The sequence below is a fragment of the Diadema antillarum genome, unplaced genomic scaffold (assembly GCF_040938485.1).
Source record: "Diadema antillarum isolate AM-2024a unplaced genomic scaffold, OU_Dant_1.0 scf00000223, whole genome shotgun sequence".
Lineage (NCBI taxonomy): Eukaryota > Metazoa > Echinodermata > Echinoidea > Diadematoida > Diadematidae > Diadema > Diadema antillarum.
This window is the reverse complement of record NW_027271112.1, coordinates 27,151-99,239: the sequence shown is the minus strand read 5'-3', so window position 1 is coordinate 99,239 and position 72,089 is coordinate 27,151. Positions and strand designations below refer to the sequence as shown.

Below are 72,089 nucleotides of genomic sequence, written 5' to 3'. Positions count from 1 at the left end.
AGACAAACTTTCGCAGGCAGAATTGGGCGACATCGCCAAGGGAGTGAAAAGCAGGCCCATTCTCCTTTCTGATCCCGGAATGAAACTTCTAGATTCAACACATGCTGTCATCAATTTAGGTCAGTTTTTCAAGAAACTGATCATGAGAGAGATCGCAGGTGTGCAGGTGTGGGAGGCAACACATGACGTAAAGGAACTCCTGGACGATGCCGAGAAGCGGTTGAATGACCATGTTCGTGAAATGATTGGGTTGGCGCCAAACCTAATGATACCTGGCAATCATGCCAGGGAGCTCTTCAATCCTCAAAACGAATCATGTTTCTTGGAGCTCATTGTAAATGAAGAAGGAAAGGAACGCCTGAAATCCTTTCTGAGTAAGTTTCGATGTCTAAGGAAGGTCTACAGGGTAAGAAACCTGGAGGAAGAAGAGGTATAGAACTATAAGTCAACGGCCGTCGACATGGGCAGATGAGCAAAATGTTAAAATCTTAATCTTAATCTCAACCAAAGGCTTGTAATAGCCCCATGGAGCTCATTGCAAATGCAGAAGGAAAGGAACACCTGATATCAGTTCTGAGTAAGTTTCAATGCCTAAGGAAGGTCTACACAGCAAGAAACCCGAGGAAGAAGTATCAAACTATAAGTCAACGGCCATCGACATGGGCAGATGGGCAAAAACTTAAAATCTTAATATTTATCTCAACCAAAGGGCTCGTAATAGCCCCATGGTCACATTCACATAGAGCTGTTGTGACTCAAGAGATGAGACAATAGACACTCATGAGGTTGCCGGTTCAAGTTTGCTGGCAGCAGCAGCACTCTCAATGCCTCCTTCTTTGAAGGCTGCCCATGGAGAAATCTGTCCTGGGGTAACTTGCTTATAAGTATTTGACTACAACTGTACTTCTGTAGTGGTCATGTAAATTAAATCTGAGCTCAAATCATCTCTGTACAAAGCACACATAAGCACATGCATTAATCATAATAAAAGGAAACATAAATCATATTCACAGAGTCCAAAGGAACAATAAAGTGCATCCTTTAAGAAGTGCTCCCAACACTCCATATGTAAGATAAGCTTGAAAACTGATGTGGTGTCCCAAAAAGAGAGATGGCATAAAAGTTTGTCACTGTCATTTCAGCTGAAATTGAAGACAACAAGTGAAATTTCCACTGCACATTGCTTTCAGGTAATCCTTGTCTGTCTATGTTCTGTCCACATGTTTATGTAGGAGCGGGTCCAATACATGTTTGCACACATCCATATCAAGGTTCTCCACTGGAACTGGGCGAGATGCTACGCCATGAAGTCCAGGGGGGTGTACACATTTTCCGCCACATACAAACTTGTCTCCTCATTTCCTGTAATGGCAAAATAAAAAAAAAATAAATGAATAAATGAAAGACCAGTAAATAAACAACATCAAATAGAGAAGAGGGAATTTTAGAAATTCAACTTCAAGTGTCAAAAGACACATAGAGCATCACATTCTTACACTATATCTTTACAAAGACCAAATAAATTAAGCCTGAAACTCAAGGAGCACTTCACAGTGTATCAAAGTACTGGTGTTGACTGTTGACAGTACAATGTACAGTCATATAAAATATGACTCCATGTTAGATACACGGATACCAAATTTACTGGCAAAGGCAGGTTGGTTGCAGGGTTCAAGACCATTTCAAACACATGATACTGTGCCATGCGTGTTATTGAAACATGTAGGGAATTGAATCACAAAATCAACTTAATGGTGTGAATTGCCATTCCTAGTCAGAGAGAAATCTCGACGGCTAAACTGAAGGAGGAAATGGTATTTATATGAACATGTATTTGGATGCAAAAATAGATTATTTCTTTGAAGTGCAATAATTTTAAAGGTTGGTTTGCATGTAAGCATTCTACTCTAAAGATAACCACTGTTTTCCAGAGCTTGCAAAATAGGAGAGCTATTGAAATAAATATACTATTCAAAGACATTTTATATCACTCTTTCAAAGCCATAGTTAAAAATATGATGCTGTACCCATTCACCATAAATCTGTTATTCTTTCTTTTGTTAGTTTGTTTGCTTTTTACTATGAGGGAGAGGTGGATGGGGTGGGAAGAATTCCTGTTCTCTGTTCATATGTACGTGCCAGGTCTTTTTCTTCTGCACCTAAAGAGCTGCCACTACCAAACTACAGTCAACCTTGCTAAGTTGACCTCATGTAAGTTTAATAATCGCCTATGAAAGTCAAAGGTCTTTTCAAGTCCTCTTCTCTTCATGTTCTATTGATTTTAATCCCTCATAAGTCTAGTTTTCTCTAAGTCAAAGCTATTTCTTCCGTCCAAATGGATTTGACTTACATGTACACAAAGTTGACTGTACAAATTGTAGTGGTGTAGCCCTTTATATGGAAACCAAGGTATGAGGTCTAGATTGAGCTGTCACTTAAATCAAAAGGGACTGCAACTACAGTAGAAGAGCAACTCACTTAATTTCAATTTCAACATCCTTTCCCTCTTTAGCTCTGTCTTCTCCTCGTCAGAAAGATTTGGCGCTTCCGTTGAGACTGCTGCGTTCAGGTCCAGGCCTTCCTGTCTCCACTTGATGAAGAAAACGCCGAGTAGCGTCCAAGTTCCAAATGCATAGAACAGCGACACTCTCCTGCCCCACACAGAATTCTTACTCCTGTCCAGCCTCCGGTTCAGAAATCGAAGATACTTCCACATGGTGCACCCAAACCTTCAGTCCAGCAATCCAATGTGTGCTAAAACATCACAAGGGATAATGTGAGGGTGGCAGACTCTATAAAGTGGCAAAGAGGAATTTTCTCATCGATTTTTCCAACTGTCACCCAGTAATGTAGATACCTGAGAAACAATCAAGAAAAACAGAAAAAGAAGAAGAAGAAAAAACAAACAAACAAAACCTCAAGATTCTATCACAGTTACAATGTAGAAAATAAGAATGATCGATCCTCAGTGTGGCTGGAAGATACAAGAGCTACCTAGGACGAGAATAAAGACAGAGGTGGCAAGTTTTTCTCCTCTATCTTGTCCTTTCTGTCAACAAACAAAATATGTTAATAACTATTTAACACAGTACAAGTAGGATATCAAAATCTTAAAAATTATTTACTTTATAGTACAGTATACTCTCATTGTCCTTGCACAGCTGGAATTATGAGTTTTGTGTGACAGTATTAGCATAGCGTACAACCAAGGAGGTTCAAGAGATGGAGTCACAACAGTCATAATCCATACCTTTGATCCCATGTTTGATGCCGCCACTAAAAAACATTTACAAAAGTATGTGCCAAACTGGAACTGTCACACAGATAGAAGAACAATTGATTCATGTGTCATTGGTTGCATTAAATGACCACTATTGACCAGCCTCTCTCTTCAAGGATCAAGACAAGTCTGTACTGTATGTCCTTATGATGGTAATTACATGTACTTATGAGCGATACATGTGGTAGAAACATGGGGATGTGCAAATAAAAATTGTGCCAAGATTGATGAAATAAGAATAAAGATTACCAACACTTGAGTTTACATGACTTTATACATCACTTGCCTTGAAGAATGAGGAATATATACCATATTTATTTCATTTGTAGAAAGTGATCGGAAAAACAATAAATCGTCTTTCCAGTGAGGGTAGAGTTTCAAATACCATACTTTCATATTAAACTATACACAGCCCTGTCGCTGTACACAAGTTCGCACGCCGTCTGGTCGGGCTATTACTTTCACAACATAAAAATTACAGCTTAGAGTGACTCATAGTCAGAGTTACACTTTTGCACATATTTCTGGATGGGATTTAAACTTTACTTTTGTGTCATATAACGACATCAGGTGAAATTTCATTTAAGTTTAATAATAAATGAATACCGGTAAGAAAAATCACTGAAATAAAGCCAACATTTTGTTAGCGTTTCAAAATGAATCTTGGATCTTGGAATAGAAGTTGGATGAGTATAAAGAAACTAATTTACAGTAGGCTAACTGTTAGACCTCCCATTCCCAATTTATACCCAAACATCTCCTGTGGAATTTTAATCTTCAGATGTCGATCAGATTGCTCAGAAAGATGACACGGCACTGACCCAGACCTCGATCATCAAACAACAATTGCACCTTTAAAATTACCTGTGGAAAAGTTTCTTTTCTGACAGCTATGTGAAATATTATCATTAACGTTTAATACAGCCAGTTGGAGTTGGACCTCCAACAAACCGCACTGGTGAGTGCATAGTGATACTTAGACAGAAAGATCCGTCTGTCCGGAGGACTCTTTAATATTTTGCCATTAACGCTGTCCTCAAGCACTGTCAAGGGGATCCGTGAAGCCAGACGCAGTCTCCGCGGAACATTCCCCGACGGACAGATACAGACCGATCTTTCGGTCAAAGTGATACTAGCGTGGCATTAGGTAGTGATAGTGTATTAATTAATGCACTATTCCACTAAAGCGGCATAGGCTAGCAGCTCCCCAGGGTTGAATAGATCTGAACACGCAGCACGTCCGGTTTTCCTTGGCCTTGTGTGGTTTAACAGTTCATTGTTGTGTGTTGTAGTGTTCGTCAGTAACTAGAGTCTAGGGTCTAAACTATGTTTTACATAACTTATAAACCTATGTGTATGTTAGTGCGAATGGGGCTGCCGGTCGCAGTTAATGTGTATGATGTCCGATGACTCTAAGCAACAGCGACGTGATTAAAGCCTAGACTCTACTGAGAGTCCTAGACACCCCTCTAGTCTCTACTTCAAATTACGTTACATGGCATGGGGAATGATACGATTCCAGCAATACTCACTTGAGTTGAGGTGAATAATGTTGAGATATACTTTCAAAGGTAGTGTGTTGTGTACACGACTGCCCACGTCCTTTGACACCGGCCGGCGAGCTAGCTGAGGGTAGAGATGTTCCCTTTAATTTTCTTTAGCTTTGTGTCACGTGTGACTGGTTAAAATTCATGGTACATTGTACGTACAATGTATATGTACGCTGTACGCGTGTCCGCTGAGAACGTTTGCGATTGTGCTGTGCGTGCGTTCCATAGAGATATATACTAAGCTCTATGGTGCGTTCACACATCCGCGCGCGCAAATTATGCCGCTCGCCCTCGATCGAACTAGTACGTGATTGATTGACCGGAAACACCGCAGCTTTTACGCCAATAATCCCATGACTTCGTGTTCTTTGGGCACCCACTTGCACAAGCCTCTCCGTCCGGCGGTGCGGCGGCTATGACAGCTGGTATGATGGTGGTACGTGCCCAATGCCTTATGCATGCATGGTATGGACTGACTGATCGCTCGACTTGAGTAGCTTCAATAGGGCAGTTGAGTTGTATCGGCATTACCAGACGCTTGAGTAATTCAGGTACTCAGTAAGTTACAACACTGGGACTGAGTGAATGGAAGGGAGGTGACCGGTGACAGACCCTGACTGCTGAAGTGAAAGCTTGACCAGAAAACGGCCTCCCCTAGCCAGCGCCAGCTAACTCAAGTGAATTGCACAGACACAGTCAGAGTCAAACTCAACAAACATGGACAGTGATATACCATTTCGCTTCGGGGAACCTTGCAGAGAATCCTCCAGGACTTCAAATGATTACGGGGAAGACGACGACGGGAGGTAGGATTATTAGGAGAACTAGCCTTTCTTCATCAGCATGATCAGCTCATGCCTCAGTTCATGAGTTGTGCGACTGCGAGTATGATTAAATTTTGATAAATTTTAAACATGAATTTTCAAGAGCCTTTTCTTTCACTAGTGTCTAGAAGTAGAATATATGAGATAAACTTATCCGTCTATAAATTAGCTTGGTGTATTAAAATAGTTAATACCATGACGGAAGAAATTAAGATTCTTTGATGTTGATAATGTCACACTGTCACAGACAATTACGCACAATTACTAATAGAAAATAGATGCTTCCATGACATTTGCTTCTGTGACATTTGCTTTCATTAAATATCAGTAAATTTACATGTACGCTAAAAGCCAAACATAACCCCTACCCACTCAAAGTATCTGCACCAGCGCCAGCGACCCTGCTGTTATGTTACTGGTTACAACGGCCCCGGGCTTACCCGCAATCCCACAAACACAGGGGTGAATCCAGGAATTCCGTCTGTTTTAACAAAAAATAAGGGGGGGGGGGGCGCGTGCACCCGGCGCGGTGCGATCCCCTGTGGATCCACCACTGAAACACAACCCTAAACTTAATCCTAATCTGTGCATCAAACTAGAATCTAGGTCTTAACTTAAAAATTTTTAATTTATCACAACCCAAACTCTGTTCCTTTTAATAGTCCTTGGAGAAAAAGACCGATGCAATTGTTGTATGAGCAAAATGTTATGTCACCAGAATAGGTGTGCATTGGCATTTCTAACTCTATCATTTGGTTGTTGTTGGTGAGTTTGTTAGTTTGTATGTTTGTTTGTTTGTTTTTATCGTAAAAAGACTTCTGGTTTGGAACCACAGCACACTACCTTTCATAATGATGGATAGTGACAATGTTGATGAATGTGGATGAGATGAATTTTATTCTCTTGGACTCACTGTATTTGCCCTTGGTTGTGACACACTTTACTTAGTGTGGTCCAGTTGGCAAAGTGAGGTTTTTCAGCACTAATCTCAATGAGGACCTCTTAGTCTATAGAGGTACAATCTGTTTTTGTTTTTGTACAAGGTACATCTAGGGGATCACCTCAATATATATTTTAATTTTCCACATCATCTTCTTCCTTTTCTCATTTTTCTTTAACAGTATTGTCAAATTTCTGTCCACATACAAGTATACAGCTGTATAATCAAAATTTTAAGCATATTCCAGAGTTATGAATGTTTTGTTTTGAAATGTGACTTTTGTTTTGTTTTCAGCTCAGAGGATGAACTGGACATAATCCTCCATGGAACTCCCGAGCAGAAGCGTCGTTTGACTCGCAGTCTGAGTCATGGAAGCCTGCAGATGTCGTCCAGTGAAGATGAATTTGAGAAAGAGATGGAGCTTGAACTGGATAGGACGATGAGAGATCACGAGAAGCAGTTTGTGGCAAATGGTAAATCACCTTGATTTGAACAAGGCTTGAAAAAAATTCTAGGAAGAGATGGAATGGTCAAAATGAGAACATAGCTATCTCCAATTCATGAATTGCACTACCACATTTCACACAATAGTATATCTATGAACCTTTTTGTTACAGTAGTATCTCTTATGTTTTCTCCTAGGAGGGTGAATGAACAAACAGTCGACCTACAAGTCTACTCAGTTGTGATTGAGTCAATGACCCAAACTTACATCCAAACGTTTCAAACTATCATTTAGGTATTTAATGTAATCTTCAACATCATGAAATTTACTCATCCTGTTTTGCAGCTTTTGGTGGTCCCACTAAAAGGTGATATCTTTTGATGTGATTGTGCTAAAATATTAATTGTAATGATATGGCAAAGCCTGTGGCAGCCTCCAGAAACTCAAAAACTGCTGACCATTTTGCAAGAGCACTGTCTCAGTCATATGATTATTTCTTTTTTGCTTCCTTTCAGTTGAGAGAAGGCTGACATCTGCAGGAGGGGCTGGTACATCCCAGAGAGAACCATCTTCCACACAAGGTGCTCCAGGTGAAGCACCCCCTCCCTCCTCCTCCGCTTCCTCATCCCAACCAGCTGCACAGCAGTTCTACGACGACATCTACTTCGATTCCGACGAGGAAGAAAAGGGAGACAAGCCGTCTGCCAGTGGAGCTGGAGCGAGTGGGAGCAGCGAGGGGCGCAAGAGCAAGAAGAGTATGTATTAATGTCAGTCTTTTATTTTAAGGGCTTAAACCTTAGTCATATAAGGCATTGATTTGATTTCTTTGAGGACACTGTTGTTGTTGGTTTTTTTTTTGTCTTATATGATTCTTTATTAACTTCCATTCAAATAATACTGGCGACAGCAATAATTTTGGTACAGTGGAAACTCGATATAACGAGATGGTCGGGACCGAGTCGTTTTCCTCGTTATAGCCGATATCTCGTTATATCAGTAGGCATAACAGAAAGCATAACATAAAGACATTAATTTGCACATGTGGGACTACCCATCATCTTTCAATCAATACTGATAACTTGGTAATGTGTGTGAGGTAATTACTCACCTTTATGGGTAAGAATGTTTTTTCGCCAATGAAATCCGATATCAAGAATGTTTTTCTTATCAATTGTAGATGTTTGAATTTGTAAATCTATATAGCTTGCGATTATGTGAAGATCGTCTGTGGATTGGTGTGTGGTTACGGTATGGGTGTGTGTTGTGTGTTGAAAGCTTGAATGTGGTCTGCACAATGATGTGTGTGTGTGACACATTCATTCTGTATGTACATTATGACTGCGTGTGTGTGAAGATGGGGAATTCCCTACGTAGAAAGCCAATCACAGCATCAGATTGCCTCACACTTGCTAAACGTCATGATGATGTCATGTATACGGCCGTCCCACCACATTTTCTGCATGTATCAGTGCGCTCAGACACACACATACACGTACAACATGCGGTGCTAGCTGTAGAGTGAACTGAAGAAAATATGTGTGTGCAAGACAGTTTTTGGCGCATCGAGCTTTACAATCTCGGAACATGATAGCACAGGCGAAGTAAAGCTTTACCCGCAGACATTTTGCTTTACCTCGCTATATCAGGTTTGATTTGCTATGTTTTTCTTTGTTTGGAAATCACAAAATTTATCTCGTTATAGCAGTTATTTCGTTATAGCCGATCTCGCTATAAGAGTAGCATTTTACATAGACTTGTGTGGAAGGAAATTTGGGACCGGGAAAATTTCCTCGTAATAACCGATATCTCGTTATAGCAGTGTTCGTTATACCGAGTTTCCCCTGTATTACTGGACAAGGTAACAAAGAAATCATGATTGGTCACAGTAAACAGAAATAGATCCTTTAATGTGTTATACTTTTGCACTTTGGAAGTAGAACTTGACAAAGGTAACGATTGAAACTCACATTTCATTTTTGTGCTGTAACAAATGGAATGAAAATAGTGCAGGAAAATTTAAAAAAAAAAAAAGGGGGAAGTGTGTTATCTAAAAGTTACTGTTGTTATTTCAGAAGCTTGTTTGTCATACATAGAGTTTCCCATGAAATAATAATTTTATTCTCAGCATCGTGCATGCTTAATATGTATATATGTCATTATGTTTGGTTATCTTATTAAAATATTTTATTGTTGTAATCGATTTCGGCCATTTCTTCATGTTGGAAAGGAAATTTTCCCTTGTGAATGCCTGGCTCTAGTTAGAGAGGGATCTTGGAGTGCTTTTTGGTTTGGGCTTTTAGGAGATCAATAAGGGCAGAGAGAATATCATACAGAGGTGGCATTGTACATCTCAAATATTTCTTATTCTGATTTTGCTTTGCAGGTAACAAGCAACCGAAGCAGCGGCCCATTCCAAGCAATGATGAACTGTTGTATGACCCGAATATTGACACTGAAAACCAAAACTGGATTGACAAGCAGAGAGCGTACTACTATCCCCGGAAAGGGGCGGGACAGTCGGAGAGTGGGAGGTCAGGTGCTAGCGGGACTGACCAAGCCGCCGGGCAGTCGTCGGATGGTGGAGATGGAGGGGCAGGTGTCCACAAGACTGACGCCATTTTGAACTGTCCGGCTTGCATGACTACACTGTGCATTGACTGCCAGAGACACGAAGTGTACTCGAACCAGTATCGTGCTATGTTTGTCATGAACTGCTGCATTGTTCGGAGCGAGCAGCTGCGATATCCCGCTTCCAAGAGGAAGCGCTGGAGGAAGAAGAGAAAGCACGATGAGGGAGAGGACGCAGGAGGAGATGGTGGGGGCAGCTCGGCCTCGGACGAGCTCTACCACCCTGTGAAGTGCTCAATATGCAACACAGAAGTCGCAGTGCTGGACAAGAGCGACGTTTTCCACTTTTTCAATGTGTTGTCGAGTGCAGCTTAGAAAGACCTCTTCTTTTTTTATCTTTTGAACAGTGTAAATAAAACATTTCACAATATTGGAACACTTGGTTGATGTTGACGTAGTGTGAGGGGCTCTTGAGCAAAAGACCTAGAGCATGAACTTTTCTGATCATGGAATTGGCTGGATGCTTACCGTATTTTTGTCTTATTGAGTGTCAAGATACTCGTAATATGTTAGATCTCATTGCTTCTGTTTCCAAGAATGTCAGGATTTGTGCTGTATATTTCAGATGGATTTATCATCTATCAGATGCCAACATATTTTATATAGACATTTATTAGCTATCTTTTTCATGCTTGTCACAAACCAATATTCAAGTAATAGTACCATTTGAAAAAACAACAACAATATAAATGAATTTGGTTTGATTGCCCTATAGCCTTCATTTTACTTACATTGTATGACTGTGAATTCTTAGGCACTGGATGATAAATGGTAATCTGATCCATTTGTGGCTTCAGCAGTTTGCAAAATGATCAGTTGGGTGAATATTTTCCCCATTTCATTTTATGTCAGATTGCAATGAAGTGAACAAATGACCATAGCATTTGTGTCCTTTGACAGCAACTTGTGCATATTGATAGAGAGGAAAATTACAGAATTTGGCCGACCAGGAGCATGAATGGATGCTCAACCCAATGACATGCACAATGCTCCATCTCTAGTTCTGGGTTTAAATTGATGTGATGTTTAGTCAGGAAATATGAGTGTCATGGAACTGTCTCAAGGGCTTCTCTGGTGTGTTTAGGGCATTTTTCATAATTTTTGTCATGGCCAGCCTAAACTTCCCTGCAGTAATAATGCTTAAATACATTGGCATTCACGACATGACAAGGGATCATTTATTTTGGGTAAAGTACAATATGTTTGTCATTTTTGTCAGAATTCCCTCACTACTGTACTATTTAAGTGCTTCTCCTCTTCACAATATTGGACTGTCAATATTGCCTAAGTTGAATCTACAGTGTATTTGGACTGAAGAAATAGCTTCAACTTTTTAAGGAAAATACATTGTATTACTTATGAGGGATTAAAATCAATAGAATATAAAGAGAAGAAGACTTTAAAAGACCTTCGATTTAGGCCATTAATCAACTTTTCCAAGGTCGACTTAAGCAAGGTTGACTGTATATACATATGATGTATTAATCTTCAAATGACCATTGTCAAAAGTTCTGTTCAAACTGCATGGTGATTCTGCTCCTTTTGTTGTTGTTGTTTTTTTTTTGGGGGGGGGGGTGGGATGAGTGCTGCATATTTCCAATATTCAGGCCATCATTCAGTTTCCATTTCATCAAAATGTTTCCCTGTTTATGAAAGTCATTGAAAGTAAAAATAAACATCGCCTGTAACTCCAATGCGAGTATTCAGTGAAAATCATTATGAAAGGGTGGTTGGAGCAGCGCAACAAATTGCAGCAGCTCAGTGAAGGTACACTGTACCCGCAAATTCAAACTTACTGACAGGAGTATGTTTTGTCAGCTTGTCAAGTACATGTAAGAAGGCATCCTATTGCCTTCTAAGACCGTCAGCCTTGTTCATTTACTGCAGCAGCACTTACAAGGAATTGATTTCTGTTTCAGAGTATTCTCTACCTTGTTATTCTCATGGATCAATTTCTCTCTGACTCCACAGAAACTTATCAAGGATTTCTTTCTTTGTCTGTCTTCCAATCTTCCAAAAGATAAAAGATGTTGCTTTGTAACTGTTTTTCCTTGTGCTTAACTCATGAGAATGCTATTTTATATTATATTTTTGGCAGGGTGGGGGAGGGGAGTAATTTCGAAAGGCCTATCAAAACAATGATAGAAAATACTTGTAGCATACATATTAATTCTGTTCTTTCTCATCAGTTGCAAACTAATTACATGTCTCGAGTACAGTGAGGTACCCTAGCTGTCATGAAGGTAGAAATTGTGCGCAAGGTTCATGAAAACAATAAAAAGATGTACCAACAACAGTTATTACATCAAGTATAGCTTCAATTATTTATTTTTTCATTTGATAAGTCACACATAGCTCACAATCAACTTTGTTGAGATAAATGTACAAACAAAACAGGTGCATTCAGTAAATGGAAAGCTGGAACCCACAGAGATCAACAGCAAGGAGCTATGTCATCCTGTGCACACTGACACAACATTGGGGTTGAGGCATGCAAGCTTGTAATGCCTGGTGGCATGCCACAAGCCACAGCAGTCAACTTTACTAGAAGTACAACTGTCAAAGCTTGATCAGCTTTACACAGCTTTGTTTACTCTTATCTCTTATCTTACAGAGTGTGTAATGCCACATTACAGATCAGTTTTTGGTCTTCACTATGAAAACTTGCCCCCTTTCTGGTTTTTGCTCTGGATTTTTTTTTTTCTTTTGGGGGGTACAGTTACGGTTTATGTTCCTACGCTAGAATTAGGGAGGAAACTCAGAAGTCGGGTAGGCGAGATTGTGTCTACTCTATGACCTGCACTATTTCAGCAACATGACTGTACCTGCTATGTCAGTCCCACAACTTGGACTAATATGTTTATGCTGGAAAACACATACATTGTACTGAACTTCTTTCCGAGTCAAATCCACATGGAGTGAACTAAAATACTATACAGTCACTCTCACACAAGTCACTCACTTGACAAGATCATGGAAAATGTCAGTGCTCAATTGGTTTTCCCCATGTGTATTCGGATATTTTGTCTACACAAGCATTTTCAAAACTCCAGAATGCCTAGATTCAGGGCAAGTGACATGGACTTGCGTGAGATTGACAAGAGTTTCATTTTTGACCAAACACAGAGAACAATCCTGAAAGACAACATAATAGAACAATGTCCATTAATTTCACAAGAATATGACAAGTGTCAAAAGATCAAGGTAAGGAAGAGTAAAAAATAATTTTTGCTTCCATCAAACATCTTGCTGAAACATGCCATTGAAGTAAATCGGGCAAGTACCGGTACACTTGTTAATGTACACTGTACTTGCTCTCAACTGACACGAAAAAAGTGGCTACTGTTAAATGAGCATGATTGTTGTTGGGTAACAGAAGGGATCAACCCAAACAAAGTCTAAATGTACCACAGTACTTCCTTGTAAGTCCCTCCTGACCTAATCACAATTCTCTTCTAAATTTTACCTTTTGAGGGTAAGGATGCACAAATGGAATGTCATTACATATGAACAAGTGTAGAAATAAAAGAATATCAATGCAGCCACAGCTAATACAACACTATAAGTTTTACATGTTTACATTCAATAACACGTTCACACATGCCATACATATTACAAGCAAATCCAACCACCAGATGGCAATAGTAACTTGTGGCTATGGGAAAAAAATAAAAATGAAATAGCTTAGTGTTTCTACATTGTGAATATTTCTACGGACTTTACCATAACAAACGTATAAAGCACATTTAACATATCAAAAATATCAAAAGAGATAAACCTATATGATTGATAAAAGTAGAGGAAGTAGATGGTAGACTAGCAATATCATTCTACAACACAGTTTGACTGAACTGTCTGGGGACAGAGGACATTCCCATCGACAAATTTTGTAAATACAGCTAAAATGTTTAAGCACATGCCGATACATTCGTTGAAAGCACAACTTTCAAGGACATACCAATGTCTGGCTATTTAAATGTTTTTCAATATCAATTCACTAATAACTAATCAATAAATCACATGCACATTGGCTCCACTCTTTGGGCAAACAGACAGGTGTATACAAATCTTGTCTTCTTTTGTTTCAAAGAAATGAATTGCAAAAATACTGTGTCTATCCTCATGGCCACTGAAATGCCAGTCAAATTTGTGGCACATACCAAGAAGACTTGACATCTCATTCATTTTTGTCCATTGATACCAAATCTTTGGTTGTTGGGGGGGGGGGGGGGGGGGGTAGGGGGGCTGGTGATGACTCCCATGGCATTCTGAGACCCACGAAATGAGCCTCGCTCCCTTCTTGGAGAGACATGGTGCGGGCTGTGTTTGGTTCAGGTAGCTAGTGGGAAGTTCAATCGATGAGCAGTTCAGAAAAGAATCAATATACAATGTACCACTTAAGAAGTGGTCTGGTGTCACAACCTTTGACTTGTTATTTCTACCCGTACAAACAACTCTACTCAGATGCAGTGTATAATTCATCTTGTTAGAGGGGGAAAGTGATCAGGTAACATGACTAGTTGTGAACACTGCACAGCAATGATGACAGGGTGCTGTATGATCCTTCCAAGGGATGAAACGGGATAACATTACACAGAAAAGCTTGGGTCATAATCTGAACACTTGGTAGTCTTTTCTTTTTTAACAGTCATGGAAGCAAGAATGATGAGAACAATATACAATACATCATTTTTCAAACCAGTAAGGAATATGTCCAATGCTACTCGTAAGAAATTTTCTTTTTATCTAGCAAGCATTTCCTTCGTTTCTACTTTTGAATTTTGTGGAACTGTTTTCCTTGTTTTTCTATTTTCCTTTTGTCGAGTAAAATCCCTTTCTTTCTAACACGGGCTCTTTTCTGTATTCACTGCTTCAAATGAAATAAAAAATTGCTCAGTTGAACTGCATTATCTTTCCTGTTGCACTTAAAAAGTTTGTTCCTTTGTCTTATTGCATGAGGAGGGCAGACTGGTCATAAACTAGATGTCCTTGAGAAAAGAATGCATTTGATAGAACAGAAGTATAAGCATGCTGCAATTGAACAGATAATTGCACTTTGGATGATAGTTCTTCAAAACTTACTTGCCCTTGCTTTGTAATAGATCATTTTCATAAATCTCAGTTAATAATCTTCACATTGCTGCAACCTATTGATAATAAATGCATGCTTTGGTTCAAACACAGTGAAATAAAAAAAAGTCCTAACTATGGATACCTGGTAACTCATGAGTTTGACCAGTACTCAAAACACAGTTTAAAATCGTCATTCTCACTATTTGCTGACTTGTTGACTAGCAGAACAGAATTATTTTTATGTCTAAAATGTTGGTGGAGAAATCTATTGACTAAAAAGAAAAGAGAGATATGATCTGTGTTAGGACATGAACAGATATTTCGCACATAGAAAATAAATCTCAGGTAGAGAATATATTACAGAACTATGACAAAGTACCCATACCTGCTGCCAAAGTCAGTAAATTTTTGTTGATTTTCTCAATTACTTTGATTGATTTAGATTTCTATGTACAACTTACATGATACAAGGCATTGAGAGGCTTAGAGTGTTGATGAGACTTGCAAAATAATGCATGCCGGTCAAAAATTACCATCGCAAAATAAAATAACTTTCTCTCTCTCGTCTCTTCTCCGACAGAAAAGAGTAGGAATAATTGTGGATGATTTCTTCTATGCTAGAGTGGAGAGTCAGGGCATCTCCTCCTTTAAGGATGCTAGGCAGTTCCTCAGCAGCTGGACTTGTGCCTGAAGATGGACGGGAGAGAAAGAAAGGATAGAAGAGACATAAAGAGCACAGTGAGCACATGTGGGGCAAAAAGGGAAGACCTCTCTCTTAATTGTGCAAGATCAAAATACAGAGAATTTCTCATGACTACAGCAAAGCAAGCTATCAAGATATCTTGCTACCCTCCCCTTGGAAAAAACAAAAAAAAAAAAAAAAAAACGCCATAAAACAAATACGGCACACATCTTGTGATTATGAATCTCTTATGGCTACTAAAAGCATGAATCCCATCACCCTCTACACTCATCGCTCCTTGCCCCTCCCAGTAACCATTCCGTCTCCTTTGAACATTTAATCAGTTCACGCAGGGGCCCTATCCTGGACTTTTGGGTATGCCTCTCCAACCTCACTGCAGAAGTGAGAATGTTTTGACCATGGTTTGAAATAACATGCAGCTGTATAAAGCAACACTTACCTTCCCACTAAAAAGGCAGTATCTTTCTAAATGTGCACATGGAACGCAATAAAATTTCCTGTGTGCCTTAGGCTTATTGCATCACAAAGCATCTGAACCATCGCAAATAAGACCTTGCTTCAACGAAATTGAGCCTTGCAAGAGCCATAATCCACTTAAGGTATGGTGGAAACATTGCTGAAAATAAGAAGCATGGTGATGGTCACCTACTAAAAAATGACTCGCATCTTCATCATCTGTCTTTCTTTTCTACGGAAAACACTTATGCAGTGTTCCTATTTAAAAACGGTTCTTGCTTATTGGGTGAGCACTGTATTAAACTCTACAAAAAATGCCAATATCTGTCATACATTCAGTGATGCATGCCCCATGATATGATGCTCCATCTATACCTTGGCATGTTTGAGCTCCAGCTCTGCTAGCTCTGTGAGATTCTTCCGGTACGCCACCACTCTCCGTGCCTTAAAGTCCGACAGCTCCCCCTTCGCCACGTCCGACATCTTCTCAAACTTCTCGCAGGCCTCCGTCTGGTTCTTCTCCGCCGTGTGGACGTCCTTGTTCTTCATGCGGGCCTTCTCCAGAGCCTTGTTGGCATTCTGGTAGTTGACCAGAGCCCTCATGCGCCTGTACAGCAGATTCTGAACAAAATGGGCGAAGAAAGCTCAGATTATAAACCACATTTTGTTTAAGCCATACATTTTGCAGGTTTTTATCTTCACTAATTTCATGAGTGGGGTGCTATCCATGAATTTGACAACACACAAATATACCGAGTCTGATCCCCAAATGAATGCGAAGTGCAAGCATAACAAGGGTACATTTCCCTGTTCATTACTGGACTCCACGGTCGCGATTGAACCACTCCTGTAATTGTCAGAAGTCCCGGTTTGCAAAAACTGGACTCGCTAAATATATGGTGTATACAGTGTTACATTTGACAGGTGACACATTGGCTTAAACCTACTCCACTAAAAGATACTGTTTTACTGTCATATCAAAGTAGTTCATCACATTAAATGGGTTTGTGAAATATGAAAATAGATGGCTTTGTAGAGTCAATTAAACTGTGCTGTTTTCCCTATGTTCTTTAATGTCAGTGCCAATATGAGAGTGGACCATAATACAAACTTTAAAAAAAAAAAATTCTGCCCCTGTCACCCTTCAGAGGCAATGGTCCAGAAAATTGTCATAAAAACAAATCTTAAAGTATCAGATCCTTACATATTTTGCTTGTGAGCTCATATATTGGTTTCAAAATCTCTGAAAACTTCCTTTTATCAGGTGAAGAGTGTGAATGTCCAAAAACATTCCACAAGAGAGCTATGCCAACCTTTGCTGCTGTCGAGTCCCTCATGTAGTAGCGCAGAAGATCCGACTGCTTTAGGTCCTCATCTGATGCCACTCTAGCTTCTAATTTCTGTGGGAAGTAAAGTAATGGGGAACATCAATGTCATGTTACTAAAATCTTTCTACTCTTTGCTGTGGAGGTTATTTGTGGGCAGGGCGTAAAATACAGATATGGACTGCTTTTCAGGGCATTATTCATATTATTGCCCTGCCCGAAGGATCTCGACTCCATGCCATGACCCAAGAAGCTTGCACACCAAGGGTCAAAGCATGGATTTAAGATCCTGAGGGGCAATACTATCGAAAATTCCTTGAATAAAAGCAACCTTTATCTGTTTCATACACTGAATAGACTTAGAAAAATTGTTTACTTGGCCAAATGCCAACGCACATCAAGAGCTGCCATAGATGTTTGTATTGCAATCGCATTGGACACAGGTCACCTCTCGTGCTAAGGAAGCAAAGCATTTACAGTGCACATACACATATCCACGTAAACACCAATAGAGGGCAGTTAAGCACTATGGGACAGTTTGGGTTTTGTAAGGCTGAAGGCAATCATTAAATCTATGCCCCAATTTCAACCAATCAGAGTCAAGGTTTCATCAAATGAGGTATATAACAAGAGATAAGTGGGCATCTATGCACAGTGCCCATAACTGAAAAGGCAAGTGCCAATTTAAATTTATTTGTCCAACAGAGAGGCTTAGTTGCCTTGGGGGAGAGGGTAATGATGGAGGGAATCTTAACAAACAAACAAACAAAACTTTGATATATCAATCAAGACTATCCATACACTGAAGAAAAAAAAAAAGGACTGATAATTGTGGAAACAGTAATTTCTAGCAAACCAACCTTCTGGCAGAGGGACAATTTTATTTTCTTGACAATCAATGCCTATGATAATAACAGAAGTTGTTGGGTTTTCTTTTTTCTGCCATCAACCTCTGTATTAAAAAAAAAAAATATGCTTCATGTTACCAAGTACAAAGTCAGAGCAACTGTTACCACTACAATTTAAAGTGAACAAACAACTTTTACTTTATTGTCAATGATACACACTGATACTGACAGCGTATTGGTCAGAAGTAAAATGCTACTCATTTTTAACATTCAGAGATGTTTGAGCTCATACAGGGTAACTACACTGATATGAGTATTAACAGGTACAACTGAAGCTATATGAACTTACCCTCAGTTTCTCAAATGTCTCTGAAATCTTGTTGAAGAATCTGTAGAAGACAATATGTAGGCAAGTAACTATTGAATGAAAGGCAACAGTCACGTATCATCCTACAGACATTGCAAAATTGAGATTCTTTATTAACCCTCTGTGCGCTTTGCTTGCCGCTTGGCACAGGATGCCACATAGCATTGTACACACTGCCCAAAATCTCTGGGACAGGAAGGGTTAAAAACATCTCCACCTGCATCAAGCAAGTGCATCACCTGTAACAATTTGTTGACATTCCACCAAGCAACCTGAATACAGCTTGACGTAATGTTCTGATGTTGCCGACGTCTAAGCACAGCTGATCTTTTATGACCCCCCCCCAAAAAAAAAAAAATGTCCATATACACGCCAACTCTTTATATCTCTGCAATTATACAAACCACTCATTACAGTACATTAAAGTGGAACCCAAAAATATTACGTCTTATTTCAAATCAGTAACTTGGCTAGCAACTGCCATCTCCCTTTATTGGTATACATAATATCTACACTCCATCTTGTTGGGTTTAGACATCTGCGCTGAAAAGAAGATTCATATTTGACGATATCACATAGTTTTTGTAAGAACCTTAAAGCCAAAACATAGTTCTGGTACGCCTGCAAAAGTTGTCAAATTTCGCTCCCAAATGTGAACGTATGCCTAAGAAATGTGCGGAATAACGCTGTAATAACAAGATATTCGATGGGTAACGACGAAAATGCAAAATATTAACCACAAAGGTTCACCGCAGTCGCAATCTCAGAACTTACCTGATCGGGGTCAGTCTAAACTCGGACTCTGGGACAACTCGGCCTCGCTTTGACGGTGGGCCAACGTGTCCCTCTGGATTGTACAGTGTTGTACTATGGGAGCGGCCTGCATAATAGCGCTTCGCTTTCTGGCTAGTCGCAGTTATGGTCCAGTTGATACAACGCGCGCATCAAAAAACCTCTTTGGCGCACATGTAAAATAAGTGTGCGCTTATCAAGCACTAAACAGCGCGTCTCAGCAACTCAGGTGATGTGCGTAATATGCTTGAGGACCGCGCGCGGTCCATTTGTTTTAAATAGGATTAGCGCACACTTTCCTGTCTGTTCAGTAAAGCCTCGTTTGTTATACAGTAGAATATCAATGGCGATCACGAACTGCGTGTAAATTGTATGAAATAGGGTCGAGTTTTCCCTGAGACCGAGTCAGTCTGGATCCTTCTGGAATATAAGTTGGTAAACCGACTTTTATTTTTGATCTCAAAATACTCCAAAACGACTCATCATCCAGGCAAATCGCGTCAGCCAGGCAAGTTTCTTTGCAGACTCTTTCGATATATTGCAAGCAAATATGAAATGGTGCCAGACGGGTTCTCACACCCTTACCAAAACTATGTTTTCACTTTAAATGATGCATCTTGGAAGCAGGGATATTCATCATTTAATTCAGCCATAAATCATCTCCCAATAATTGGTTCTGATTAGGTAACTTGGAATATGACTTGAAAATTATCAATTAGGACTTGATTCTAATGATTAATGTTGTAGGCCCCTGCTCTCACAAACACACACAATATGACAGTGCAGTTTCACCTTCAACATATTTGATCAACAAAATAGATATGCATGATGTACGACTTGAGTGCACTTACTTGTCTAAATCTGTTTTATCGATAGTTCCAAGACCTAATAATCCTGACGAGATTTTGATATATATATCTGCAACATCTGTAAGAAACAAAGATGGGAGAAACAAAGACAGTGTATGTAAAAGCTACTGAACAGACTGCTCATTTTCATAATTATATACCGTTACATAAAATAAACAGACATTCATAACGTTGTATGAATATAATCACTAAACAGATGCTAAGAATGGGGTATCCACACAATAACTCCATTGGATTCTCTGTCTTATTCAGTACACAAATGCAGACTGCAACCACTCTCCATACAGTATTTGTCATTGTGATGGATGAATCAGTGTTGGGTAATGTAGGAAGGATCTACCTCAGCATGAAAGTACAACAATCCTACTCTTATTCTTATTTCAGCAAAGAAGGGATATCCCTTTACTTGGGTATCAAGCAATGTTTTAAAAGTGGAAATTTTTGAGGTGTGGAAATTTTTGCACATTCCACGCAACCAGAGACTAGCGTGAAAATACAAGCACGCGAACATTTTTGCTTGCTATATGTACCACTATGTAATGTCTTGATTCCACGGAATTAAAAACGCTCAAAATTGATCAAACTTGGCCGAGCGGGAAAAATTACTCGTGCGAAAATACCCACTTTTACAGTACATTCAACATCGAAGACACACAAATAGAGAAATTATGCCTCAGATTGTGACTCCTTCAAAATACATACGAAGGTTTGGCAAATTAAACCCTGAAGTGTTTGCTTGTCCTATCTTTGTTTTGTACATCTGTGATACTATCCATTGAGTCACAACAGCCCTGCTCTCTGTATGCCTAACACAAGCCCACTACATGGCTTTTTTGTTAAGAATGGGCAAGGCATTTCAGGTAAGAAGCAGAGTAGTCAAGACGCTGCTTTATTCTTCCGGCCATCCAGTCAGGTGGCAATATACTTTGGAAGTTACGTCCACTTAACCTGTCCACAGGTTCATCTCGTTTTTAATATCTAAGAGATTTTATATGCTTCTTGGATTAGGTTAGTATAAGTACAATGCTTTGCAAAATGTAGGCCACTACAATAACGCACTACTGTAAAAGTGGATATTTTCGCGCGATTAATTTTTCGCGCACGGCAAGGTTAGAAGAGTTTCACATGCTTTTAATTCCGCGGAACATATGGAAAGCAAAAACATTCGCGTTCTTTTATTTTCGCGCCAGTTTCTGGTTGCGTGAAATGTGCGAAAATTTGAACACTGCGAAAATTTCCACTTTTACGGTAAACTGAGAGGGGACTGAATTTGTACCTTTGTGTGCTCGTGTCATCTTATCTGACTTGCTTGTTGCATCCTTCACCTTGTTGTGGTATTCCACCAGGAAGTTCTTCTCATGCTCAAAAAAAGTATCGACGTCCTGCGGAATATAAATTGAGAAGCGCTAAATGCTTCTGCTGTGCACCATCAGAATCACGCCCACACATAGCCAGTACACAGAAAGTGATGCTCTCAAGAGTGATGAACAAAGTATACAGTCCGACCGCTCTTATCCGGCCATGTAGGGATTGACGCCTGTCCATATAAGCAACTAGGCCGGATATGGGACAAACAATGTTTATGTACATGTACACGTATCTGCCAACCCACTGGCAGTTAGCTTACACTGGAACTGGATCTATACTGGCCTATTCAAAATCAGTCCATTTTTTACAGAAATTGAAACATTATACTGTAAAAATTCAAAATGTTCTATCAGAATATTATAGGTAAATCATGTGAATTTTGTAAGAGATGTAATCGAGTTTGAAATCCCTTTCCTTTTTTTATTTTTGTCTTTACTGCATGAGCATGTCCACATGGCAGAGAAGTCAGGATAAGAGATAGCCGGATAGTCGAGGTCGGACTGTACATGCAGATAAAAGAGCTATATATATTTAATATTGACAGATAAATGAAACGTGGCAAACAGCAGTTAGTGCTGAAATGATAGAAAAACGGAAGAGAGATCTTAGTGCAATGACTGCATGGATACATGCAGGAGAGAAAAATAGACAGTGGAATACAGATGACTTTGAGACACAAAGTCTTCATCCTCTCCATCACGCATAGGCAAGTGTAGGATCAAGGCACCACATCACATTCTGGCAAAGGGAATGCCACTTTAATTAAAGAATCCATTAAAAGTTTACAACGCTAGAGAGGTAAACACTGGTTCTGTGTCATTACATTGCATTTATTGCCTCCGGCACCACTTCATGGCGAGGTATAAAAACGTGGACATGCTTCAAATTGCTGTAAAACAATACAAAAGTGTCTAAACTGAGCTTAAAGGGACTGTACAGTACTGGTTGAGGTGGGGATTCATGTTTTGAACATTCCTAAGTGAGATAATGAGAAACCTCTTATAAAATATGAAAGAGCATGTAATTTCAAGAAGGATTCAACATTTATTTGATGAAAATTGGTTTTCAAATGGCTGAGATATCCCAAAAAGTGATAATAATAAAAGGCGACAGGCCACGCCTTTTATTAGGATCTCTTTATTTCACCTTGTTTTTGGATATCTCAGCCATTTCAAAACCGATTTTCATCAAATAAACTTTTGATACCCCTTAGAATTGCATGCTCTTTGACATCTCATAGAGTGGTTTCTGAATATCTCACAAAATATTAAAAGCTAAATCCTCACCTCAACCAGAACTGTACACACCCTTTAAAGCAAAGATCTCAGGAAAAAGCTGGAAAAAGAAAGAACCAACTGCCCTCGTTGTCTTACCTTCTGGCCAGAAACAAGCACTTCATCCACTGACTTGGTGACAAACTTCATGAGGCCTGATAGTTTCTCCTTCTTGTTCTTCCCTCGCACATTTAACTGGAAACATGGAAACAAGGCCCAGAACATTCTTATCACAAAGTGTAATAATCACAAATCATGCACTTAAGGCTACACAATTATGGCTATACTGCTCTCATGAACAGAAATGCTACATATGAAATTTATACTGCTGTCTTTGGTTCAAACTTTTGAGAGAGGTAGTTCATTCAACTTGTAATGTAGTCGAGTCATAAGTATGCCAAAACCATCGTGCAAAGGGTGTGTGATACAAATGGTGCTAAATATCTTTGTGTAAAACTTGCGGTTGTCTAGTAAAACAGGCTAATGTATAATAAATTTAGGATCAAATACAGTTGAAGGATGATGCCTAATGATCTTGTATTCGTTTGCATACATTCAGCATCAACAACGAATGAAGCAAGGGATACAGAGGTTCTTTATTCCCAACACTGCTGCATCAGCAAAAGCAAATTATTTGAACACTGCAAACTCAAACTAAATAGCTTCTAAAACATACAAGCAAAACAGTGTGACAGATTTTCAACTTTGACCATATTTGCACGTATAATGAAAGTAGATGATCATGAATTTGGGCTAAAGTATTCTGCAAAGACATTTTATCTCTCTCACAAAGCTCTTTTACAGTTACTTTGGGTGGCATCATGTTGACTCTCCCCATCTCAAAATAACACTTGGACGTTTGAAAGAAATCTACCTCTGACCCACAGACACCAAGACGAGGGTCATCACATATGAATGCACACTAATGAAGCACACCAAAAACGACGGTTTTGCGGATAAAAGGCATATAAAGTGTTTAGTTATCATAATATCTGTTTTCTGAATGCATACATCTCAATTCAAAACTATTTGTTCCTTTCCTTTGCACCCAACTAACCTCTTGCTTGTATTCCAGGAAGACTCGGAAGTTGTGATCATTTCGCAGGGTGGAGTGGGCTGCTAGACGCTGTAGAAACACTTCATGCATAGCCACAGTCTTCTTGAATGTTGCTAGGTACTCACTGTAGGTAGCCAATTTGAAAAAAAAAAAAAAAGAATCAGAATTTTATATGCTAACCTTTAAGGATATGTGCGATTTTGAAAAGTATGTGAACATGACATTCAAGATGTTCTCCTTGTTCTTCAATATTTGTATTAATTTGTTAATATGTATTGTGTGCAATATTGAATCATATGTGATATCATCCTATCTGCTAAACTTTCACCAATTGCTTCTGCTTCAAACTCTACGTATTTACAGCCAACTGTTGGGAAGTAGCTGAGGCTATGTCATGATCACAACAGGTATTTGCACTTCCTGTTTGTTTTTAGGTCAAATAATATGCATGGAATTACAAATTGGACACAAAGTCATAATTTCAACTAGAAATGTCGCTATGGCAACTGGTATGCCTCTGCCATAATGCACGATTCTCCTAATAGGTCTATAGTACATGTGGACAATGTGTGATTACATTTTCACAAAACTGGCAAAATATCAAAATGACATGTTTGTCACAAATGCATCTACCTTCCTTGACCTATGTTTAATTGGATGAATAGGAGAGCATGTACTTTAACTTCGACTTTGACCCTTTCATAAGTTTACGCACTTGAGTAATTTTCAAGGTATGGAGAAAAAGTGCAATTTCTGTATTGAACAGTAAATTGTTATCATTTTCATCTGGCCTTTGATTCATAAGAGAATCACTGTCAGGCAGAACATACATAAATATGTACTAAGTTTAAAGATTACTTGAGCCGCTTCCGAGATATGGAAAAAGTAGTAAGTTCAGCACTTTCACTTGATCTTTGACCTTTTGACCTTTGACCTTCTTGGCAAAAAAAAAAAAAAATCCCAGAGAATCTCTAGTGGGTAATATACATGCATACATTAAGTTTTAAAAAAATAATCCTGCTGGCATTGCATAAATATAAGGAAAATAGTAAAATTTCAAAATATTGCCCTTGACCTTTGACCCCTGACCTTTGACCCCATAAACCCCAAATTCCCTAGCTAACTACTGACAGTCAGTACATGCATGCATACTTTGTTCCATAAAGATACTTTGAACAATTTCCAAGATACAGAGAAAAAAGTGAAATTTTAACATTTTACTTGACCTTTTGACCTTTGACCTTTTGACCTCATGACCCCAAACTTTCACCAAAGAATCTTAATTGGGTAATACATGTATACACGAAGTTTCAAGAAAATATCTTCAGGCATTGCATAGATATGGGGGAAATAGTGCAATTTTAAGCATTTGACCTTGACCTTTTGACCTTTGACCTTGAGCATGTGCACCCAAAAGTTGATAGGCACAACTTCACCCCCTAATACACATACATGCCAAGTTTCATTAGTCTACCTCAAAAGGTTTTGATAGTTACCCTGTCCACAAAATTCATTACGGACGGAAGGACGGACGGACGGAAGGACGGACGGACGGACGGAAGGACGGACGGACGGACAACCTGAAAACATAATGCCTCCGGCACCACTTCGTGGCGGAGGCATAAAAACATGTAACATCTAAATATCAAAATGTGTCATATTGGGTGAAGTATATTCATTGTCCAATACTGCATCTATATTCTTGGTATGTACTGTCAGTTGTTTTGGCCACCTTCTCATAAAAGGAAGAAAATGAAAGGTTTCTTTTCATCCCCCCCCCCCCCCCCACCCACCATGATAAAGGGGTTAGAAAGTAATATGAGAAGTTGCTTAGTAAATCATGAACCCTAGTACATCCTCTCTGAACAATAATCTTGCATACCGAATCAAAACTAAAAGTGGAATTTGCCTCAACAATAAGCATTCTGAGAACTTTAAAGGTCTGCACCCACTATTTGGTATTTATCTGATCTGATGTTCATTTGTAACTTTTTGCAGCTTGGTTGAGGACTATGTTGCGACTGGTAAACACAACTATACAGCTTACGCCTTAGCTTGCTTGCCAGAAAATAAGACAAATACTGAGGAAATCTTACTGGACAGAATACGCTTCCACTACATCCATTAAAAGCATTGCTGAACAAAGTTCTGTCAAGTCACTATAGTTTCAAGTGTACAGCAACACAAAGTAATACAGCATCTTAATAACAATATCTGAAGGACAATAGACTTGCATACCCAACCCCACACAGTGTGACAGTACCAAAGCATACAGCAGTTCAAAAGTAACATGGCACAGGATTAGACTTATGCCCCCAGCCCCCTACACCATAACGACATCTCTGCAGTAATTGTGGCTTAGACTTACGCCTCCAGCTCCTGCTTCATTTTGTTGAACTCTTCTTTTGTCATGGTGCCCTCACCCTCCCCTAACTTCTGGAGCTTCTCTCTTGATGCATCAAAGTCTGGCCTTGGTGGCGCTGGGGGAATCTATTTTCATGAGCGATAACAAAAGATCATGATGACACTTTGATGCACATTCGTAATACCTTAGCTGTTGATAAAGAATAGCTGTTCATTGTAAATGCTATGAATACATTTTGTCAACAATCAAAATTCTGAATAAGATGATTCAAACAATCAAACAATCAATCTTGCTTTTTGAAAAGGATGTGTATAGTTCATCCTTATAACAGCAAACTAACAGGGCCTGTATATACAAATGACATGAAACTTTCACATCAATCAGATATCAAGCTTGGTTCTTTATCACATGCAGAAACTTTCTACAGGCTGCCTGGAACTTTGGATAAAGAAAAGAATCAAAAACATTAATTCACGTTTCTCGCTGCCACATTTGTCAATGCTATGGTAATAACTGGGATGGCATTTCAACATTACATGAAGTAAATGCTACTTAAATAAGTCACAAAAATATCTATCACTGACTACATTTACTGCAATATATGGATGGCAATATGTTGTATTACTCCATGCACCATGACACAGCACTTGGTAAGCTTTGAAAAGGATCAAATACATCATACAAAGGCGACATTATTCCGTCTATCAAGCTGAATCAAAGGTAACGAGAGTGAAAGCAAAACAGCCTTTCGTTGCTTATGGAGACAATAAAACAAAAAGACGCATAAAAACCAATATCAGCATCTAACGAGGGTATTATGTTCAATGATTCTCTCTGTGCAGCAAAAAAGTCACACTTTCAATGACCACAGGAAGGTACAAAGCATGAAGTGGGAGAATGGCAACTTACAATGATTCCCCCGTAGTCCTCGTTCTCTTCGTACATAGCATGGAGCCAGATGAACTCTTCATGCTCTCGCTGTACTGAAAACTCACTCTCGCTGAACTCGGGAAGGGTTGTCTAAGATAACGAGAACAAAGCAGAAATAATTGTAGAGATAATACAAAAATATATTTAACTTGGCAACTTCTTAATTTCTTAGTCTTTTTCTCCCCATGCACAAGGAAAATTGATATTAAGATTGAATACAAGTATGAGAAACACATGAACAAGACAGCAAATTATGAAGACATATCAACTGAAGTGGAGTTTTAGTAATATAACAATAACAGTGATGATCAGATGATGATGATAACAACAACAACAATGATAACAACATCAACAACAAGTTTTTCTAGGCCTGCATTAACCAGTTAAGGACGAGTCCCGAGTATACTCAAGCAGGTGTCTATGAGAAAGGCGTGTTGTAGCGTAATCAGTCTGTCCTCGACAGGTTAAAAGACACAATGTGCAGAGGACACCAGATACGAAAATTCAATAAGAACTGTTCTCACTTCTCACACAGTTTGTAATGTTGTGTTTCATGTCAAATATCATGACTTTAAAACCTCTACAGCATACACATCTATTGACAATAAGTACTACGAGTACATTGTGCCATTTATGCATGCCGTATGTACGTACTCTGTAAACTGAGAGTACGGTACATAAAGGGCAAAATTGTATGATCTTGGTCAAATTGATGAAGAAACCTACATGTACTCTTTAATTCAAGAAATTACATTCTCCAATTGTGTTCTTCTATTTCTGAAGTGGACAGTGATTCTGTGGCTGATCATAATAGCCATTTAATCTCACCAAACTTTGCTTATGTATTCAAATACAAGTTGATTGAACATCCTCCCTCTTAGTTTTCATAGCATTATATGATAGAAGAAATGACAAATGAAGAGTCTGGAGGAATGCATGAAGTCAGTCCCACTCATTACTGCAAATACATGCTCAGCTGCCCTTTTGGCATTACACACAAAAAAAAACACTAATGCCAACACTAAAGCATGTGCTACACCACTGAAATGCAATGATCTCACTACAGGACATTTCAATGCTGTGTGTCCTTAGTAATTCTCAAATCACAAGAGTCAATATCATTAATGATGACATAAATTATGCATCACAAGTGCTAAGGCACCTACAATTGTATGAGTAATCACCCATGAATCGCAATCATCCATAATCTCCGAGTTTTGAACTAAAAAAAGAAAGAAAAAAAAAACTGCAGATCATAACCCACCGTGATGAAATGCATTCTCATCAACATAAGAAGCCCTATCCCATTTACATCATGTGCATACTTGGCTTATAATTATGAACAAGACAAAGGATCTCATACAATATCTATAACGCATCTTCTAGACCCCGTTTACAGTGTGAGGTTCGGCCGTGGCTCGGCCGTGGCCGAGCCTGCCTTCATTTCAGTGTAAACGCGCAAAAAACCAAATGCCGGGCCAAAATTGGCCGCGCATTTGGCCATGCTCTGGAGGTGGTCTCATCGGCCGCAGCCGAGCCCGGCCTTTTCTCAGTGTAAACGCAAACTGGGCCAAATGCGCGGCCAATTTTAGTCTGGCTTCCAAACCCTCTCCCGTGCTATTTCGTTATTCAGGATATTAACCCCAGGGCCCTTAACGTCGAAAACTAGTATAGTTTAAGGTGGTTTTGTCCTGCAAAGGATTTTTCCTTCGGCAAAGTCCTTTGCCCGAACGGCGACTTCATTCCCACGGAATCCAGTTGGCAAAGGGTCTGAAAACCAGACTATACCAAATTGCGTTTGTTTACAAGCAGAGCGCCACTACAACAAAATATTGAAAGGTTTGAATTAAAAGCACGGCCAAGCCCAGCAGTGTAAACGGACAAAATTGCAGGGCTCAGCCCAGCCCCGCACTGTAAACGGGGTCCAAGTCATCATAAAAAGCAGGTAAATGTACAACAAATGAAGTAATGTAAAATCACTGCTCTAGAAAAGCACTTAACAAACAAAATGAATCCAACAAACATGGATATTCTTGAAGCCATCACCGGCAAATGCAACTAAGACTCAAAACACCATTCTCACTAGAAAGATCAAGCATTTTCCCCAGAAAAAAAGAAAAAGAAATTATAAAAAGAATGTCTACCACTGTTATTGTATGTGAGACATCTACTGGGTACTAGTAGTATGTGGTCAGTACCTCAATTGCCACTCTGTATATTGCACAATGCTTAGCCATTGTCTCTCTGCTTTGAATATCATGGGTATTCTAAACCTGAATGCATCTGATTGCCATCCAAACCCCACTGAAAACTTGAATAATTGACACAGTGCACACACAGAGTGCATCAGTTTTGCTTCAAAACAAAGGAGCTACAAAATTGTACACATTGAACTGAACGTCAAGTGCTTTGAAAACGAAACTAAGCAAGTAGAGTCTCCTTCAGAAAGGGCAGCACCAATCAGCATCACACACATTTGTGTGCCTTCACCTTAAATCTTCTCCATAAATCCATTGTATTCATTTTTGAAGACATAATGATTTCTTTTTCACTCTTCAATTTGTCCCTTTAACATATCATATTCTTTAAGGGCTGAAGAACTTTATAAGAAATCTTAAGGGTATTATAAGTTAATTTTTCATAATTTTTCCTTGATTGGACACATAAAAACATTGTTTTAAAAAATCTAATTGATACCTTTCTGGAATATGATGCTATACCTCATGTTTCTTGTTCAACACAGCTTTCCTGAGACTCTTTTCATTCTCATGTCCCAATCTTATCAATATCAAATGAATTAGAAATCTCCTCGAATAAATTCAGATATCAAGACACTCAAAAGCTACTACATCTCATAGCAGCTCATTCCATGCTAGAACTGGCAGGATCATAACAAAGCATAGGGGAAGTATGCTTCATTAGGGCTTCTAGCACAAAATGATTCAACAACCTATTATTAAGTTTTGGACAGGAAGAATCCAATATACCTTTGAACTCCTATCCAAGCCACTCCCTTGCCAAGAGAGAGAACAGAGCCACCACCAATGTTAATTCACTCATTAACACTAGCAGCGATTCCTAGTAAGATGTAAACAGTATTCTAAAGTGGTGGTACACAGGGGGTTAAATGTCACTGATGTGTCTGCAAACTCATGTGAGACTTTTTCTGAAGAGAGGATTAAAATGTCTTGATTGCAGATTTATGCTTCCTCTGAGCCCAATATGTGGGGAAAGTAATAACAGCTAGACTGCCAATATATACAACTTTGGCTGTTCAATTTCAAATGTGGTATGCCTTTTACACACATTGCAGATTAATAACGTGCAATCAATTTCATTCCTCTTTGCCACTCAATAACACGTAAAAAAAAAAAAAATCACATTTTGTTCCAAAGGAACTGAATTTACTTGGAATCTCAACAAAAGTCAAACTATGAAGAAATTACTAGGATGTCAATAATAATTGATCAAGATCTAAATCTTCAGAATTCTCACTGTAGCGGACACATTTCATGACCAAGATGGCAAAATATTATCAATCACAAGAAATTTTTCAACCAAATATGCCAATAAGCAAATAATCAACGTTGGTGAAGGTGATGGGACAAACTATTACTTCCGAGGCGATCTGGATGTAGCTATCTTTCCGAAGCGCAGCTGAGGAAAGATAGCGTACACATTCAGATCGCCGAGGAAGTGATAGTTTGTCTCATTGCCTGAAACTAAAAGTTGATTATTTGCTTTATATTCGACATCTAGGGTCCTAGAAATTCCCATTTTATTCCACATCTGAAACCGTTTTAGCCGTCTTTAGGTATCCTTAGGGCTTAGGCTACGTGTGCGCGGTGATGACAAAACAATGAATTTGCTGCGCGCACTGCGCGCACCGAAGTGAAAGTGCGTTGCACTGTGTACTATCAAGTGACCTCGGTCACATGATAGTCCACAGTGCAACGCACTTTTATTTCGCGCGTACTCATCTTGCGTTAGGACTGTGTGGCCTGTGTGGAGATCAGCGAAACAAAAGGGACTATCAACATAGAGTGTAACAAACTTTTCTTCTCAGGTGATGTGATGGGCAAAACTACGCTTCATCACGTGATCAGCTCTGGACCAATCCTATTGCAACATTCTTACTATGTGGAATATAATGAGACATAGCTTGAACATTTCTTCCCCACAAATTTTCCTGCAGATGATCTCTTCAAAAGGTCATACCAAGACGGTTTTTCATACATACTGTTCACAGACTTAGAACCATATCACTTAGTTACACTACAGTCATTGCTACATTTATGTTTTCTTTATTCATACTATAAGCTCTTGCTTTGTGACAGCTAGTAGTTATATGCTGCAGAAGTTGACAGTAAGCAGGCAACAAAGGGATTCCACAAAGGAACCAAATCCAATGTCCACCAAGGCACATCCAATCCTCCATACCCTACAAAGCCTACATGGGTCTTGCTCTATAAGGTGTGATGCGCAGCCAGTAAAGATTAATTTGTGTGAACTATCAAACTAGATCTCTATGACAAATAACAGATAACATTGGTGGAGAATAAGTTAGCATTATTGGCGACTATAACACTATTTGAAATATTTATAGAGTACAGAGCTGTGACATTTGTTTACTGTTCTGCCTGCATAAGTAATTTTACAATTTAGATTTAATGTCAGAATGATGGTAATGCTCACTGATGGTCAAATGCAGAAGTGCAAAGTATAGGGTCAACATTTCATCATGAAGCTGCAACACAGAACTCCAAGATTCCATTAAAGGGGCTGTACAGTACTGGTTGGGGTGGGGATTCATGTTTTGAACATTCCTAAATTGAGATAATGAGAAACCTCTCATGACATATGAAAGAGCATGTAATTTTAAGAAGGACTAAATGTTTATTTGATGAAAATTGGTTTTCAAATGGATATCAAAAAAAGTGAAAATGATAAAGGTGACAGGCCACGCCTTTTAGTAGGATCTCTTTGTTTCACCTTGTTTTTGGATATCTCAGCCATTTCAAAACCCATTTTCATCAAGTAAACTTTTGATACCTCTTAGAATTGCATGCTCTTTGACATCTCATAGAGTGGTTTCTGAATATCTCGCAAAACGTTAAAAGCTAATAAATCCTCACCTCAACCAGAACTGTACACACCCTTTAAGCTTTGGTCATCATGCAAATTAAGAATGAATTTGCTTGTATCATGTACTGTAAACGTGGAAATTTTCACGGTACATTAATTTTCGCGGATTTCGCGCTACGTTCGGCTAGCGCGAATTCAAAAACGCGCGAATATATCTTCGTAATTTTCTATGCACATTTTTTCGTCGATGATACTGCTCCGTAGTACAGACATGTTTACGCATATAGCAGTATCATTGCACGCGCCGCACGCACCGAGCCCATGGCCGATTGGTGTGCTACATCCATAACATCTCCGCGACTACAGTACATGTATCGAGTAAAATACGTGTACAGTGTACTACGTACATAGTGTAGTTGAGCGCTTGTACACTCACACTCGCGCCGCTAGCGCTCGCTACGTCGCTTTCATACGCTGGCATCGCTGGATGAAAACAGCGACTGTGTATTAACCCGCTGCGGAGCGCGAATTCAAGAACCCGCGAATATGTTTTCGAGCCGCTCAGCGCGTAAAATTAATCGCGCGAAAATATTGACGTTTACAGTATACACCATCTAAAATCTGGGCATGGCAAAACCATCTTTTCAATCATGGCACAAAATGTGATAAACATTTATGAGCAAAATTCCATGATTAGCTTATAATGGCCACTTGCAGCATGCGCAGCAAATCCCATGGCAGTGAAAGTACACGTAAACCAAGCATAACAATTAATGATTATGCTACAGTTTGTTGATGAGTTACATACACACTACTAACTATGTTCAAGAAGCTTTGGCTGCTATTCTTTATTTAGCTAACTATCTCAATTTTATTCTTGTAAACACAGAACATAAGAATACACTGCTTGTTAACATGGAAAGTTTGTACCATATGATGCAGTTCAGCACAAAAGATGAATATTCTAGAATCATGTCCCATATATGGCAAAGTTCCCTAGGCACATGAAGGTATAAAAACCTTGCTACAAAGTATGATCCATAAGTCCCTACAGTGGTGACAAGGTACATATTTGAGCACATGATCTCTTTGACAAACCAAACAATAATAATCTACTGCACTAGCCTGGACCAAAAGCAAGAATGTCAAGCTTAAAAATTGTAAGACAGTTTACTTTGAAAAAATTCATTTTACTGTCTGTGCAGAAACATGTATACAGAAATATTACAACAACAACAAAGAAACAGTGGGGGAAAAAGATCAAATGCTGCCAATCTTGTAAAGTTTTCAAACACAATTAAGGAATTAAAAAATAAAGAAGAGAACTACTGAGGAAGATTAAAGACTATTTCATATTTTGCTAGTCTGAACACAATTGCATTTTCATGCATTCACCCAGGTATGTAGAAAACAATTTAGAATGATAACATGATGCAAACAGGCATTCTAAAACATTTATCTTGATCTCAGGAAACTATAAATGTCAATACTGCCATTTCAAAGAGCATGCTGCAACAAACAAAGCCACCTGACATTGTAAACAGGACAAATGATTGATTACTTTCACATGCAATCTACGTAGAAACAATAAACACAACGCAGGAAAAGAAAAGCAGCTCTCCTACAATGCAAATTGTGCTTGTAAGCAGTAGCAAGCGCCTACTCCATTCAGAATCTCAAAACTACAACATTCTAGTGAATCTTGCAGGATAGCTGAAGCTCACGGACTGAGGAATCTAAAAAGTGTTTATAGCACACGGGAGCATGAAATGTAGGCGTCACTTGCTGAGAATTTAGCTTTCTACAGAAAGAACCTGTTCAGTCATATTTCATTTTAAATCCTTTGTTGATACACAATATCGTCATCTTGTCCTCATTGTCAAGCATGTGAAATCAATTAAATAAGAATTTAATAAAGAAATAAAACAACATTGTTGTCCTCATCCACACCAATCTATGTCTGGTTTATAGCTTGCAAATGCACAATACTGCAATTTGCTGGCATGCAGCCACTTCAAAGTTGCAATCTATTTTTTGGGTACCCCTTGGTACTTTCACAGATTAAAATTTGCCACAACTAAAATGCAATAAGAGCTGCTCACACAAGCTGTAGGAGGCCAGCACTTTGCATGTTGGAGAGTAGCTTTTACATGTCCACTGCAATAGAATTTCAGAATCATTGGAACAAAACCAAAAAAAAAAAAATAATAATAATAATAATATATCTTCAAATGGCTGAAATCTGAGGGGGTAAAAAGCAGACAGTGTGCAAGAAGCAGGGTTAGCACTGACTATGTACAAACATAAAAATTAAAACTTACTAAAGATAGGGTATCAAGCAAATTTGGTCTTGCAGGACGCTACAAAAAAGAAGAGAAAGATCTACAGACAATATATGTACACGTTTTCAAGCATCATAACACTGGGACAATCAAAACCATGCTTGACATTACACTATACAGTCTCACTTATCACAGCCAACACATTTGCATATAATGTGCATATATTCTGCAGCTAACAAAAACAATGAACCATACAAGTAAATGGAAAGATCCAGGAAATGTTCGGATGTGACATAAACTAATAGCCCTTACATTGTACTCTTGCACCTAAACAGATAACACTGTAATTGCAAATCCAAGCTAAATTCAAAATCTTATGAATCTAAAAGTCACTGAATTGCAACTAATTTCTCTAAGTTTAGCTGTGGATGGCAGATACCAATCACATTTGACATAGGTTATTAATTAAGCTGAAAAGTCTTTTCACATACCCAGAGACTCCAACCCTCCCCACTTTTGGTGGCAGATCTCACTCTTTGAGGCTTAAATCTCCAGCTCTTCCATCTTAGTTTGAATTTTTCCCATTATGGTTGTGTGTCTCCCGCTTTAGATGTACAAATTATGTATTTTCTCCAGCTTGAAATTTAGCTTTCTCCCGCCCAACTTTAGTACTGTCAATATGTGTTTAAAAATAAGGCCAAAATAGCACCAAAGGGCATCTATAACCTGGATCCATCACAAGGGATGTCGCGCTTAGCGCTCGTGATTTGCACTGCACACACATAATACTGTGTGCATGTTCAGGTGTCAGAGTCTCCAATTTGCTAGGGAGGGTCAAGGCAGGAGAATCTCCTGTATAAAAAGATGTTTAGGGTTGGAGTCTCTGCATATCCCCCCCCCCCCCCCAAAAAAAAAAAAAAAAAAAAAATTGTTACCAATTGTTACCAATTATTTACATGAATCTAGAGTAATGTGCATCAATTTTTTTTTCTCTCTAAAATTCCTCATCTTCAAATAGTCAGCCATATAAGATGAACAAATTCAACTATGATACCACTATACCACATTTTTACAACAGTGACACAGACTTCACAGACAATCACCACAGGTATGCCACTACACATTGCAATACAATATAATGCGTACAAGAAATGCTGACCACCAATTCAATCTGGGTTTCGCATATTGTAATAAAAACTTAAAGAAAAAAAAATGTGTGCCTGGGAATGGCAGCTACTCAAAGAAAGGGGGACTTTGACTGGATTACCAGTGCTGGTAAAAATGAAAAATGGTGAAAGTGGTTACTGGTATGTAAAAAGTTCTATTACTGTAACCTCATGATCACATTGGCTACCCGTTCTACACTTTAGTACTCTGCCATAACCCACACTCACTCTGTCATTCCATCTGAATGACTATAATATTTACGATGTAACTTTAAAAACATAGCAAAGGTAACAACTAAAACTGATAGTGATGTCACTGAGTCTATGCTGCCTGGTTCTCATTCATATCGTGATGACTTTAAAACATTAAAAAGGAAAGATGTTTGGGTCAACAAATGACAAATCAAAAATGCAAATGTGGTAGCTCTGATCTGCAAGCACCACGAGCAGGTTTAGCTCACTTGTGCTCTAAACTATTAATCCTGTTGTCATCTTTGAAACTTGCACTAATCTTGCTAACTTTAGATATGGAGGGGCTTACAACTTTACAGAGATGATTTCTTACTTCATGATGTTCTAAGGTCCAAGAAGAATGCATAACTTTTGCCTAACTTGTTTATTTTATAATAAACACTTACAGGTAGATTACCATAAATTTCCATTGAAGCTTTCAAAATGCAATCTATTATCTATAAACAAGACTTTTTAAAAGTTTGGCAGGTTTGCAGGGAGGGGGGGGGGGGGCTTTGGGTTTAAGCATGTTAGCACTGAAAATGGACATCTTAAATACATGCCACTTTGCCAGGAGTTTTTTAGTACAGAAAGTGACCCGTTCATCGGCACTCCTGAATTATCAAAATATTATATTCATTCTCTCATCCTCATAACATGTGCTGGTGTACTATTATAACCAATATAATATGATTGTAACCAATATTGAATGTCCAATTGCATTAAAACCAATATTGGATGTCAATTTTAATAAACTTCAACCATTCTGGTTGTCAGATTCTACTGACTCTACTTATAAAAGCCATCTTCACCATGCAAGCAAGCATGCAACTACAAATTGTATGCATACAGTGTACATGTAGGTCAATATTGTAACACAGCATATAACCTTAGCACTACAAAATTGGTGATAACTTGGAAAAGTCAGAACCACATATCACTTAAATTTACAGCATATTCTTTCTCCAATGAGATCTGATTTTATATGGCTTTTCCAGTTGTTTTAGAGCCGACAGTCCTTCAATTCATTTACTAATATTGCAACTGATGATGCCGTTCAAGTCTGAACTTCTTTAAAAGTACCGGTACTGCATCAGTATCATCATGCAATATGGCTACTATGAACTTAATTATCATCGACAAGTATCATCAACGTTGAGCAGGTCCCATAATGAATATGCAGAGTTACAGTTCTAGAACTTCTATGTGTATGGAGACCCTACTGTCTCTGAATTTGGAGATTACAATATCTTGAATGTGCTCAAAATACCACAAATAGTAAGCAGCTTTGATTAACCATTTAACATTTTTGTCATACATGTATAAAATTGCACATAATTTGATAGGAATTTCTTTTAGACAAAAAGAAAAAAAATGAAATATAACAATATATCTGCATACATGGTAAAGAGTGCAAATGAATGGGTCATCAACGTGCAATACATCATACTCACTTTTGTGTGGACGGTAAATTTAACCTTGTCTCTCTCACTGAGGGCATCGGAGATGTCAACCAGGAGGGAAGTGTCCGTGTTCAGGTCCACATTGGACTCTGTCCTGGCCTGTGGAAAATGAAAGGATCTCATCTAATTCTACATCTGAAATGAGTGTATGAAAATGCTTGAATCAGAGCTTTGTTGTATGGAGGGTACTTTTTTTTTTCCTAATCTTGACGTGTGGTTATATTCTGATAAATCTAGCATTTATGACTAACAGTGTAGTTGAGGATACATGCAGACACTTCAAGGAACTTCTATAAACTTTATATCTGCACTATACTGAACATTCCAGATGGGAGATGCAGAAATTGCTATGCCAATGCCATGTCATGGACTCCCCATGAATGATGCATGGCTATGATGACTAACTGCGACCAGCAGTCCCATCGGGCCATACGCATAGCGTAATGGGGCTGCGGACTGCAGCCTTCAGGATCATGACAGGGTAGTAGCGGACAAATATCAACTTAAAATCGAAAAATTTCTTAAATTTGAAGACTTACCAGTGAAGTTGAAGTATATGACAACAGGGTAGGAGCATTTCAATGACTTGTGTTTCAATAGATTGGGAATCGCTCAGTCAGGTCTGCAATGCCAATGCACACTGTGCTACACATCATTTCTGTTGAATAGCTTAGCAAATCATATTTCACTTCCACTGTTCCAGTACTACTAACTTTCGGAATAACGAACCTCATTTCATTTTTGAAATTATGATTTTCAGATTTCTTACGTTAGATTATAGAAAATATCTAGTATATTACTAGTAGATAGCTGTAGCCGGTCTAGGGCCTACCGGTAATTTAATTGTTTAACGTTAGAATCTATGCTTTTACGCACGGTCAAATTTTGTACGCGAGGTCGAACCTTGGTGCCATGCAGGTTGTTTAGATCCATTGAGTTACTTTATTCTTGTGCATTTCAATCAATCGAATTAGCTAGACAGATGGATGGATGTAGCGCCACTACTGTACTGCTGCACTGGACTGCATCGCTTTGCTCTGCCTCTGTCTTGGTTGGCTACTACCGAGAGCTCGACTAGCTCTGCTAGCTCTTTCTACTGCAAACTGGTATTTCTGTAGGATCTAACTGTTTAGAACTCCTGACATGCATTGACTAGAACCCAATGTGGTGAAGACCTATCAACATGATCATGATGATCAATGCAATGAACTGAACTGGTTCATATAGGCTCTGCCTCTGCTGCTGCAAGAGCCTAGATAGCCACCACTCACTCATGAGAGACCTCTCGGCCATACGATAGCACACAAAACATTTATCGGCAGTGTGAGCCGCAATGTTACTGTAGCTTTAGTAGGTAACATTGTCAGTTCTACGGCAAGTTCGTGTGGTGGAGACATCGGGATGAAGAGGACCATAACACTTACCTTCCCCTGATCCTCTGCCAAGAGATCTTGGCTGTCTTCCATTCCGTCCTGTTAAATGAAAATGATTAGAAAAGCACAGTTAGAGCAATAGTCATGAGCACAATTAGCAGGATGTTGTTATAATTTCTAGTGGATCAAAGAGGGTACACCCACCATCATGGCTGCGCTGCAGGTTACACGTGCGCGTTCCTCATCATCACCAGGTACGAGCGCGTATATATTGGGGGCGTGTACATGAACTCAAGCATCTCGCGCGCGATCCACGACCGGTGCTCGGACGATTCCTCTGCGCTGCTGGAAAACGCTGAAAAGATACAGCAGCGTTTCCTTCGTCCTTCCGGGAAAATGTTTTCAGTGAACATTCTTTTTCTCTGAAATGCTGACTTCCCATGATAAAGCCTTCTGTAAGCAATTAATGGCTGATTTCAACTGTCCCTCTTCAAATTTTCGCGAAATCTCCCGTTCTCCCGCTTTCTCCCGCCCAGGCTCTGTGTCTCCCGCTTGTAATGATTTATCATCGTACGCCCCAAAAAATACTGGGAGCCTTAGTTCACATGGCATGCATGCATGAATAGCATCTACAGGTGTATGATATAGGCATATCTTGTGACATGAAGTTTTATTAAGCCGAAATATATGATTGAATCATTGAATTAGAGCATCGAGAACCCTATCGACCCAATTGTAAGGGACTTTCGCGCTTCGCGCTCATCAAGTTGGAGTCTCCAGTTTGCTAGGGGTTCAGTATAGGTGCTTGGGGTTGGAGTCTCTGTGTCACGGGGCAGTGCCAGATTTCTCTGACATATTATACTGGCGATATAAAAGACGCAGATCATGGATGATCATGTAGACATGAATGTTGTCTCATGTTTATCCTTGCAATAATATAATTTATGTTATTCTTATTTTCTGCTTTGCCATTCACCAACAGGTCCAGATTGCACAGTGAAATATATTCATTACTTTTTTCTTTCTCGTGATATTTGATGTTTTATAATCACACGCTTCACATTCATTCAGCCCTGGATGATTTCCAAAGAGCATAATTTTTACAAGGATCATTTTGTTGGCAGAAAAAGTTGTCATATTATATCGTTTAGTGTGCTTTCCATCAGTTGACCACCCGGTGGATACATCACCGTGCTTTCCAGGTCCAGGACTGGATCAGTAATGACCATTCTACATAGGTCCTACATTAATTGACTTATTGACTTACACTTGACTTGACTATGATCATATATATATAATTCAGTTAAAATTAAACGTTTTGTATAACGGAAATGATATGTGGGAATAAGTGTACTGACAAATAAGGGTTACTCGTATAAAATTGGAGTATGTAAAATTGCCATGCAGGAGCTGCACGTTTTAAGGGTATATAGATAAATTTTGAGCATATGTGTAAACTATACGCATGGAAGTGATACATAAGGCAGTGGCGGATCAAGGGGGGCACCACTTTTTAACTTTTGTTAAAACAAAAGAAATAAAAAGAAAAAATGTGGGTATTTGCGCCCCCCCCCCCCCCTTTACGGAATTCTTGAATCATCCGGACGCAGTCGGACGCACAAAAATACACTCACAATAACAACCCAAACTCACGCAGATCATGTAGACGTGACAGTAATACACAGAATTCTCATCATGAAATCAGTATACATGAAGCTTATAGGTCTATATGGAATATTCTATTTCAGTGTGTAAATATTTTCTTTCATACAGAACCTGAGTGATATCAATAAATATCAGACCCTCAAAAATATATCAGCTTGCTATAGGAAAATAAGCTACTATTTTTTCTTACCCATCATAGAGAGATATACGCTGTTCAACTGGTATCAGTATTGATACGTGTAGAACACATTTTTATTTAAAACCAAACACACGTAAAATATTGGATGTACCTTAAAACATATTATTTCTCAGACTATAATGTGTCCGGCACTATACGGTCATTACCCTGATACGCCTACTCTCTTAAAAAAAAAATCGAGCGAAAATGTTCACTCTTGAAGGACTGAGTGGATAACAGAAAAGACGGTGAATTTAGAGTGAAATTGGAGTGAAAATGAACATTTTCACTCAAAATTTACACTTTTCTGTTATTCACTCCTTCAAAAGTGAACATTACACTTTCACTCGATTTTTTGAGTATTGCTCATTAATGTGTGTTATGCTTAGTGTGATATAATCTCTTGTGTCGATAAAATAATAAAGAATCATCTTTTATATCTTTGTAAAGATGAAAACAAAAGTTCGATCACACGCTGTAATAACACCCATGCATTGTGCTTGAAATGTTCTGATGCATGTATTGGCAACAAGGACTGGAGGATGGTGTGCATGGTTTATACATGTTTGTCTTTAGGTGCACACTGGGTGGCCGACTTTGATAAAAAAACAACAACTATCACTAATAGATAGAGGCCATTTTGAGGTATACCTCACTGAATTTTGCTTTCAAAATTGAAGTGAATCAAATTCATCTTCTGATGTGGGCAACATACTGATAAACATTATTTCTCACCATGCCCCGCATAGGAACTGCACCTGATCTTTGATTGATTGATTGATTGATTGATTGATTGATTGATTGATTGATTGACTGAGTTTATTTCCGCAAAATAAAATATGTACATCACTTCTTATTGAAAAATGCAATCATCACAAAATACGTGAAACTGCGGCTGGATGGCCCTACTCAGCTCCGCCCTCATGGTGGAGCTGCAGTTACCGAGGGGTCCAGCAGAAAACACACTCAGTATATCTCAAATTATACACACAAACTTGTATCAACAAAACTCTACACTACACAAAATTAAAATAGCATCCACTACTACATTTCAGTTATATAAACACTATTACCATGATGGCAATAAGCCAAATCAATAAATTTAACAAATATATACATCTATGTATGCTGCAGAGAAAAGAAGAAGAAGAAGAAGAAGAAGAAGAAGAAGAAGAAGAAGAAGAAGAAAAAGTACACATACAAATACACTTAAGCTGAAAATTTGTTATTATATAAACACGATCCTCTATAACTAACAGAATGATTTGAGGCAGTATTGAGTTTTGGTTTGGGGAGAACAAGAGTACTAACAGAATGAAGATTTTTATGGCGTATTGGAAAATCTAAACATCTATACCGTGGAGAGAAGTTATTTATATGGCCTTAAATGTCATGGAGTATATACAACTGATCTTTTATACGCCGGGATTCTAATGTTTGAAGGTTCATCAAAGTATGGATTTCCTAATATTCTAAACATCGGTTTACAAGGGTTTATTCGAAGAATTACTCTCAGTGCCCTACTTTGGAATTTTTGTCGTTAATCTGTGTGTTTTGCCGGATGATCCGTAAATAATATCTGCATAATCAAATAATGGGAGAATAAAAATTGTATTATATCAATTTCAAAGTTCAAGTATTAACATAACTGTGTGGGGAAAAATTGATTATAAGATAATGGGTTTTATGTAATGGAGTGATGTGTGTGTGTTGTAATGAAGGTCAGAAGGTTAACATAACATTAAAACTTCAATCACACAATTAACAAACAAAAGGCGTGCTCAATCAATCTCCCTTTTTTTACTTTAAGATCCACCTGGTTCCCAGAAATTTCACCAGTTTGACAATATTCTTACACATTGTATCTCAATATCCCAATTCAGCTGTTGATCAATTATAACACCAAGGTATTTCACAACATCCTTCTTTTCAAACTGCGTCAGCCTTAGTATGCACGATGTCAAAATTCCACAATACATCGGTAATTACACCCTCGAATTTTGACGTTCACTCAATTTATTCATACTGAAGTTTGAACTTGAAGGCTGTTATCAGCCTGTCTTATCCTTTGTATAATCATTATAGGATTATGTGTAAGATTGATAATGCAGCACCCCCGTTTCTGTTTACTTTGTATGCCTTTGGGCTTTGGGATGTGATGGAGACGCATCGGCCGGCGAAAATCGGGATCAGAGACCTCTCCACCTCCCCGTTTTCACGAAGGAAAATACATTTTTGCTCAATTGGTGCAATGATCTTTTAACGGCTTCGCTTCAGTGAAGCCCTCCATTAAAGAAAAAAAAAATGTATTCCATTCACATGTGTGTTGGTCAGCCCTGAAGAAATTCACCGAAGCGGCACCCCGTGAGCGGCACCTTTAGCAAAAGGTAGGGCGGGAGAGTTCTTGGTGACTCGTATCGAGAGGGATGCCCGCGGAGAGATGCTCTTTTCCTCCTCGTTGGAATGCACGTGTCATATCCCCCAGCAACCCCACTGCTCACTGCATGCACACACAGCACACTCTTTCGAAATCTTGCTGCATCATCGCATCACCTCCACCATAGTACCACCACAGTACCACCCACTGGGGCGGGGGTGAACTACAGAACTCTTAAGAGTTCTGTGGGGTGAACCACAGAACGTAAGAGAACGTAAGAGTTCTGTGGGGTGAACACACATCACTACAAGCTACGAATGACTGGTTATACAACTCATGAGATGGGATATGTACAATGTACAAGTACATACATGTATGCATGTGGTGCGCGTTTACGGAGCGTGTGTACTGTACAAGGTATCTCGATCTCCGCTTCGATTGTGACCAAGGACTTTTCTAATTGTTTGCTGCGATTTTTTTTTCTGTATACCATTCATCGGCCAATTGAGTCTAAAGTGCATCATCGGTCATAACAGGGAGGTGAGAGGAAATAGAAACTCAAATTTCATGAACAGCTGCACCGCCGACCGACCGCGACCGACCGGGCGCTGTGTGGGTGGCTCTCGGCCCAGCTGAGGACTGGACGCTGGTATCGACAGCTTTGCTACTGCACTGCCTGGACTGGGGATGTATCAGTGGTATACTGTCTACTGAATGTTCCGATCTCTTTGGTCCCAACAGATAGGCGATATGATTACTAGTACATGTCAGTTTTGAGTGTCGTCGTACAGTTTTTACGTCATACATGTCTGCTGCAGATCGCTGAGTTTTGCCTGATGAACACGTCGCAAATCCTCGCGATTTTCTAAGCAATAATAATATAGACCTCTACGCAAAACCGAACTTGTCAGTGCTGAAGTGAAAGGTGCAATTCGTTCGAACCACAGTACTCAGTAGGCTAGACAGTATGTGGATTTTTGGCTATGGATCACTCACATGGAAGACGGACTTTCCTTTCACTAGGAAAGTTGTGGGATGTGTGACAGGTTATGCACGTAGGTTCTGGCAGGGAAGCATGGACCACCGTGGGGTTCCAGAAAAAGTACATATCAAAGTATATATTATCATATTCATGTTTTCATTACGGTATAGTTTAAATTGAAAAGCATATAAAGTAAATTACCATACAGAAACTCCAACCCTAAGCACCTGATCGGGAGATTCTCCCGCCTGAAACTCCTAGCAAACGGGAGACTCCAACTTGATGTGCGCAAAGCGCACATCACGAGCACGGAGTTCCTTGCGGTCTTGGGTTCTAACTAGATACTCTCTCGTGCTATCTAAGGCTTATTTTTCAACATACAATGAAATTAAGTAAGAAATCATTTCAAGCGGGAGAATGGGAGATTCTGCAAAAAAATGGGCTTTCGGCGGGAGATCTCCCGTCGAAAGCAGGAGAGTTGGAGTCTCTGACCATATGCTACTTTCATACATGTATGTGATGTACAATATTCCCTTTGTACCTAAGCTCGAGCTGTACAACTACAGTTTACATGAATGTGAATAATCAACATTAACAAAGTAACAATATGTCAGTTGCTCAATCATCAAGGGTCAGTATCGTGCTTTCTAGCCAGCACATAATTTATACATATTTGAACTGCTTCTTGTTTGCTTCATCAATTTTCGGGGAATCCAAGGCAGGGGTTTAGGAGCCAACGGCAGTAATGATCCAAAAATGTTGCTTTTTGGTCATACCGTTCCTGGTTTCAATAGCAACATGTCATTAACACATCTCAGTAACTTGGTCATGGAGCATGCTGTTAAGCAAAGACAAGCGTGGCATTGCACGGCGTTAATTCTTGTCCGGAAGTAGGTTAAATGATATGAGTTGCAGTGAATTAGTAGTATTACATCAATGGTTTTAAAAAGAAATCATAGATAGGCCCTACTGTAAAACGAGGAATGTTCGCATGCACTTTCTTGTCGCGAATTTTGCGAGCGCCAAGTTTCGCGAAATTAAAACGCACACGATAGTTCTTGTCTACACTATATGCATTTAATGCCAATTGCTGTTTGTGAAAATTTCATCCCGCAAAAAAAGGCTGTCGGCTCCAATTCGTGAAAAATTCATGCCGCGAATATAATAATATCCTGTTTTACCGTATGTTAAACCTGATAATGTTGACCAAGTGCCAAGCATTCTGTAATTGACTGTATGAATACATTTTCAACATCTTTCATATTAAAAAAAAAAAACATACAGAGCAATTAAAAATATGGGTATTACTATTATGAATATTTTATCTTCATTTGCAGCCTGGAAGAGTGGTTACTTTGGTGGAGAATCCAGAGGTAAGTTTAAACTGTGACTTTGAGAACTGTTTTTAACTGTTTTTTTTCTTCTCAGGAGCAAGTTATCCAGGAAGTAACCAAGTTCACAACTCTGCTGCTGCTTCTGATATTATAATTGCTCAGTGTTAATCATCCAAGGTCATATGCAGCCCTTTTGTTTAAAGTGTTTGCTATCAACTTCTTCTTTTTTTTTGAAAGACTTTGTACAGACATAGGGAATCTGTCGCACTGCTAGAACCAAGGTTTACATTGATATTTCGCTCAAACCAGTCAGCCATGTTCAAGGATATTTGATTTGCTTTACTATATATATATATATATATATAGTATACTGTCAACCTTGTCCAAATCAAACTCGCAAAAGTCGTCAAGAAATTGGCTAAGTGGAAGGAGAGCTAGTGTAAATACCCCAGTTGAATATAAATGTGTCAATTCTATTGTGCAGGTCGAAATTCATGTAAGTCAACGAATTTTCTGTGATACATTTAAAGATTCAACTGTGGTGAGGTTGACTGTCTAGGATTTTTTTTTTTTTTTTTTTTTTTTTGGAGGGGGGGGGACATGTTTGTTTTTGTGAATGGGGAAAGTGATGTTCACAGGAACCCAAAGTTCAGCCATGGCAACAGTTATAGAACTACTGTGCAGTGTTGACAGCTATGTACAATCACATAGGCCTCTCTATGATCCATTCCTAGCTTTCTGTTGTGTTCATGGTAAAGACTTTACTTTTTTGAATGAATTGAAAGACTCTACTTCTTTTTTTGAGAATGGGGAAAGTAATGTTCACAGGCACCAAAAGTTCAGCCATGGCAACAGTTAAAGAACTAACTGTGCAGTGTTGACTGCAATGTACAATCACATAGGCCTGTCTATGATCCATTCCTAGCATTCTGTTGTGTTCATGGTAAAGACTTTCCTTTTTTTTTTCCCTTTTTTTTTTTGCTTTTTTGATGGTCATATTGAACTTCACAATAAATTCTGTTACATTGGAATCCCCCCCCCCCCCCACAAAGAATAGGACAAAAAAATCCAGGTTATTAGTGTTCTTTATGATAATGGTGTTTTGTGTTTTGGTAGTATTGCTGATTATCTTCTGTTTTGTGTTGGGTGTTTTGTTTTTTTTACTATTTACACTTGTACATACACATAACTTGCATTGATTCATAATCCATATTTGATAGTCCACTTTGTTGAGGGAGAGATTCCATATCTGATGGTCAGTTGTGCTGAGATTCACATTTGTATGATCTTTTGTATCTCTTTACAGGAGAAAGTGTGGGGAATTGCTTACCACGTCGCAGAGAGTGACATAGCCTCTGTGAAAAAGTACCTGGACTACAGGGAGAAAAATGGGTACACCACCAAAGCACTGACCTTCTACCCCCTGCAGCTGGAGCAGCAGTCAGTCCAAGAGCCATTTCAGGTCCTGGTCTACATCGCCACCCCTGGCAACCCAGCGTTCCTGGGACCAGCCCCTCTTGAGGAGATTGCCAATCAGATAGTCAGGTCAGAAGGTCCCAGCGGCAAGAACCGGGACTATGTACTTCACCTAGCCACCACGATGAGGGAGCTTGTGCCCAATTGTCATGACCCCCATTTGTTTGAACTTGAGACCATTGTGAAGAGACTAGCTCAAGTTGGCAACATTTCAAGCACAGAAACTACAAGAACTTGAAATTTTTGTTTACATTTGTTTAAATCAGAAGTGCAGAATTGCTAAATTACGATATGTATATTAGATAATCGATGGTGCTGAGCTTAAATACGTCCATTACAGCATTTTCTTCAATTTGTAGGCCTTTCAATTATCGTCTGTAATTGACTTTGATGTCATGGGCCCTGCATACTTACGAGTACAAATACTGTATGCATGGTTGATCTAAAATATGAGTGAATGCATGAAACAGTACTCCAAAGTCTAGTTTATGAAGAAATTATGACATATTCTGCTAAACTTTGTAAACTTTGCCCAAATATGTTCATTCAGCAAGACATCACACTGATGTGGTGGAAGTTTTTCAATAAAAAAAAAAAGCAGCCGCAAACAAAAAATAATATTTCCCTTCTCTGTTGAATGAAATGGAATGTACCAAAAATATATATGTTAAGATGTACTGTTGTAAGTACAGCTGTAGTACAAGAAACTCAGCATAAGCTTCAACTTTGTCAATATAAGACTTCATAATCACCACAGGCTTAACTGTAATATGTACCTTGAACATTTACTTTGACCCTATGCAGAAATACAAATTAACCTGCTGACGACCCAAGTGTACTCGGGTAGGTGTCTATGGGAAATGCACGTTAAAGCAAAATTACATGTAGCTCATCCGCAAAGGATGAAGTGGATGTGACTGTTGCAAAGTTGACTGCAGTGTTGGATTCTTTCACCTCAGTATTGGTGTATCAAAGACAGGGTAAAAACATTTATTTCAGGTAACTGTTCATGTGAAATACTGTACATGTTCAGCTGTATGTACCATACAGTATGTCAAAACTGAATTCCTCAGTCACTCATCTGATGTAAAATGTCCAGCCCCCCATCTAAGGCTGCTTGAATGGTACATGTGTAGTGTGTCGTCAAAGTCTGCAGCATATTTTGAGGCTGTACTTACAAAGTGAGTTGCTGTTATATGCAGGTATTTTGTGGGCATTCTTGAATGAAAACAACACTGTTGCTGATAATGACATCTGTTGACAGGCAAATAACATTAAATCCATGATAAGCATATTTAATTAGAGAAAGGTATGGTAGTAAAATATGCTAATTGGGTGTTATTCTGAAGACCCTAGTAGTGATGAAAGTAATGATAAGAACTTTAGGAAATACTGTCTAAAGTAACATCCACATGCATATTTCCAATACTAAGTGTATATTTTGGAAAGATAATGGAGAAAATTGAGAGATATTGCAAAAACTAGGATGCTTACTTGACATACCTTGCCATGTTTATCGAGAGTAATTCTGTGCCAGTGGTTAATATACTTAATGAGTTGCTGTCAGTGTTTATGATGTTGAGTGCTGGTGTACCTTTAGACCTCCAAAGTATGGCATTTGTTAGTAGAACCCAATCAGTTCTATTGGCCCTTGTCTTCCTAACCGCAAGGCTCCAACAGTATTCCACCAAGTGTTTGTAAAATACGCTGCACATTAGATGTTGTTAAATTGATATCTGACATTCAGGTTGACTTGATTGCAATAGCTACACATATTTTCATTTGATTAAGTGTAATGCATGTTTGCCCCTTTTTTTATTGCTTACATGCTTTCTTTTATTGAGCATTACAGCAATGAATTTATTAGCAATAATTGATGGCACATTGCTCATTAAAGATAAGACTGTGTGTGCATTATTTAATCTAAAGAAAGTAGAAATAATTATATTAAAAAATGAAGGTATACATGTTTGACTTTGTGAGTTAAGATATAAACCATATGATATATGAATGTATTGTGTCTGCTGAAGTGAGAGAACAAATATATTGATAACTAATTTACCTTATACAATTTGCATGTAAAGTCATCTTGTATCGTGGGTGTTACAATTGAATCAGGAAGGTGGTGGGAGAAAAAATATAACACACATATTGTCAAACTCAAGTAAGATATTAAATATTATTTAGGTGATTCAGATGCAATCCTTGGTATTTCTAAAATTTTGCAATTTAAGATGACACAAATATAGAAAACAATTACACATATACATTGTACTTGTTTAAAATGTCACACAATCCACACGGTATCAGTACATAGTGTGTCAATTTTATTTCTTGTGATAGTATTCCATAGACAAGGTTTTCTCTGAAAATTCAGAATAATATCTCAAGAAAGAATTGATACTTGTTAAAATGCATACCCAGCTCACCTTATATAATTACATGTATAGTGTCATTGAAGGACACTTCTGCACTGTTTTTTTGCATGCACTAGCAGTGTCAAACAAAGGAAAATGGAACCAAAATATAAGTGAATCGAGAGATTTAGAAATATTGCTAACATATATGACAGTCTTTTGAAATGTTACAAATTTTTAGTGTTGATGCAGCCATTGCTGGATGAAAAGACTACAACATTTTGTAATGTCACATATGGAAAATGGCAAAGAAATTATAAGGGAAGTTAAACATACAGTATAATATATTCACATTTCTAGCATAATGAAAGATCACATGCCTTACCTCTTCTAGAAAAGAGGGGGAAATGCACCTGTAATATTACCCGTTCCGTAACATTTAAAGGACAATTTCACCTTCATAGGCATGTGGGTTGAGTGAATGCAGCAATATTAGTCGAACACATTATTGAGAGTTTGAGGAAAATCGGACTATCCGATCAAAAGTTATGAATTCTTGAAGTTTCAGCTCAGTCATGGCTGGGTGGAAAGACTACTCTAGCTTGTGATATCGCATGTGTATGATATAAAGAAGAATATTTAAAAAAATCAACATATTTTCACTTTTGTCGCATAACAAAAGAATACCGGACTGCTCTCTTTCAGAAGGCAGGGGAAATAATATTACCCTTATTAAACGTACATCAGCAACAAGTTGAAGAAATGTGCACTTTATTCAAAAAGTGAAGTTTTGCGAAATTCTCTTTTTATTTTCCTTATATTGTTGTACGCATGTGATATCAGACACTGTAGTAGAGCAGTGACTGCGCAGATGCTCATAACTTTGTCCGATTGTCCGATTTTCCCAAAATTTTCACTGTGTTCTACTAATTTTGTTGCATTCACTCAATCCACATACAGTGTATATATGAAGGTGAACTTGTCCTTTAATGTCAGTATGAAGTCAAAGAAACAAATGTGTACCTTTCATTAAAAATTTTGTGGAATATTCTGTATATTTTCTTCATACATTGTATCTTTTTCCATATGTGATGTCATGCGATTGCAGCACCAAAATTAAAGAATTCATAATTGCTCAATGGATTGTCCGATTTTCCCCAAACTTTCACTGATGTGTTCAACTAATATTGCTATATTCACGCAATCCACATGTGTCTTGTGGACTCTTCTTTAAATACAACAAACTCCGTGGGACATGAGAAATCATGGTCATCTTGAAATTTTGTCATACACTGCACATTGTATCAGGGTTTGAGAATATTAATGTACAAAGAAATATTGACCCTTGGGGGAAGAAAATCAAGACTCTTGTTACATTCCTTATTCAGAGAATCTCCTTGTATTTTCAGCAGATTGTAGTACTCAGTACATGTATTAATACATGTATAATGGTATATTGTACGTGTATCTGTACAAATGTGGTACTGACATTGATCACTTCTATCAAATATGGATCACTTAAATATTAACATGGAAATCTTTCATCAGACAAGGATAATAGTTATGGCAGTATTATCATCAGCAGTGTAAGTGTGTACACCTTTCATACGGAAAGTACTATGCACATGTACATTGGACTCAAAAAAATATGTTATGGACTTGCCAGTATTTAGAAATAGCCCACACAGCCATTGTAATAAATCTCAAGCAGTCTTGCTTATCTTTTATTCATAAATAGTACCAGACATCTTTAATACTGTATTACTGGACTGAAGTGAACATTTGAAAACAGTACCGGTACAGCATACAAACAGAGTTACCTTACATTTGCTAAAATTGCTGACATCTTTAACACTGTATTACTGGACTGAAGTGAACATTTGAAAACAGTACAGCATACAAGCAGGGTTACCTTACATTTACTAAAATTTCAGATATAAAGGTCATCATGAATACACCAGTATATGTACTGTAAAAGTGGGAATTTTGCAGTATGGAAATTTTAGCGCATTTTGCAAGACATGAAATGCTATTTTAGGGAAAAATTAAAGCATGCAGGTTTTTTTGCTTGTTATATGTATACATGTACATGTACAAGTGTACATTATATTTTGAGTCTGTAGAATCAAAATACACCTGTACCACAAATTTATCTCGGCTGAGGGGAAAAAATACAAGAAATTTCCACTTTTAGAACAGACACAAACCAACTGAAACTGTCTGTGCACCTGTAGTGATCAACAGTATGTACGCCCATGATTTTTTATCATGGCTACTACTAAAACACTGATCAATTCAGTGCTTACTTATGTCGATGTAGGGCAATTTGTCAATCAGTTGCAATGTCTCACTACTAGTCTACTAGATGATTAATTTTACTTACCGGAATCTATACGTTACATGAAAGTTACCAGCACCATTTATTTTAATATACATGTACCTGTTTATAGTAAATCATATAAAATTCGGCAATACAATGAGTAATTACATGTATGAGCGCCAGTGATTATCAAAGTCAATCACAACCAGTGCAAGCTTCAAGTAACAGTTTCACACACACACAGATACACATACACACAAATGAATATCAATTGCAATCACACACCGCTATGACTGCAAGGGAAATTTGTACAATCTGTCGAAACATACTACAGTCAGGCCAAAAATATCAATTCTTCTGGTTTATATGCCTCACAACACATTCATTAATAGATTGCACAATAAGAACAAAAGTACTGGCATCATAATGTATTGTCCTCTGTATATTACAAATTTGCATGTTACTGGTCAATATTTTGTTCAGAGGACAACAAGTAGGAAATATAGGTTACAATTACTTATGGCTATTCTTTTTTTAATTCAATTCAGATGTACATAAATCCATGATTGCCATACTAGTTGTCAAAATAATTGCTTTGTACTGTCTTTCAGAAAAGAAAGCAAGAGTACAGCATACTACATACTGGTAACATAGAAACTGGAAGACTTCATTTGTATTTGCTCTGAACTTTTACGAACTTATAAAAACCCTCATCTGTAAAGCATTTGAGGTATTCCATAAAATATTTTCCCTGAAATAGTTCCAGGGACATTACAAATTGCATGCAACACCAACACCATAAATAACTACAACTAGTGTTGGTACTGTGATAATCAGGCCTATCTGATAACACAGATCCCTAAATAATAATTTCACAGCAAAGTGAAAACTTTTTAGGGAGTTTTTTGGGAGAGGTTATAACTTCAGTATCTATGCTATGAATTGTGTGACCTTATGCATACACATGTATATACATGCATATAATATATATTGGCTTATTCTCATCAAAAACAAAAAAAGCCTTATGCATGAGACTTGGTAGGTCTGTTAATGTTTCATTGCATCATAGGAAAATTTCCTTTGTCCCTTGACTTTCAGTGCTAATAGGGTTAATTGAAAATCATTGATAAACGTGTTAATTGCAGGAGCCAATGACAATGTTTAAATATAGTATGGTCAGTCATGGCTGACTAGAATTTGTAGCCAAGCTAGGGATCTATGTAAAAAGGACAAACTGTTGACAAAGGCCATACTTTTGGTAGCTCATGATTTTGAAATCCATATGGAGGAGATATTGATCTCTTTGTGCAAGGTCATCGATGGCATAGAGAGTGCAGTTGTAGTGAATGAAGTCAGGTTCTCCTTGACATCAAATTGGGTAGCTGGGCGATGGAAATAATTGGTCAGGATCAGAACCTCAACTAGAGAGTGGGTGGGAGGCTCCACACCTAAGAAACCTCCAGAAATGGGCAGCTGCCGGCCCAGATGAGACTGAAAAACAGGAGGTTCAGAGAGGAACTCTTACCATCAGTTTCAAACATAGTTCATGATCTCTGCCTGAAAAATCTACAGGGCACTGCCAAGGAGCATGTGGAAGCCCTTGAAGCTTTGATTGGATCCACAGAGAATGAAGATGAGAACCTGCTCAAAATCCAAGTCATGGTAAAGCAAGACCAGGAGAAGCTGTTGGACTTTGCAATTGAATAGTACTCTCTGTTGTGCCATGAGAATAGGGGGAGCACCATATCACAAGGCTGCAACAGTCCATGCATCCATGACATGTTTGATGGATGAGCCTTTGACTTCAAGAACTACTGAAGAACTCACCTAGTTTCACTTGCCTTATTAGAATCATTCAATGGTACAAGGACGCAGCAAATAAGAATCAAAAGAGACCAGGAAAGAGGAGGAATCTCCAAGCAGTTGCCCAAGGTCACAGGGATGCAGTAAAGGGGATGAGTCTCCAAACAGTTACCCAAAACCACATAGATGCAAACATCGCAACATCCAGGGGCATTGAAGACTGCCTGGCCAAGCACAAGGCCCACATGAAGATGCAAGCTTCCACCCCAGCACCTCCCTCAATGAAGACTAAATTCTTCGAAGCAGTGTCTGGCGCTGAGGGTACACCATCCCAGATGTCAAACCCAAACTTCCGACTACAGATGTGGGGAAGATGGTCATTTCAGTAGACATTCCTCAGAGAACCTTGCTGTCGTGAACCAAAAGCTGGTGAGATGCCCACACCAGCATCAGGGAAACTCCAATGGGCACCAGAGATGGAGCTCTCTGGGGTCTGAAGGACCACCCCAAGTTCCATCCCCAAAACAGCAATAGATTTCTGCATGCTATAAGGATCAGAACCAACACTTGCTGTCGGGCGAAAGCTCGGTGGTCTAGTGGAGATGAAGCCTGTCCGGTGATCAGGAGGTCGTAGGTTCGTATCTTGCTAGAGTATGTACACCCATGATTTTTATCATGGCTACTACTAAAACTCTGATCAATTCAGTGTTATTTACGTCGATGTAGGGCAATTTGTCAATCAGTTGCAATGAAAACATCTCGACGGAAGAATTTCATGAATTTAAATAATTACGCAGTACCCGCTGCATGCTATAAGGATTAGAACCAACACTTGCTGTTGGGCAATAGCTCAGTGGTCTAGTGGAGATGGGGCCTGTCTGGTGATCAGGAGGTCGTATGTTCGAATCTTGCTCGAGTATGTACACCCATGATTTTTATCATGGCTACTACTAAAACACTGATCAATTCAGTGTTTATTTACGTCAATGTAGGGCAATTTCTCAATCAGTTGCAACACTAGGAATTGTTTTAAATGATGATGTACCTGATGGGGTCCAGGGCAATTACCCCCTGGGCAATTACCCCAGACCTTCCCCCTGACCCTAACCCAAATCCTAATCCTGAACCTAATCCTAACCCTAACCCAGACTCTAACTCTAACCTAACCCTAACCCTAATCTTTACTCTAATCTCATCACTAATCAGTATTTAGCCAGGGGGGAATTGCCCTGATATGCTGTTGGCCTGGTGGGGGAAAGTTTGCCCTACCCTTGCTTTGCAGATAATTGTGCATCTAGATGTCTCCTTACAGTGGCTTCCATGTCACCCTGATATCAGAAAGTCTCAGTGCAGAACTAGAAAAAGAAATCTTCCCACTGAGTGATCTTGTCCTATGACATGGAGGTGAATGGAAAATCCCCTATCTGGCATACATCAGGTTTGACATTGGGTGTGACTCAGAGAGTGACTCCTGGGTACCGTTTCATGAAAGTTGTCAGCGCTGACAAGTTGTCTGTTTGTGACAATTACCACAGTAACAGTTAGTGATGAGAGCATCTCAGCCAATCAAAACCAAGGATTTTGCTGAAATTGTCAGAGACTGACAACCTATCAGTGCAGACTGAATTGATGAAACACCCCCCCTGGTTTGTCAATCGTGAAGCTCCATGGCCTGGCCTCGAGATCCATTTCCACAAGTCAGTCATTACCTGGAGGAATGTCACGACCAAGACCCTGAACATCCAGACAGGGTAAACAGCCTTTGTTCAGAGGCAGAGAAATTTTTGTAAGGCACTATCAGCAGGGTGCTGCAGCAGGATGCTGTCTGAACTGCAACTGAGCCTCACATTCTGTGGGTCGTAGACATTGAGAGACAGACTCCAGCAAGGTAACAGGGAGAAAGGATCCTAAGCCAAAGAGCATGATTGTGAGGAAGTAAATTCCCACATTCCGGACACAGAGGAAGAAAAATGCAGGTCTCCCTCTCCCTCTGAAGAGTCCCATGTCAAAGGAGATAATGACGTTCATAATAAAGCATCTGATAGCGCCGACCCTTGAAGTCTCCATGTATCTGAAGTGAAAAGAACCCTGTCACCACAGGAACCTGTCCACCAGGCTCTACCTGATACACTCACCAATGATGGACAGCTATCCAGTCCTCCTGCACCCTCATACTCTAAAATACATTAGGAAACTTGAGGAGATCTTCTAGGCACTCAGTTCCACCTAAAAGGCTTAAGTTATTATGGCCCTAGGAATGAGGGGTATGTTCTCAGATTTATGGAAGAGGTTGTTGGGATGTAAGTGTGTTTAAAAATGTGCCTAGTAGAACATGTGACATGTCAATCTAATGTTTTCCATTCTACTTTATTTCTTGCATTGTAAAAAGGTTTCAAATGTATTGTGTCCCATTTGATTGTTTACCAGTGACAATGTTTTAATCTAATTCTGTTCAAGCATAGTGTTCCGAGATGAGCTACATTTATATTTTGACTGTTGCAGAAATTTGTGACAAACTTGCAGTCACTGTGACACCACATCACCTTTATGTTTGTCCATGTGATTTGGTCTTAATCCATTTACATTAGATCTGTACTTATCAATATCCTTATTCCCATAGACATTTTCTCTGAATAATCATGATAACATATGAGTTGCTTACCAAAAACTTACTTTGGTTGGACATGCTGTGGTCACTATGCAATGTCCTTCATCATCCAGTATATAACAGTAGCTGGGTTCTTTGCAGATGCAAGCAACTTGGGAGGAGGGGGCGGAGGAGGGGGAGGACCACTGGGAGAGGAGGTAAATTCTCCGTATTGAGATTTGGCCGTCTCTTGAGTTTGATTTTCACAGCAGCTGCTGGGTTTTTCGGCAGCTTGAGGACCACACGATGAAAAATTCGATGCAACTGTTGTTTTAGTACCAAAGCGTGAAGATCCATCACTGCAGCTGCTCGCACAACTCACTTGCTCTTGTAAAGAAGTGTTTGTCTCTGATGGTAAGCAGTCACAGGTTTCAAGCATCTGAAAATGAATTGATGGAGATTTTAAAATGTCGAAATGTTTTTGAAATATGTGCTATATCTAAAAAGTTAAGCACTAAAGAAAGAGAAATTCGATGCAAGGTTTAAAGTTCATACAACATTCATCATACGATATGAATTAGGAGAACATATGGTCACAATAACACATACATCTCTTGCAATCTTGAACATGTCACAAATCACAAAGTGCAGTTCTTTCCATTCAAATATCTGCTTACTTCTTCACAATTTACAATCTTCCTACAATGGTTGTTTCACACAAGCCATGCTGTGCGAGAAACACAGTACCAGGTACCCTGTTTTATACACACATAATCACTGGAACAGACTTTGCACTCACCTGTGCCCCCAGTGTGTTCACTGCTTTGCAGAATGAGTAGCCCAGGTGCTGGTAAAAGTCCTGCTTGTCTTTGGTGCACAGGTACATTTTCTTGTAGCCAGATGCAAAGGCATGTCTCTCACAGAGTTCCATCAAAAGTCTGCCAAGGCCCTGACCCCTTCGGTTCTTGTCAACTACAACTGGAGGAATGAGGACAAAGGTCACAAAACTTTTCACATTTTTGTACACATGCAAGATTCCTAACAAATTGTACCCATACACTTTATTAAAAAGTATGTTTATGTCATATACTACAAGAGCTCATATGTGTGACTCAACACTCAAAAGAAAACCATTTTCTGATATTCATTGTTATGCGAGCATTTCACATGACTCTTCAGACATAGGACATGTAAAATGTATATACACAGCAAGCAATGAAGGAAAAGGGCAAAACTAAAATCATTTTAAGTCACCAGTTGATTCCATTTAAAGTCATAAAATGAATGGAATTCCATTTCCTTCCTTTCATGATTGGTCTGGTATCTACTATCTTCTATTCTTGAAATATACTTCATTGGATTTAAACAGTTACTGGTCCATGCTATGAACACAAATTTTATCTGACTTCTCTGCACTGTAGTGTTAGATGCATTTTACCTGATTCAACAAGGACACTACTTGTATCACTTATGACCTTGGCAAGTCTGCAGTATCCAACAACTGTGTCTTCATGCTCAACAAGGACGAGGGAGTAGGGTAAAGTTGAACATGATTTGCTGACTGAAAACAATCTGGAACAAAACAATAGATACAAATTAGTAAAGTTTGCAAATGTCTTCTACAATATTAGAACCTATACTGCATTGCTACAGAAGTTAATGGCTGTAATAATGTAAAAGACTACGACATTAGAGATACTCTTTATGAAGGACAAATTGATATTTGGGTTTTAGAACACTCTAGTCAATCAGTCTCTCATGATGGGTTTATATAGATCTTTATACTCCTTTTTGCTTGTAAAAATAGACACTTACAGCTTCAGACTTCTTTCTACAAACGATGCTGGACTTCATAAGTTTGAATCATACTGACACCGGCCATGTGTAATCAAAGTGACTGTGACATTGAATGTAATACCAACTAATATTACAGTACGGGTGGTGCCAGTATTACTAAGATATGTACTATACAGAAGATGAATTCAGTGTGAAAGTTCTGATCCTCTTTTATCTGTCAATGAGGTTAAAACACACAAGTGATTCGATACACCTTGGAAAATATTTTGTGCCATTTTGAGGCAGTTTGGTCCAACAGAACTTAAGATACCTACATCGACATGAGACTCAATTGAGAGTGAGACAGTATTTACGTACGCCCATCTTCTCCAATACATCTCTTACGTCAGTTACGATCTGAAGTATAAAGTTTACTTCATTAAAGTAGCATAGGCCCTAACCCCGGGACGCTCCGTATACAGTTACACACTGTGGGAGCGTCCTGAGTCAATAGAGTGCTATATCGGTAAGCTTGAAAAACATACACAGTCTGTCACAGATTTTCGCACCTCCGTAAGTTTCGAATATCACGAGGAAAAAACGTACTTTTATAGTATACATAAGATTCTTATCTAATTAATACCCTACGTTCACCTTGTTCTTGTTCACACTGGTCCAATGATCTTGAAAAAACGTTTTTTTCACGGCCATATACGGGTCCGTAGTCCTAGCTCCCCATCCCATTCACCATTTTCGAAATCAGTATGCAGTACACTGCGCACGTAAATATTCATGTGCTGGCGGAGTCGCAATGCGTTTAGCCTTCTGACAAGGCGTGCGCGCGCGCACCCACCCAGAAAGCAACGCAATATACAGTGAGAGGGTTTGCCAACAGTATGATAAGGCCTTGCCACAAAGCTACACGACTTGACGGCCAGCGCATGCGCACAAATCTCAAATCCATTGACTGTATAAGATGTAGTTCTCCCGAGTTCCTCTCGACCGAGTCGCATTTAACTCATCAAACCGAGCAGAAAGGGACTATTGCCAGAACCAAAAGTTGAACGCAGTCAGTCTTCAACATTACATCTTCACCTGTAAGTCTTCATATTGCAGAATTTTTGCGATTTCATATTGATTTTTAGGCGCTATACTTCGCCTGTCATGATCATGTCTGCTACAATGCGCAGCCCCAACACTGCGTGTTGGGGCTGGTCGCAGTTACATAGGCCCCACTGCATGCTGCACTAGCAAACATTTCCACCTAACGTTAGCACTGCATAACAACTCAGATCTCCCATCTACTCACTGAGACTATAGATTGAGATATAAATTAAAAGTTTAGACATATTTCCCTATTGAAATTCAAATGCATGTCATGCCTGGCAATTTCACACACACATGCCTCACATGCATTCTGGAGTCACAATACACATCACTGTCATCACCACATGTCGTGAGTCTTGAACTGGCCAGTTTAGGAGAGAGAAAGAGGAGTATTTGAACATCTGATTTACTTCCAATTATTTGGTAGTGGGCAATACACAGCCCTGTGATTCTGTAAGCAACCAGATCTAAGTAAACGTGAATTCCCCTTGCTCTTTTTGAGATTTTTCGAGAGTAGTAGGGCTTCTATATGTAAAACGTAAATATACATAGATGGGACTACAGCATTGTGATGACGGTCTTCTGTAATGAGTCTTGCATAATCATGTCGACTGTCTTCGCTTCGGAGGATCGCTTACGCTTACCTTGCTGCTTTGCTTCGAGGCCATTCGTCATTCAAAAGTTGAACGCAGTCATCTGTCAGCTCTTTGTTTTCGTGTAAAGCTTTTATGGTGAAAATGTTGAAGTTTACCGCACCCATCACGACAGATTTTCAACAAATTGCTTCGAAGTAAAAGAAGTCTGCTATCTTCCCAACCTCGTCTCCATCCAGACGATAGGGCCATAGAGCCGGGAATTTCACGTGCATGTACAATACATCACATGCGGGCGGCTGTATGTGTACGTACGGCACGGTGGCTAGCCTCTCCTCGCAGGACGGAACTCGAGCCGGCCGCCGGGCCGGGCGACCGATCCGAGCCGACTACTCGCTCGCGGCGCGCCGTATCAAGCAGCACATCGCATCACCACTACCACTGTTCCTTTCGTGCAGGTTCAAACTTTGGCTTAGAATTAGCCTTCATCTGCATTCCAACAGATTTTAACCGCAGATATATAAACAGGGAGAATCCCAGGTCTTGTCGGTGGAGAACATGGAAGCCCCAACAGGAGATCATGGATGTGCAGACAAGGAAAAGATTCCTTTACCAGAAAGACTATCTGCCAAGTACAGGGAGTAGGTTACTACTGTAGTACTTTTTTGTATGATAGCACCGGATCTGAAAATTTAAATGAGTCTATTTCATTTGCTTGATGCTTTGAAAAGTCTAAATATTTCAATATTGTACCAGTAACACTGTCATCAATGTCAACTCACTCCGTCTAGACGTTATACTGCGTCATTTATCAGTGCAGTGAAAGAATCTTTCTTTATGAAAATTATATAGAGTCTAGACCTATCCTTGTCACTTGTGCCAATAAACTCTTACAATTCAAATTACTGGTAGAGTGGTACCGGTATATTGAATTCTTCCTAGTGGCAGATCCAGAGCAGAGAGGAGCACACCAAGCGTGCACCCCCTCTTTATTTTTATTTTTTTGTTTAAAAACAAAAGAAATAAAAAGAAAAAATGGGGGATAGGGGGCGCCATGAGCCCCCCTTTAATTCTGTGAAGGCACCTCTCCTTTACAGAATTCCTGGATCTGCCCCTACTTCCACTTAGTAGTGTACTACGGTACATAGGCCCAGGGAGGCCAGGCCCTGTACAACTATTTTTGTGCTAAAAGGATTAGGTGGGGCGTAACTCTGGGGCGCTGTAACCAGTAACAATCCAACGCAAATGTGTTGGGGTTGCTGTTGCGGTTAGGTGGGGCCTTGCTGAATGCAACCTAGGGATGGGATTATTTTATGCCACTACAACGGCCATACAGTGGATAATGGCTTTTTTCAAAATTAGATGGAGCTTGTAGATATTAGGAGTGTGGGTAAGAAACAATTCTGAAGGGACTGCTTAGATCAGATGAGCAGCATTTCAAAGAAACCTGAATATTTCAGACTTCAATTTTCAATCTTAGCAGAATTGAATGCCTTGTTATTCAGTCTGACTCTTGAGGAGCATTTTAAAATGGAATTTGTGTAGTTGTTATCTGCAATCCTTCTTGTGATTGTTTTTCCAAACAAAATATTTACGTAGTATAAAATATTTATGTCCTCTTGTGACCATTATGGGAGACTTCGTTGAAAGAATAGTACTGGGTATGAATCATTTTCATTACAGGTAGACTGCACTGAGTGACTTAATGCTCAATATTTACATCATTGAAATTTCATGAAGAGCAGAATGTATAGTGTTTGTCATTTCACCAACAATCTGTAACAAAATTAATGTTTAAGATTTCATTCAACCAACAGATTGGTTTTTTGGTACTTCTGTCTCATTGAAGGGATGGTACAGTATTGGTCGAGATGAAAATTGGGCTTTAACTTTTTTTGTGAGATACCAAGAAAACACTTTTGAAATAGTACAGAGCATGCCATTTTAAGAGAAATTCAAGGTTTATTTGATGAAATTCTGGTTTGGAATAGCTGAAACATCCAAACACAAAGTAAAACAAAATGATTGTAATGAATTGTGGGTCTCACACTTTATTAGAATTGCTCTTTTTTGGATATCTCAGCCATTTCAAAAGCAATTTTCATCAAATAAACGTGGAAATCCTCGTGGAATTACATGCTCTTACATATTTCATAAGAGGTTTCTCTCTATCTCACCAAAAAATGATAAAAACCTGAAGTTAAGTCTCAACCAAAAATAAACGATCCCTTTAAACTCAGAAAATAGCATGCTATTTTCTGATTTTGCAGTACCAAGCACTTATTCCTTTAAACTCAGTAAACATTGCATATTGTATTCTTTCCATTAGGAGTGCAGGAAACAGAAGTTTTTGTTTAGATTAGCACTCGCCACAGCTGACCGAAGGCTGTGATTATTGTGAAGACAGTAGCAGAACCAGAAAACAAAAGTGAGAGAGAAAAAAATCTGATGAGGGCTTCAATTTTACAGCTGTCTGCCAAGTTGAGCCAAAACAAATGCTATTCTTCACTTTTTATGCTGAATACAAGTCCCAGAATTAGAATTTTGTGAAAAGGGGGAAATGGAATAGAGAGAGCTGATTACTGTGACTGTAGTCTTCTTAAGTAGTCAATCACTATTTTCCTCATATTTTCCTCATCTTTATTATTTCTGCACAGGAGCTTTGCATTTGATACTGTAAGTGGCCGTCTACCAGTAATTCTAACACAAGTGATTGATACAGTCTACAAGTATCGCAAGGAGGCAGTTGAGCTGCATGGTCAGGTGAGATCCCAAGTAGTTTTTAAGTCTTTGCAAGGCTGAAGTTGCAGGTTAAAGGTAATGAGGAGTCACAATGTTGTCAACCTCAAAGACGTTCAGAATTTCAATGATTCCCAGATAGTTGGCAAGTAATTTGCAACAATCAGTTACATTCTTAAGTCTCCTTTCCTTCCTTCCATCTTATGATTAGAAGTTGAATGTTCCTGTTGTAAACTTGTTGATTTTATTTCACTTACTTTCAATCACAGATACATAACCTTAATCATGGTGGTCAGTGTTAAGCATGAAGCTGCTGTTGCAGAGCAAGTTTTGAAGTTACCTTACCCTTTCTCTAAATGCATTTATGGTAGGGTGATGAATATTTTATAATGCAAATCTGTTACATAAAGGGATTCCATGATAAATCGGTAAGCTTGCCTGACATATTCTCCATAATTCCTCTCATGCTTTTTAAGCAAAACTTCAATCAGTAGCACAGTAATCACAAATAGTTTTCCAGTCATATTCCACCTAACTTTGTAGAAAGTTTGATAAACAGTGGTCCTGACGCACTACGCTGGAAGCAGTGGTTGACAGCATTTCTGTTTTTGCATTCACAGGAAGGTGGAGAGGATTGCAAACAGATTGTTGGCAAGCTCTCCGCCCTGAAGAACCACATGCAGACTGACAAGCCCCTGGCTCTACTCAAGGACAGTGGATCAGATGTTCCTCTGTGGAATCGTTACTTTGAGGAGGAAACCAAGCGGTGTGATGGGGTGGCCCCAAGCTGGTTCAAGTCGGCGTGGTTGTATGTTGAGTGCTACATGTATAGAGCCATCAATGAGGCCATTCATCTCAGGTAGGTGATAGTGATGTTTTCAAACTGCTTAAAATCAAGAGAGTTATATTAAATTGATCCTCAAAATTTGACATGTCAAAAGTTTTTGTTATATATAATGACCAGACCAATGGTAGCATTTATTCCACAAGGACACATATAACTTTTGTCAAATCATTCAATGTTTGAATGTATTTACAGAATAATTCACCTCAGAATGACACTTATATATTTCTTTTGTTTGCAGAGAAGCAGCATCATCTAGAGAGAGTGAAAATAAAAGCAAAGTAAACAAATGTTCAGAAATTGTTTATGGTTCCAATGTCCGAAAGTCATAACTGAGGAAAACATAATGCGTAGACACCTCAAAAAACTTTCCCTGGTAGGCATATTCATATATGATTCATTCATTTGTTCATCATCATGATACTCGCACATCATGAGTCATATTTGGGTCATGGCATCGATTTCCCATTGTTATCCCTTTCCTCCTTGCAGCAAGTGTCTGAAGGACTTTGACCAGTTTAGGCACCTGAAGCAGGCATCCCTTCACTCCTCTCAGGATGCCATGGTCACCTTGACCTCCTACCTGGACCAGGCAGTGACTGAGAAAGGGGCTTGCTTTGAAAGCTTTGCTGAGTTTGTCCAGGTAGGGCCAATTACAAACACTTCTTTTCTCGTTTGTTTCTTCTTTGTTTATTCTGTATTCTCGGCCTGCTTTGATTTTGTGCACAAGATTATCAGATATGGTCAAACGTCCGTACAGCAGTTGCTCAAGAAAAACAAAAATGGTTGGCCTTATAAATCTGTGGCCACTGTACAGGTTAGCAGCCAATTTGATTCTATCTCAGGTAATGAACAATCAAAGCATGTATGTCTCACATGTACACACATGCATGAGAACAGTCTCAATACATTTTCTCAGAAATTATAAATGTTGTAACAAACTACAGTATTATGAATATACATATAAGCATGATAGCTAATGTAGATTATTTCAAGTTTTTGGTTAGCATTTTGGTATGCCCTGAAAAGACGATGTCATTGTGTGAGATTCAGATGTGGTAGGTTAGATAAGGTATTCAGAAGTGGCAAAGTTTTTAACTCATTGGTGTAAACGTTTCAGTGTTGGCTTGGGTAAAGTAGGAATTGCTATACACTTAATCTGCACAAACATTTTGTCAATGTGATAGCAGAATGAAACTGTAAAGTTAAAGACGTAAATCTCAGTTGTACAAATTTGTGCTGAAGTTATGTGTGGTGTAATAGTATGAAGATGATTATGCAGAGATCAGACCTCTTATACCTGAACGGCATCAAGTTTTGAAATCATGATAAATGAAACTGTTTTGCTTTTCAGATATCACTTTGGGGAAACAAGTGTGACCTCTCCATCTCAGCAGGAAGAGAACAGTACCAAAAATTGAGTCCTGTAGCTCAGCTATCCACTCTCCAGCCCAAGATCCTGGTAAACAGCTTGCAGAATCTCTGGCAAGTCTTGAGTAGCGCATGTGAGGCTGCAAAGAGCACTACTGGGAAGAAGGTCAGACTTGATGTGGTCTTGGACAATGCTGGTTTTGAGCTCTTCACAGACTTGGTCCTGGTCGATTTCCTGTTTCGCACCAACCTTATCAACGAGGTTCATCTACACATGAAGGCCATGCCGTGGTTTATCAGCGATGTCGTCCGGCATGACTTCGACTGGACCCTGGATGTGCTGCAGGGGAATGCGAACAACTCGATAACGTCTCTAGGGCAGCGCTTCAAGCAGCGTGTGGCCGAAGGGACCTGTGTGCTGCAAGAGCATTCGTTCTGGACAACTTACTGTGAGTTCAGCAGCATGGCAGCAGTGGCGCCAGATCTGTATGCCGAGCTGAGCAAGGCGGACCTCATTCTATTCAAGGGCGACCTGAACTATCGGAAACTGGTGGCGGACAGGTACTGGCCGCACACCACACCCTTTGACGAAGCTCTGTGTGGCTTCCACCCAGCTCCGCTGTGTGCCCTCAGGACTCTGAAGGCGGACGTGGTGGTTGGGCTCAGGGAGGGTGTGGCTGAGCAGCTGGGGGCAGCCAATGAGAAGTGGATGGTCACTGGGGAGCATGCCGTCATACAGTTCAGTGGCAAAACAGTTCAGTCTGTATGATGTATGTTTGAAGAGCTGGTACAGTAAGCACATGCTGTATTAGTTCCTTCATGTGTGTGATTTGATTTGATAGCAAATGGCATGCACAATAAATGGCACAGATGTTGTTAATTGCATGATAATAATTGAGGCAAGAGATATGCTCACACCTTTCTATCGAGAACCCATGTAAGAAATGATATACTGTATACGCCATATATTTTGCGAGTCTAAATTTTCGCGAATTGGGAATTCCTGACGATTTTGCGAGTGGTTAAATTCGCAATCGTGGAGTCCTGCACTGAACGGAGAAATGTACATGCGTACGTCACATCCAAATCGGGATCAGAGTTAATATTTTTGCGTGTTTTTAATTTCGCGAATAGCACCCGACTTGTGAAATTTGCGAAAATAAAAAGCTCGCGAAATTTTCGGCGTATACAGTATTCAAAGCGCAAATCAAATCACTTGAGCAGAGCATTTCCAGCTCCTCTTATTCAGTAGTAATTAATGCTTTTCGACAGTTTTTCTTTTCCACATACAACGCACAAATACCGGTATTGCAATAATGTGGTATTCCTGTATGCCATATCTACTCTAGTATAGTGTTGCTGACAACATTTATTCTTTCCATGATGAAAGCACTCTTTTTTTTTTTCCATTCACAATGCATTCTTTTGGACACTGTGGTACTCACTCTGGTAGTCATGTACCTGTAGTCATGTACATACCATACCCAGTGACTTAAGAAGCTCTAGGGTTTGTTGCTGGCAACATAATTAACAATTCTTCCTTTCTGTGCAAACATGCACACTGCTATATTTTCTTCATCAACACCGCGGATAACAATGTGAAAAGTATTATGAAATTCAAAGATTTGCTCTCATTTGACTTTTACCCTACAAATGCAGAAAAGCAATTATGCAAAATGTAAGAGAATACTCATTGAAAAGCAATTGTATTTTTTTGCATGTCTTATATGGTTTGAATATACACAGTGACACTTTTGATTTTTGTATATGGAGATGCTACAAAATGACAACATTTTGGCCCATTGGGGGAGATCAAAAATGGTACTTGGTTTCAAGCATTTTCTTCTTTCAGATTTTGTCCACGTGCACTATGACTATGATATAACAACTATGTTAGAACAAATAAATCAAATCAAATCAAATCAAATGTCATTGAAAGTGCACAAAGTGTAGGCATGTCTAACAGGTACATGTTGTGATGTATATCAATGGGTGGGATGTAATAAGATGCAAAGTGTAGGAATATATATTATTTCACATCAGTGTTGAATTCAGAAGGAATTGATTAACCTGTGTACGAATTCCACATCTCTTACCCACAGCATACATGTATGTATAAATTCTATGTACATAGATTTATATAAAGTTGCAAAGCAAATATAACATCGGTGCCAGTATAAGCTTTGTGAAGTATGGCTTATTATTTCTCTGAAGTGTTAACTGACTATACTGTATTCTTGTGATATGATTTTTCCCAATACAACTCGTAAATGTGCTTTCACAATCCCAATATTGAGTAAAGTTAGCATTTTTCCACGCCTATATCATACATGTTTATTACAATTTTCTAATTTGTAATCGAACGTATATGAAACATATTTGTGTAAAAAGCAAATATACAAACTACGGTCTCAGTACTACCTGTGAAATGCAAGCAAGGGATATTTGAAGTGGTATGTTTTCTGTTGAACTTCACAAGGTAGTGAATAGTAATGGACTAATTCGGTGCACACTGTCTGACATTGGATGCAATTTCCTTTGAATGTGCAGAATAAACCTTAATCTGTGCCTACTGCACAAAATAAAGTCTGATATACCATAGGTAATACTAAATTGTACCCTGGGAGATGGGTCATTTCAGATATAACACAGATACACCATAATGTGATGTTTAGCTTTGATACAAAGTATATTATTAAGCAGACATCAGTCTGTATGATTTTGTGTATACATCAGCAAGCATAAAATTGAACTGACTGACACTTTTGATCCCTACATGTGCTTTGTTCGCCAGTTGGCACATCAGCAGGAGCAATTTCTTTCCCCACTGGCACAGATGTCCAGAAACTTGATTTGCCAATGAATAGAGATTATGTAATCCCCTTAATCCCTCTTGTGTCACCATGGCCCTCCTGCTGGACAGAGGTACATACAGTCGAATCTATTTTGACTGAAGAAATAGCTTTGACTTAGGGAAAATTTGACTTATGTGGGATTAAAATCAATAGAATATAAAGAGAAGAGGACTTGAAAAGACCTTCAACTTATGCGATTATTTGACTTATGCAAGGTTGACTTAAGCAAGGTTTACTGTAGTTATGGCTGTTGGGCTGGCTAACTTACAGTTAGGTGTAAGTGTGGAGAAAATATCTGAATGTTGATGAAAAATCAAGTTACAGCCAAGTGTCTTGGTACATTCAGGGTTAACAACAACTGGTAAGTTGTGTATGACTCATAGAGAATGTGGGTAGTGTTTATCATAGTGTGTCATTGTGGGTAGATGTTGGTTTAGGGCAGTGAGGTAATTTTTCTGGTACCTCTTTGCGGGTTGAGGATGGAAATCCATACTGGTCTTCTTACATCATCATTAGAACATGCTTGGTTTCACATGGTATTTTTTCATGTGCATCTCTTTTAGCAACTTTTGTATCTGTTCCAATGCATCTAATTGTCAGAATATATATCCTGTAGTGACAACAGTGCACAAGGAATTTTATAGTGTGATGCTTGTACTTCTCTGTGATCATCATACCGAGATTTAAGCTCAGTCAGAGAGCAAGTTATCAGTTTCACAGCTGCATGGATGTTGGCTGGTGATTTCTATCTAAGGGAAATGGGTTCCCAGATGAAATATTCCCCAATTCGTCTTGATGTGCCAATAATGATGGCTTTGTTCTCTGAAAGAGCAAGGTTTCAAAAATGTGAAAAGTTGTAAGTCACAGTATATGTTGTTGATAAGTTCCTGTACATTTTCAGTGTGCAGTATATATATCTGATACCAGTAATACATTTTATTCTCTGTTGCGAGGAGAGACAAGAAATTGCTGGTCACGTAGAAAAAGTCTAAATTATTGAAGTTTAGACAATTTTTTTTTGTAATGGAATTTCCTTTCTTGCAAGGGAAAAAAATTGAGATTGATGAGACATTATTCTTTGCTTTGCAATCATGTTTTAGTTGTTATCAGGGTGTTAGAGTGCATAGGAGCTGAATTAAAAAGTTTTTGTAGCTTTTACAAAATACTTCTTGCAACGAGTGGCTTTCATAAGCTAGTTCGGTTCTCTGTGCGTGCGTGCGTGTGCCTGTGTGTGTGTCTATGTGTGTGTGTGTGTGTGTGTGTGTGTTGTGTGGGCGCGCGCGCACGCGCGTTAATATTGTGCACCTGTGTCACTGGTCTCGAGAGTAGAGATCAGTGACCTGTGTTCAGCACAAAGAGATTTCTCACTGGGGAAAATCTCTTTGGTTCAGCATTAGTGGGCTTGAGGGTACTCTCCACATGAGGGCGTCCTTGTCTTATGTACTAGAAGGCTCTGAATGTACCTTGAAGTCCCTTTTTATGTTTGCATTAGCCGCGGTCACACTGGTAAAAGATCGAGATCTTGAACGTCGAGATCGTTTGCCAGTGTGACCGCGGCTAGAGATCACATTCTACATAACATACACGTTTATCCGATGCTCATACAAAGTGTAGTTTCAAACTTTCACCAACCGCTCATCATTATGTTATATCCAACAACTTGAACAGGAATGATATATACACAACCGGAAACTTGTGATAATCAGACTTGGGTAGGGAATTTCACCTTCAGGGCAAAGATATGACATCCCGATCAACAGTAGTCCCGGTGTAGATTCAGACGATGAACAAGTGAAAAGTGAGCTCAATTTATGACAGCAGCAGTGGATGTTCACACATTCTTAATGTGAAGACTTGCCAAACTGAATGTACATTCCGCATGAAGAGTGAATATGTATCAAGTGACGAGCGCGCTTAGTGATAACTTGTGGGAATGTCTTTGTCTCGGCTGTTGTGTGGTTTCATGTGCAACTCGAGCTATGCTGACATACACAGTCAAGAACAATAAGTCAGCACGATGTCGGGTCGTATCAATGTAGCCGCCGGTTTAAATGTCACAGAAACGAGAGTGCATGAGAGATGGAGAGAGGGGAGAGCAATAAGAAAATACGTATATTGCAGAGAAATACAGTAATAAAAAATGACCTTGTCAGTGATCACACATAAAGACAAAGTTCAAAATAGTAAAGTGTTGGGGAAGATGGTTGACACTTTTCATATAGCAAGAGAGAGAGAGAGAGATTACGTTAAACAGTGTATAACCCAACGTTTGCACTCGGATACAAATATCGTCGGCGTTTTCACGAACCGACGCTATTTCGTTTTTGAGCGAAAATGCAGTTCTGAGAAAATCGCGTTTAAAGATCTCACAAGTTTTAGACAACGTTTTCAATGACTTTTCCTGTCTTGTGTGTGAAAATTTTGACAGGGTGATGAGAGTGGAAGTTGTTCTTCCTATCCATAGTGTAATTTTAGTGTGAATTCAAAAAATTTACGATATTTCTGTCTTCAAACTCACTGCGTCGGTTCGTAAATCCATCGTTTCTTGCGCGCACCATAGGTTATGTACTTAAGCGCGGGTCTCACGAACCGACGTAAGTTGTATTACGCCGGTTCGTGAGACCCGCGCTGTAGGGCCTGTACAATAGGTAACGTGCAATACGCGTGTATTTACGAACCGTCGCTATTTCATTTTCGTATGTGTTTATATACAAATACTATTAGGGCTATACCTGCTTATCAACAATAACCTTATTAATTGAAATTAATTGTCATGTAATGATTGTTGTGATAATTACAATACATTTAGTGATAATCAAGATGATAATACAAGCCAGTTTCTCTTAATTGTTCTAAAAAGAGTGTTGTCATTGTTTTCATCTTCATTTAGTACACGCATGTATTGTTATTATAGCTGTGGTTGATCGTTCCAAAGATTTCTTTGCCCCCCCCTTTTTTTTGTGGATATATTATTATTTAACACTTTTGCATTTGGACATCTATCATTTGGTAATACATGTATTCGGTATACTGTGTTTCATATTTTTTACTTTTTACTGTTTTTTTTTACTTAATTAACTTACTTTTTCATTTTTTCACATTATTTTTAATTCAAATTCAGTTCACTTCTTTCATAATAATTATGAATGTTTGTTCTAAGATGAAGGATACCGCTAAATCTTGGGAAAAAGACGTGCCAGTCAATAATAATTACTCGTATTTACTCATCTTTCATACTCATGCATGCACTCTGTTATTTCTTTCTCTGAAATAATATATTAATTTCTTTATTTCTTATTATTCCACATATTTGTGACATTTACTTTGTCACAATTTTTATCAGTGTCATTATTGTCATTTGGCTCGCATGCGAATTCACTCATAATTCCTCATTTTCCATCTTTCTCTTTCCTGCTCAACAGATTCTATGATAGCTGCACCTGATCATATAAAAACATAAACTCATCCTGCATGCACTCTTCGAAACTGATAAACTCCTAAAAATACATGAATATCGACACTATCAGAATTTCAAGCTTCATTTTAAATATATAATAATGGTCATGTTTTATTATGCCTTTTGCAGCAATATATTGAAGAGGTACATTATGTAATCGAAGAAACATAGGTCCTCAATAGAATATCAAATTTGAATTATTCAGAGATGAGTAATGACAATGGGAAGGATAACAATTGTGGAAGAGCTCCATAAATCAATACATATCTAATGGCAAATGGAGATGGAATCAAGATTCAAGAATATGTGTAATTCAAGTTCATTATTATATCAGTTCTTGTGTGTTCACAAAAAGAGGAACACAGTTCGAACATGCACACCAAATCTTACATCGTACATTTACATCTATAGAGTGCGGACGGAACATATACAAGAGAAAGAATAACATTCTCAAATTAATATATCAAGCATAAACATCTATAGAGTGCGGACGGAACATATACAAGAGAAAGAATAACATTCTCAAATTAATATATCAAGCATAACTACATGTATGTATATGACCACACAAAGATGTTGCTGCATATGCATGAAGCTTGAGAGTGCTGCAACACCCATATGCTCAGATAAAAACTTGATGTGTATCATACAAAAGAGAAGAGGTACTGCATGTACATGTAGTTACACTATTCACAGGACAGTAGAGAAAAAGCACGAGAGAGAGAGGGAAATGGGTGTCTAAAATAGGTCGATGTAAGGAGTGCCAAGCCAATTAAGTCTCTAATAGAAGTCATACATATATAAGGAAACAAATTAATCACAACATAAATGATCATGCTCATGTTAACCAATAATTAGCATCTAAAAATGTGTGTAGAAAGCCCATAATATCAGCCTTTCGCCCCGAAGGCTTGTTACATATGAGAAAAGAGAAATTTTGGCCGACCCCCCCCCCCCCCCTCCCTGTGAATCCTTAATCCACCAGTACTATAAACACATTCTGAGAATGTGTTTTAGTACATGTACTAGCAAATTCACAAGAGGGTTGGGGAAATTCAGCCAAAATTGTGTGTGGCTAAAATAATTAAAAAGAAAGGTCATCAGCAAAACTACGGGGTGGATGCAGACGAATTTTCATGTGATGACTAAAAAATATGCAGCTAAAGGAAAAAAAAAAGACGGCGGAGAGGGGCCAAGGCTAATTTGACTCCCCCCCCCCCCCACCAAAAAACAAACAAACAAACAAACACCACTGTTTTACAGCACCTTTAAAGGACTCTTAATTTTTTGTTTGTTAAAAACAAACGTCTCGAAGTAAAGAATTCCATATTGTAGGCGAAATGTAGACCAATACAGTGTATAAAGTGTACATCCCAAGCTATTAAAGAAAAAAAAAAACAGATTATGAATATCATTTAAAGTAAGAATTTCAGTGTGTTTAATCATCTTTAGTTGAGTTGCAAATGACATGTACATATTTAATAAGAGCAGTAAACTTCGAAGCGCCCCCAAGCCCTTCTATACTTAATTATTCATGTGTAAAGGTAGCGCCAGGGCACTCCGGTGGTCTAGTG

The 72,089-nt window shown here is 38.8% G+C and overlaps 6 protein-coding genes across 6 annotated transcripts in view; 4 read left to right on the top strand and 2 right to left on the bottom strand.

The window, feature by feature from the left end:
• LOC139724573 (V(D)J recombination-activating protein 1-like) overlaps positions 1-436 on the top strand; it is a 477-nt gene extending 41 nt beyond the window's left edge. Inside the window, exon 1 of the mRNA XM_071635705.1 lies at positions 1-436. This exon is cut by the window's left edge and continues 41 nt beyond it. Coding sequence (XP_071491806.1) covers positions 1-436 — 436 coding nt within the window.
• Positions 437-5,351: 4,915 nt separating this feature from the next.
• Positions 5,352-10,834, top strand: LOC139724572 (E2F-associated phosphoprotein-like). Its single transcript, XM_071635704.1, has 4 exons — positions 5,352-5,636; positions 6,889-7,067; positions 7,555-7,794; positions 9,423-10,834. The coding sequence occupies exons 1-4, from the start codon at positions 5,548-5,550 to the stop codon at positions 9,980-9,982; spliced, it is 1,068 nt and encodes a 355-aa protein (XP_071491805.1). The 5' UTR covers positions 5,352-5,547; the 3' UTR covers positions 9,983-10,834.
• Positions 10,835-13,911: 3,077 nt separating this feature from the next.
• Positions 13,912-38,933, bottom strand: LOC139724609 (sorting nexin-6-like). Its single transcript, XM_071635744.1, has 13 exons — positions 38,899-38,933; positions 38,746-38,793; positions 37,313-37,420; positions 27,074-27,184; positions 26,168-26,289; positions 23,800-23,923; positions 22,842-22,937; positions 21,377-21,482; positions 20,083-20,158; positions 18,422-18,461; positions 17,213-17,299; positions 16,275-16,520; positions 13,912-15,427 (listed from the first exon to the last, which is right to left on the bottom strand). Exons 1-13 carry the CDS (start codon positions 38,902-38,904, stop codon positions 15,371-15,373), a joined length of 1,227 nt encoding a protein of 408 aa, XP_071491845.1. The 5' UTR covers positions 38,905-38,933; the 3' UTR covers positions 13,912-15,370.
• A 4,948-nt stretch (positions 38,934-43,881) lies between these two features.
• Positions 43,882-53,575, top strand: LOC139724571 (putative glutathione-specific gamma-glutamylcyclotransferase 2). The gene is made up of 5 exons (XM_071635703.1): positions 43,882-44,016; positions 45,234-45,269; positions 46,537-46,905; positions 52,956-53,068; positions 53,395-53,575. Exons 1-5 carry the CDS (start codon positions 43,882-43,884, stop codon positions 53,573-53,575), a joined length of 834 nt encoding a protein of 277 aa, XP_071491804.1.
• A 2,307-nt stretch (positions 53,576-55,882) lies between these two features.
• Positions 55,883-59,416, bottom strand: LOC139724570 (N-alpha-acetyltransferase 80-like). Its single transcript, XM_071635702.1, has 4 exons — positions 59,301-59,416; positions 57,212-57,345; positions 56,573-56,751; positions 55,883-56,212 (listed from the first exon to the last, which is right to left on the bottom strand). Exons 1-4 carry the CDS (start codon positions 59,414-59,416, stop codon positions 55,883-55,885), a joined length of 759 nt encoding a protein of 252 aa, XP_071491803.1.
• A 375-nt stretch (positions 59,417-59,791) lies between these two features.
• LOC139724596 (damage-control phosphatase ARMT1-like) lies at positions 59,792-64,976 on the top strand. The gene is made up of 5 exons (XM_071635729.1): positions 59,792-59,890; positions 61,907-62,012; positions 62,609-62,847; positions 63,325-63,475; positions 64,187-64,976. The coding sequence occupies exons 1-5, from the start codon at positions 59,808-59,810 to the stop codon at positions 64,970-64,972; spliced, it is 1,365 nt and encodes a 454-aa protein (XP_071491830.1). The 5' UTR covers positions 59,792-59,807; the 3' UTR covers positions 64,973-64,976.
• Positions 64,977-72,089: the final 7,113 nt, after the last annotated feature.

Excerpts from the sequence above, each read along its gene's own strand:
- LOC139724572 (XM_071635704.1), top strand. The coding sequence starts at position 5,548 with ATGGACAGTGATATACCATTTCGCTTCGGGGAACCTTGCAGAGAATCC. Across the intron at positions 5,637-6,888 it reads GGGGAAGACGACGACGGGAG|CTCAGAGGATGAACTGGACA; the intron begins GTAGGATTATTA and ends TTTTGTTTTCAG. Across the intron at positions 7,795-9,422 it reads GGGGCGCAAGAGCAAGAAGA|GTAACAAGCAACCGAAGCAG; the intron begins GTATGTATTAAT and ends TTTGCTTTGCAG.
- LOC139724609 (XM_071635744.1), bottom strand. Across the intron at positions 18,462-20,082 it reads GATAAAACAGATTTAGACAA|ATTCTTCAACAAGATTTCAG; the intron begins GTAAGTGCACTC and ends TGTCTTCTACAG. Across the intron at positions 16,521-17,212 it reads GGGACTCGACAGCAGCAAAG|AATCTGCTGTACAGGCGCAT; the intron begins GTTGGCATAGCT and ends CATTTTGTTCAG.
- LOC139724571 (XM_071635703.1), top strand. The coding sequence starts at position 43,882 with ATGTGGATTTTTGGCTATGGATCACTCACATGGAAGACGGACTTTCCT. Across the intron at positions 45,270-46,536 it reads CTTTGGTGGAGAATCCAGAG|GAGAAAGTGTGGGGAATTGC; the intron begins GTAAGTTTAAAC and ends ATCTCTTTACAG. Across the intron at positions 53,069-53,394 it reads AAGCAAGACCAGGAGAAGCT|GGGCATTGAAGACTGCCTGG; the intron begins GTTGGACTTTGC and ends CGCAACATCCAG.
- LOC139724570 (XM_071635702.1), bottom strand. The coding sequence starts at position 59,416 with ATGGGTGCGGTAAACTTCAACATTTTCACCATAAAAGCTTTACACGAA. Across the intron at positions 57,346-59,300 it reads CCTCGAAGCAAAGCAGCAAG|ATTGTTTTCAGTCAGCAAAT; the intron begins GTAAGCGTAAGC and ends GTTTTGTTCCAG. Across the intron at positions 56,213-56,572 it reads TGAACACACTGGGGGCACAG|ATGCTTGAAACCTGTGACTG; the intron begins GTGAGTGCAAAG and ends ATTCATTTTCAG.
- LOC139724596 (XM_071635729.1), top strand. The coding sequence starts at position 59,808 with ATGGAAGCCCCAACAGGAGATCATGGATGTGCAGACAAGGAAAAGATT. Across the intron at positions 62,013-62,608 it reads CAGTTGAGCTGCATGGTCAG|GAAGGTGGAGAGGATTGCAA; the intron begins GTGAGATCCCAA and ends TTGCATTCACAG. Across the intron at positions 63,476-64,186 it reads GCTTTGCTGAGTTTGTCCAG|ATATCACTTTGGGGAAACAA; the intron begins GTAGGGCCAATT and ends TTTGCTTTTCAG.